The sequence below is a fragment of the Phyllostomus discolor genome, chromosome 6, assembly GCF_004126475.2.
Source record: "Phyllostomus discolor isolate MPI-MPIP mPhyDis1 chromosome 6, mPhyDis1.pri.v3, whole genome shotgun sequence".
In the NCBI taxonomy this organism is placed as follows: domain Eukaryota; kingdom Metazoa; phylum Chordata; class Mammalia; order Chiroptera; family Phyllostomidae; genus Phyllostomus; species Phyllostomus discolor.
In genome coordinates this window covers 43,710,151-43,782,239 of record NC_040908.2, presented here as the reverse complement: position 1 = coordinate 43,782,239, position 72,089 = coordinate 43,710,151, and the positions used below count along the sequence as shown (strand labels likewise).

Sequence of the window (72,089 nt, the reverse complement as noted above, 5' to 3'; positions counted from 1 at the left end):
GTGGGAAGTGGCAGAGGGGACTGAAATCTGACTGAGAGTGGAGCAAACATCATCGTTCCCCCTCGGAATGCTGCCCCCACATAAGTGTCACAACCCAGCGATTGGGTTGACCCACCCTGGTGAACACCTAAGGCTCCGCCCCTCATAGGTAACAGGTGCAACCAGACCAAAAAAAAAAAAAAAAAGGGTCAAACAGAAGCACAAATAAAAGCCCCAGAGCCAATATTTTTAAGCAACCAAGAGATAGTCAACCTATCAGATGCATAGTTCAAAGCACTGGTGATCAGGATGCTCACAGAATTGGTTGATTTTGGTCGCAAACTGGATGAAGAAATGAAGGCTACACTAAGTAAAATGAAGAAAAATGCACAGGGAACCAATAGTGATGGGAAGGAAACTGGGGCTCACATCAATAGAGTGGACTGGAAGGAAGAAAGAAACAATCAAACAGAAAAGAATGAAGAAACAAGAATTTTTTAAAAAATGAGGAGAGGCTTAGGAACCTCCAGGGCATCTTTAAACATTCCAACATCTGAAGTATAGGGGTACCAGAAGGGGAAGAGGAAGGGCAACAAGTGGAAAGTTATTTGAACAAATAATAAAGAAGAACTTCCCCAATCTGGCAAAAGAAATAGACTTCCAGGAAGTCCAAGAAGCTCAGAGAGTCCCAGAGAAGTTGGACCCAAGGAGGAACACACCAAGGCAAATCATAATTACATTACCCAAGATTAAAATGAAGGAGAGAATTCTAGAAGCAACAAGAGATAAGGGGACAGTTACCTATAAAGGAGTTCCCATCATCAGACTGTCAGCTGATTTCTCAAAAGAGACCTTGCAAGCAAGAAGGGGCTGGAAAGAAGTATTTCAAGTTGTGAAAGGCAAGGACCTACATCCCAGATTACTCTATCCAGCAAAGCTTTCATTTAGAATGGAAGGATAGATAAAGTGCTTCTCAGATAAGGTCAAGTTAAAGGAGTTCATCATCACCAAGCCCTTATTATATGAAATGTTAAAGGAACTTATCTAAGAAAAAGAAGATAAAAACATGTACAGTAAAATGACAGCAAATTCACAAGTATTAACAACCACACCTAAAACAAAACCAAAAGAAACTAAGCAAACAACTAGAAAAGGAACAGAACCACAGAAATGGAGATCACATGGAGGGTTAGCAACAGGGGAGCGGGAGGGGGAGAAAGGGGGAAAGGGATGGGGAATAAGTAGCAAGAAGGTAGGTAGAAAATAGACAGAGGGAGGGCAAGAATAGTGTGGGAAATGTAGAAGCTAAAGAACTCATGACACATGGACATGAACTAAAGGGGGGAAATGTGGGTGGGAGGGAGTGTGCAGGGGGAGGCGAGTGAAGGGGGGAAATGGGACAACTGTAATAGCATAATCAATAATGTATATTTTAAAAAAGAAAATACATAATCAAAACCACAATGAGACATCACCTCACACCTGTTAGAACAGCAATTATCAAAAGGACAACAAACAAGTGTTGGTGAGGATGTGGAGAAAAGTGAACCCGTGTGCACTGTGGGTGGGATTGTAAATTGGTGCAGCCACTGTGGTATGGAGGGTCCTCAGAAAATGAACAAGGGAACTGCCATATGATGCAGCATTTCTACTTCTGGGCATTTATCCGAAGGAAACACTATATGCACCCCAGTATTCATCACAGGATTATTTACAATAAATAGTCAAGACATGGAAGTAACCTAAGTGATTGCTTAGGTAACCCTTGATGAATACAGGGGGGAAAATGTGGTGTATATATCCAAGGAAATACTATTCAGCCATTTTTAAAAAAAAAAAAGAAAGAAATCTTGCCATTTGGAACAACATGGATGGACCGCGAGGGCATTTTGCTAAGTGCAATAAGTCAAATAGAGAAAGACAAAACTGTGTGATCTCACATGTATGTGGAATCGAAAACAAAACACAACCAAGCTCATAGATACAGAGAACAGAGAACGAATCGGTGATTGCCAAAGGAGGGGGTTAGGGGCAGGCAAAATGGGTGAAAGCGGTCAAAGCCACAGAATTCTGGTTATAAAATAAAGTAAGTCTTGTGGATGTAATACACAGCATGGTCACTGCAGTTAATGATACTCTATTATATATTCAAAAGTTGCTGAGAGAGTAGATCTTAAAAGCTCTCATGAAGAAAAAAAATTATAACTGTGTGGTGATAGATGTTAGCTAGACTTATTTTGGTGATCATTTTGCAATATACACAAATATCTAATCATTATGTTGAATCTGAAACTAATATAATGTGAATTATATCTTACTTAAAAAAATAGAGCAGGTATGAAAATATACTTGTCTTCTATGTCTTCAACTTAGACAAAGAGATTTGTGAAATAAACTAGTGATCCTTTTCTCACTAAAATACTTTGTATTTGGAAAAATAGTTATTTTTATTAAAATGTTATTTATGTTAATGTTTATTGTTACTTTAAAATACATTGTTAATAATTTTAAAATTTCTTTACATTTACTTTCTAATGCAACCATATCAATAGCTATAACCTACTTAAACTAAAGCTCTTCAGTATTCTCAATAATTTTTCAGAGTATAAAGGGACCCCGAGAACAAAAGAGTTTGTGGCCTCTTCCTCCCTTTGATAAACAGGTTGTTTTTCAGTCAGCTCTGCTCTTCTTCTCTTCAAATACAGCTTTGACTCTGGCTTTTCTCTTCTGGGGTTACTTTATGTTATCTTCTTATTTAACCAGCTCTCTTTGCATCTCTTCCTCTTATCTCAGACTGTTTTGTCCCCCTAGTTCCTTCTTTGGCCAGTTCCATGGAGGCCTTATCTTCTTGCATCTTTTGGAGGACACAGAATAGCAGTTATCAAAGATCAGCATCTGTTTCTTGGAGAACAGTAATGTTCTTAGAGATTTGCCTCTGGGTGTTGAGGGGGGTAGTTTTCTGCTCCTTGAGGCTCTATTATCTTTTCATTGGCCCCTTGTTGGTATTTTTCCATTGAATGGAGAGCCCTCTATCCAGACTCAGCCTTGGCATTCAGACAAGGCGAGAGCAGTGTCCTTAGCTTCCCATGTGGGCGCTGGCAGCTTCCTCTCTTGGATCTAAGCCGGCTCAGCTCAAATGTCCATGCCTGGCGAGCATTATCGGCAGTATCTCTGAGTCAGCCTATGGCTGCTGCTTCTGCCCAGCTCTTGGGATCTCTGATTAGGCTGGAGGATCAAATGCAGTTTGCAGACCTTTGAGCAGCCACTCCAGCACCCTTCCCTCTCCTGGCACTATTGATGCTATTTCCTCTAGCGATTGAACATCTGGAGATGAGGCAAGCCTTCGGCCTTCCTTTCCCGTCTGTGTTGTATGCTGGGAATTGCAGTCTTTGCTGCTTTGGAGAGAGACAAAAATAAAGAATGGAACTGTCTGAACTAGAATACAATTCCTGCCTGTCCAGGTGGAAGATCATCACAGACAGAGGGACCAAGTAAAACAAAACTATTTCCTTCCTTCCTGGAGGCTCTCTATCCTATTCTGGCTCCAAGCTGGCAACACCAATGGTGTGAAATCCAAGCGTGTTCTTCTAAATGTATCCCAGTGGACAATGTGATTAGTAGAAATTCTGCCAGGATTTTGGCCCCTGGCCTTCTCTTTTTGGCCATAGGGCCGCTGCCAGGTTTCTTGTCTGTGTGAGACTTCCTGGGAATCTTCGGGTGTGCTGCCAGGGGTATCAGGTGTGGCTGGCCCGCTGCTGCTCTCACCCGGGGAGTCCTTCACTCCAGCTCTTCTGTTCGGGCTTGCTTTATGTTATCTTTTTGTTTTAGCAAGCTCTCTTTGTATCTCTTCTCTCAGGCCATTTTGTCAAAAACATACCTGTGGCTTGGTGCAGAAACCATCCCGCATTTTTTTCCTCTTTTGTCGAGCCTAGGTAATAACTACCTGTCTCATGCTTGCCCTCCTCCATTAGTAACTACGGCTGCCTTTCGAGTGCCTTTCAAAAAAGCCTTTCCCTGTCAAGAGAAAATTGATCATGTCTGCCCCGCCCTGAAAGCTGCCATCGTCGGCTGTCACCAAACCGCCTTGTACAGCAAGGAGAAAGGACCAGAAGGAGAGACACGGGACCCGGGGCTGTGGTCCCTTTCTGTGTCTGGGGCCAGGAAGTTGTGGTACAGTTCCCGTCTTCGCTTCCTCGCTCGCTGGACCAGCTGGACAGAAAAGCCACATGGAGAATACCCTTGCCCTAGGGTCACACTGAGCTGCGATTGCTTCAGGGGTACGTTTAGGAGTCAGCAAAGTGGCAGAGAACATCCAGACCAAAATCAAGAACTATAAGACTGTCCCTTTTGACAGCCCCTTCCCCAGTCAGAACCAGACTAGGAACTGTTAGGACTACCTGGAATTCCCCTCTGTGAGAAGGCAATGACTGCTAAAGGGGGTGGCGTTTCCATGTGTGAATGGTACTGCCGTGTGTACAAATCCCTTTGCCCCATATCCTGGGGGTTGGCCCAGGATGGCTGCTGGGTAGAAGGCACATTTCCTGGAAAGATCTGAACTGGCTGTGGCCCACCTATCCGTCTTCCACCCTTCTCCCAAGAAGGTGAAAGGGTACCTGAGTATACCCTACCCTAAGATCCTGGATCATGGCTTAATTAATGATAAATACTTGCTGGGAAGTGGAGAAAAGGAGAGGGGAGGGGAAGGGAGAGGAGGAGAGCAACAAAAAAAAAAAAAGAAAAAAAAGAAAATGCCTCACCTTGCTAGGGCCCAGATATTTCCATGTGGCCTTTCATTCTGAGAACTGAGTATGTGCCTGTCAAATATTTCAGGCCTCCTGTATGCTTGCAGGGTCCTAAGTGCCATTCACCAGCTTTCAAGTTTGTTTCTCAGGCGGGGAGCCACCGAGAGGGAGGCCTGACTCAGAGCACAGGGCCCGGCGTCTGCTGCCACCACCTCCTCCCATCGCAGACTTGGCAAGGAAGGAAGCAGTGGGTTTTACAGCTGGTGTTTCTGGTTTAGAAAAAGACAAAGAGGAAGAAAGAGAGAAAAGAAATTTTTTCAAAAATACCTTGGCCATGTAAAATGACACCAAATGTAAGTATACATGCAGTATTTTGGGACGGGAGAAATTGCCTGTTTTACATGATTCATCATTCTTCTTGATGACAGCGGAGGAGGTTTATACTCAGCCTCTGGTATTTTGGGAGTTTGTTCTAAACGTTCTGAGAAGAGGGAGAAAGCCCAAGGTCCTGGCCCCTTCCTCAGAAGGAGAATCGTGTCTGGGCCGGGTCAGGGCAGGATGGTGTTCACCTCCTCTCCTCTCGTCTGACTACGAAGATCCTCATTTTTCTATCAAAAACTAGGTCAGCTGCCTCATGGTGCAGGGGACTGGGGCGTGGGGAGGGGAGAAAGCCACGCTTTGCCCAGTGACCTGAGCTTAGAAGTATGTGTTGACGAGATGGAGGGCCCTGCCTGTGCTGTGTCTCCCAGCAGGTGTGTCCGGCTCCCCTGGAGGCCAGTCGAGCTCCGCCAAGGTTGGACGGCCGGTGGCCAGGGACACGTAGTCTTTCTAGGATTCAGCCTTTGCAGTTCCCCAAAACATGATGTGCTGCTTCGAGGCTGACACATACCTTGGCAGGGGCGATGAGGCTTCTGCCCAGAGCTGGGAGTCCCTAGGGGCAGGCTGACCTCCAGGCTGCAGTTTTTGGCCTGGAGGAGGGGCCACACAGTGGGTGTGGTGGCCTCTCCGGACAGACTCCTCTGGAAGCATCAGGACCGCAAGAAGCAGGCTGACCCAGGGAGCAAGTGCACAGTGAGGGCACGTGGGGAGAGCCTGGCAGCAGCTCCCCAGGCCACTGGCTGGCCTGCTGGAGGCATCCCATCGTCCTTCCCAAACATTCACTGTGAGGTGGGAGGACTTCCTCATTCCCCACAGGCATACTGCAAGTTCATTGTCGAGACTTGATAGCCCTTTGCATAAAAGCAGAGCATTATACCTTTGAAATTCAAAGCTTCAGTTTTTCAAAGCTGCATTAGACTCCAGTTTGGCAAAATAGGATGCTAAGTCCAAAAGTTACAACAATTAACTCTATTAAGTTCTGTTTCTTGCTTTGGGAGGCAGTTTCAGAACTGTTTGCCTAATAATAATTTACTAAGGCTCAGCTCTACCTTTGTGGGTGGGAGGAGGGTCTGTACGTGTGTTTTGACAATAAGGTGGTTATAAAAAATAAAAGTCCTCTGCAGATGAATTAGCAATTGAGTAGGTCCTAAAAGCTGACATTGGTCCCCAAATCTACTATTATTAACAATAGCCCCAGAGGCCTGTGGTCATTGCCCTGCTTAAGGGGGCCCAGCGTCACCGGCCCACTGGCCTGCGGGCTTGGCAGAGACGTTCACCGCTGCTCAGGATAACGCACGTGATCTGATCCCCCCTCCCCCCAGCGTTGCCTGGTTTCTTGCAATGAGCTGTGGCCCCTTGCTTAGTTCTGGCCGGCAGGCTATGAAAGTGACCTAGAGAGGCATATGAGAGCCTGTGTTCCATCCTCTTCAGCACACCTCCCCCCAGGCTCTCACAGAGGTCATCACTGAGGTGGTAAGCCACAACAGGAAAGCAGATTGGGCCACTGAGTCACTACAGGACAGGTGACATAGGGAGGGGCCTGATGCAGAGATTGATGAGTAAGTAAAAAATAAATCTTGGTATTAAGCCAACATAATTTTGGGTTTGTTACTATCAAAGACTGCCCTAACTGATACAAAGAGCAGAAGCTGATGTAAGAGACATCAACCTCCAGTGGTGAGGAGAGGTGACCCTTCCCCCTACCCTGTGGGCAGGCATGCTCATCAGTCCTGCACTCTCTACCTCAGGCCCAGAAGGGGCTTCAGGGTCTTCTCACTGTTCTCCCCACTGTCCGTCCATCCACCTGTCTTCTGTGTGACCTCAGGCAAGCCACCTCATCTCTCTGGACTTCAGCCCCTGCCTCCTTCTGTGAGCCAGGCGTGATGGGCCTCTACCTGCCTGGGGCAGTAGGCTTCCCAGATGAGCTTTGAAGTTCCTGGCAGCCCCAAGGGCTGCCCCGAGGGGGGTGTGATGAGATGGTGACTGGAAAGAGGAGGCTCTGCTACCCACCTTTTCTTTTCATTCAGAAATGTCCCTGGGGCACCAGGCGCTGCTGGGGCCTATTACTATCAAACCTGCAGGGTTGCGTGTATAGGATGTCCCACAGCCAAGAGTATACATGACCCCATGGGTGCCTCCTGGAGATGATACAAGTGTGATCTTTGAGCCAGCGACCTACTGAGCGACCCCCAGCTGTGCCTGAGTGCCATCTTTCTCTTATGGTCAAAAAGCACAATGTTGCTCACACGTATTTGCAGAGCCAGATGTTTAATGCCACATCGTTACTGATGGCAAAAATATTTAGAAAGTCCCAAGGAATGTACCGGGTAAGTTTTTATATATCCATGCTATGAACTACTATGCAGATATTAGTTAGTCCACCCTCTTTGTACTGACACCAAAGCCTTCCAAGTTATGTTAATGAAGAAAGCAAGGTGCAGCCCTGGCTGGTGTGACTCAGTGGATTGAATGGATTGAATGCCAGCCTGCAAAGCAAGGGCTCACTGGTTCAATTCCCAGTCAGAGCACATGCCTGGGTTGTGGGCCAGGTCTCCAGTAGGGGGCGTGTGAAAGGCAACCACACATTGATGTTTTTCTCTTTCTCCTTTCTCCTCTCTCTAAAAATAAATAAATAAAATCTTAATGAAAGAAAGAAAGAAAGAGAGAGAGAGAGAGAGAGCAAGAGAGAGAGAGAGAGAGAGAGAAAGAAAGAAAGAAAGAAAGAAAGAAAGAGAGAAAGAAAGAAAGAAAGAAAGAAAGAAAGAAAGAAAGAAAGAAAGAAAAGTACAGACAGTGTGGCTAGTACACAACCATTTGTAGACATAAACTTGTAAACGTCTGTATGTGTGTGTTCTCTGAGACTGGAAGGCAACATAAGAAACCAATAATGGTAGCTGCACCTGGACTGGGGTCTGTAGGAACAGAGTTTGTCTTCATTGTAAGTCCTTTTGTATTGTCTCTTACCATATATGGATGTACTCTGTTTTCCTTTGCATGTTTGTTTGTTTATTTATGTGTTTTTTAATATCAAAGAAGGAAGGAGGCACTGCTTTGGAATCCCAATCCTAGATTTCCAGTGAAGCTTCACTGTGTCATCACTGCGATCTTGGGCAAGCCTCGATTTCTTCATCTGCACAGTGGAGATAATAATAGAGCCTCCCTCGTGGGACTGTTGTGAGGATTAAATGAGATAATGCATGAGAGTGAAGCACAGCACCCATAAAGTATTCTTGGCATCCATTCACAGCACCCATTAGGCTATTTTTGATGAAGCCCAAAGCTCATTGTCGGTTTGACCACAGGGCCCAGGTATCTGACAGGATCATTAAGACCAAGCCTGGAAGAGTGCATGTTGGTATCAGCTTTAATATTTTATCACCTGGCAGCATCTTGTGGAAAACACTCATTCGCAGCCTCTTCCTGTGCCCTGCCCAGCCTGCTATTAACAGTCCCCAAAGTCTGCTTAAAAAGCGTGCTTCTCCAGCCGTTTCCCAAAACTCCTGCTCAACAGACAGCGTTGATGTATAGCTGGGTGAACGTCTCTTCTCCTTGAGCTTTTACGGAGGATGTGAGGGAGGGGGCTCTTCCTACCAAAACGAGGGGGAAAGACTCTCGAAGCCATGTGTGTCTGACACCAGTTCAATGACCCCGTCCGTGCCCTTTGCAGCTCAGCACTTCCTATTCTTGATTAGAGCTGCGCGCCATCCCAGCCAGAGTCCGCATCCCAGGCAGGGCTGTCCCCAGCGCGGCAAAGCTCCGCTGCTGCCGGTGAGGGCCGGTCACTGCGGCACTCCCGTCTCCTGAACGGAGGGGCCTGGCGCCTCCCGGGCCACGTGGAGGGTCCAGCTGAGAACGTGGGTCCAGCAGTAACCTGCACCAGCCTGATTCCCCTCACCCAGAGTTTTGCTTGATTTTTTAAAAAAATGTTTACCTGAGGATATGTTTATTAATTTTAGAGACAGAAGAAGGGAGAGTGAGAAAGAGAGAAACATCGATCAGTTCCCTCCCATACACACCCCAACCAGGGATCAAACCTGCAACCTAGGTGTGTGTCCTGACAGGAAATTGAACCTGCAACCTTTTGGTGTATGGGACGACATTCCACCCACTAAACCACCCAGCCAGGGCAGTTTTGCATCATCTTAAAAGAGCAACAACAGACTTTTGATCTTCTGGGTTAGTGAATGCATCCATGTGCATGGAGTGGGCCCACGCTGTTCTGTGGGGCAGGAGCTCCTGCGGGGGCGGGGGGCGTGGGGGGGTGCTCCACACCTCACACTGTGCACCTCTTTGGCTGTTCATCTGTGCCCTTTATCATGTCCCTCATGGTAAACTGGCAAATGAACTAAAGGGGGGAGGCCAGAGAGGAAAAGGAGGGGCAGAGAGTGAGGAAAGAAGAGAGTTGAAGGAGAGGGAAATTGTCCTTGCATAACTAGAGAATGAAGCAAAAGTGGAACAAACAAGAAGAGACGAAGAAAGTTCTATTCCAACAGTTATTGTTCTAGTGATAGACTGGCTGTGATACATGATAAATACTCTTGGGCCTAAGTGTTCTTCAGTCTTCAAAGATAAAAAGAAACACAGACCCGTTTCTGTTCTGCAGTCACAATAAATTTAGCATCTCTCACAGCCTGTTGCGCACCTTTTCCTGTTGCACAAAACCAAAAATGAATCATTTCTGTATTAATATTAAAAACTGAACATCACACTAAAAAAACCCAACTTAAGCACATGGATTGTGTAACATCTCCTGGCTCATCTCTTATAAGAAAAGCGCTCTAAAGTGTATCCCAATGGCCCGACAGAGCCCAGCCTCACTGCCCACAGGCACTGGCTTACTTGTCTGTTGGACCGAACGTTATCACAGGTTGAGGAAAGGTATGTTATGCATCCCATGGATGACCTGACTGCTGAGTCGTAAGTAGATGCCGGGAAGACCCAGTTCTTACGAGCTGTGACCCTAGAACCAAAGGAAGGATCTTGGAAGCTCCGGCTGGTACAGAGGGAGGGAGCAGCTTTCCTTTGAAAGGACCATCAGGCCTGGACCCTGAGCATCTTGACACCATCCCTGACAGGTGGAGACCAGAGACCGCCCCCCCCCCCCACCCCCGGGCACCTGGGTGTCGCTGGGTTCAGGTGGAACCACAGAGTCAGGGAGGACGCAGTCTCCCACGACAGGACTGAGATGGAACTCCATGCCACCGTGACAAGCGGGAGCTTGGAGTTCTGTTTAACTAAAGGGACAAAGTAATTGTGATGTTTTTTGTATCACGATTCGGGAACTAAAATTTGTATCGACTACATTTGTACCCCTGGTGCTGAGCACGGTACTCGGTACACAGTCGATGCTCATTACGTATGTGATGAGGGAGTGACAAATCCTGAGTCCTTACAAGATCTTCAGCCATCAAATGAAAATTCAGTTAGTTTTCATAAGTTTCATTATTTTCAAAGGCAGAGAATGTGCTCTTGCCATGTAGAAAACTGTTCATCCCTGTTAGAGAGCAGAAATTCTTCCTTGTATCACACGTCACTTCCCTGCTCAGTGCCCCCAGCGGCTTCCCATCTCACTGTAGATAAAACCCAAAGTTCTTTCTTTTTAATTTTATTTATTTATTTTTTGAGAGAGGGGAAAGGAGGGAGAAAGGGAGAGAGAAACATCAATGTGTGGGTGCCTCTCACACACCCCTCCACTGGGGACCTGGCCCACAACCCAGGCATGTGCCCTGACTAGGAATCAAACTAGCAACCCTTTGGTTTGCAGACTGGCACTCAATCTACGGAGCCACACCAGCCAAGGCAAAACCCAAAGTTCTTATTGTGACCTTCACTGTCCTCCGCTATCTCTCTGACCTCATCTTTTTTTTTTTACCTTATCTTCTAACACTCTCCCCCTCTTTTAATCCCTTAAACCACACAGACCTCCTTGCTGTTCCCACCTCAGGACCTTTGCCCTTGCTATTCCCACCACCTGATACACGCTCTGCCCTGAGGTCTCTGCACAGCCTCATCCTGGCTTCCTTCAGTTCCCTGTTCATATGCTGCCTCTTCAGAAAAGCCTTCCCCAGCCACCCTGTCTCTGTCTTCCCATCCCACTCTCTTCGCCTACACTGCTTTATTGCTCCTCATGGCTCTTACATGACATGCATGTGATTCAGTTGTTTGTTTATAGTCTCCTTCCCCACTAGAGCAATAGAGAAAAGATCTCACCGTATTCATACCTGAATCCCCAATGCCTGGAACAGTACCAAGTGCATTGTAGGGACTCAGGAAATATTTGTTGGGTAAACGAGTGAATTAAACCAGCAAATTTGACTGCCTAGGTCACCACATCCCGTAGGTATTCTCTCAAGTGGGATTTGATTGGCATGAATTTCAAAAACAGAAATAGAAAGTTGAAGCTGGAGAAGGCCTTGAGATCACTGACTTCTGCCTTTTCAGGGCCCCGTGGGTGCCAGGGTGCGGGCACCTGACACCTGTCAGGTGGGGGCTTTCCACTGATTGCAAGGAAGTCGCCTCAGTGCGGGGAGACTCCCAGCCCGGTGGTTCTGTGGTGTCTTCTCCCACATCACTGGGCTCGGAGCAAGAGGGAAATGCCCAGTAGGGCCACTCTGAGAAAATGCACTCAGTAACTTGGATTAAGATCCCCTGTCCTCTCAAGGCTGCAGATGAGCTTGGCGTTGTGATTCTCCAAGGTGGGGCAACGGTCAATCACATTTCTCAACTGTCATGAACGCTTTTTCTGGAGAAAAATACCAATCCCTTTTGTCAAATTGGTATTCCCTGGGCACATTTTGGAAAACACTGGTTTCATGATTCCTCCCCTGCTGAAATGCCTTCGGAAGGAGTGTGTGGGAGGCACACAGAGATGGGCCTCTTCTTTCCACAAAGCCAGGCTCACTGGCCCCACCTACCTCTCCTGGGAGCTCCAAAGCCCATCCTTTCCTGCACTGCACCTCCTCTTCAGCCCTCTAGAACTGAACCGCCCCCTCAGCTCCTCCAGCCCTACCACTCGAGTCTCACGAGGCTCACCTTTTCCCTCCAGCTGTCGCCCTCACCTACCTGCCTCCCAAGGCCCTGAGGGAGGGCCTCCTCCCTCCTGGAGCCCACAACTGCCTGCCAGGGAGAACCTCAGGGAAGCACCCCCTCTTCTGTGCCCTTGGGCAGCCCCCTCCAAGGGAGCCATTGCCTGATCCAAGTCTCTAAAATAATGACACACGTGGTGGACATGGGCAAGTTCATCTGTGAGAGGGAGAAGTTGTGGTTCTCTCTGGACGGGGAATTGAAGGTCATATTTTTCTTCCTTTTTTGCTTCGCTTTATTTATTGGGTTGGACAAAAAGCCTGTTACATTTTTTCTGGAAGATGGCTCTAGTAGTGCTTAGTTGTCTTTAACTTCATTCGGAACAATTGTGTAGATTGTATTGTGACAGCTGTCATATCAGTGTGCATTAAAAAAACTAAGCAAAATTGGTGAATTTTTGTGCAACCATTTTAATATTGAAGATGGAAGAAGATACTCAACATTTTTGGCATATTATACTTACTTATTTCAAGAAAGGTAAAAACACAACTGAAATGCAAAAAAGATTTGTGCAGTGTATGCAGAAAGTGCTGTGACTGACTGAACATGTCAAAAGTAGTTTGCGAAGTTTGTTGGTACTACTGATATTTTGGCCAAATGGATCTTTGCTGCGGGGCTGTCTTATGCATTGGAAGGTGTTTACCTCCAGCACCCACTGGAAGCCAAGAGTGGGAGGGAGTTGGCATATTCAAAATATTCAAATCAATAGTTATTGGTGAAAATGAAAAAACTGTCTTTCATTTTATGGAAAAAACTAAGTGGACTTTTTGGGCAACCCAATATTTATTGTTTAAATTTAATCCAAGGATATGTTCATTGACTTCAGAAAGAGAAAAGGGGAGAGAGCTCGAGAGAGAAACATCGACTGGCACCTCTGTACACACCCTGACTGGGGATTGAGCCCACAGCCCAGGCATGCGTCCGGACTAGGAATCAAACCAGAAAACTTTTGGTGTACAGGACGATGCTCCAACTAACTGGGCCACCTGGCCAGGATTCTTAGCTTTACTTTCAAATTTTACTTTTCCACATGTGTTTTGAAAGAAAAAAAGAAAAAGCTCGTGTAAGTGTCACAGAATCTGCAGATCATTCGGTTCCTCTCTAGCTGTGCGACCTCAGAGTCCCCGACCTCCCGGTTCTTCATCTCAGAGACGCCCCACCTCGCTCCTTCCTGAGGTTCCCCCAGAACCGTCCTACTCTATGAGCAGGACAGCAAGCAGCTCGAGAGCTCGTGTCAGCACCTCCTCTGTGCCCTCCCGCCTGCCCACCTCGTGCCTTGCTCGCTGCAGCGTTTTTATTTTTTTATTACTGCAGGTGCTAAATAAATCCTTAGTGACTGAGCCCAGGGCCAAACACATTTATCCTTGTCATCGCTCCAATTCTGCGAGGCTGGGATGGAGCCCAAGGCGCTGGAGACACAATAAATCTGCTCTTTGGGCCCCACCCACCTCTCCACCAAGCAGATGTGGTAGCTGGGAGCCAAAGCTTGCCGCCGCCCCCACCCCCACCCCCCAAACCGGCGCTGAGCTGAGAGCAACAGCCAGCTGGAGGCCTCGCGAGCTGGGAGTCCCCGAGAAGGGCTAGCTGGCCTCGCAAAGGCTCCCCAGAGCTGTGAGTCTCAGCTTTTGGCAGTGATTTTCCCAGAAGGAAGGGATGGGGCCTGACCAGGTAGGTACAAAGGCCACCTGCGGAAACAGCCGTGCCTGGGCTCAATCCTGCCTGTGGGCGGCGGCCTCTGCCACCAGGAGTGTGAGCAAGTTGCTTTGTGGCTCTGGGCCTCCCTTTCCCCATCCTTTAAATGGAAAACTAACACGTATATTTTGGATTATTTTGAGAATAAAATGAGACTATTCATATGTATAATCTAAAAACTAATCTCTAATTGAGTAGCTCCCACTTGACCTCCCATTCAGGGCTGGCTTAATGCCTCAGACCCTTCCCCACTGCTAACCCAGCTGCTGTGGACATAACTCATTTAAGGCAAGCTGCAGTTGTGGCCTGGGTAGGGCCTGTCCTCCTCCTGGACTCTATAGCCTTAAGTGGATTTATTAAGCAAAAGCAGCTCATGGTGCACCTTTTGTGTGCCAGACATCTGCCAGGTGCTTCGTATCTTTTTTACAGAGAGGCCATTGATCATGGTGCAGAAGAACAAGGTTGTGTCCAAAGCTGCCCAACACGATAAATGGTAGAACAGGGCTCTGGTGCTGCCAGGTCACTGCACCAGAGAGAGTAAGAACCCCTTCCAAAGTCTGCTTACCCCTATGTTGTTTTGCAGACTGTGGAATGTGCCGCTCCATTTGTTTAATGCCCATTTGTAGTGAAGGCTTCCTAATGCATCTTCCAAAGGAATGTGCTAAATGGTGCTATATACAAACTGGCTTCTCCCACATTTTAGCCACGCCTTTAAATAATTCTGAGACATTCTTTTCAGGCTATTTGTGGCCCGGGGTGGGAGGGGAGGGCCATAGTGCCTTCTTAGAGCTGCATTCCTCTAGGCTGGGAATGGTGATGGAGACCCAGAGCTGATAGAAGGGAAGTGCTTCCACCAGATCCTGTGGGTGACCTAGAGCCTCTCCAGTATCTCTTAAAGACTCACTGTCAAATGAGAGGGTAGGAGACTGGGTTCACTGGGTGCTGAACAAAGATGACTCAAAATGAGTCTGCTTGGTGACAGATGTTTGAGAAATACATCCAGAAAGATGGATGCACAGAGACTTAGATGCACCAGAGTTTCACACTTGACCTTCGGCTTCCACATGAGATTAAAGGACAGAAAAGTTTTCCAAAGTCATTTTCTATTTTCAGAACTAGTTCAAGAGCTGGGGTGGAAGTGGGAAATCCAATATCTACCCACACTACTTCCTCTCATTTTGATTTATGCCAGTGGTTCATAGCTTGTTTGCATTATAAATATTTTGTAAACTTCCTTTAGTATCCCTAATGAAACTCGGGAGTTATATAAGCTATCTATACATGGACTTTTGTTTTTGTTTTTTAATCCTTACCTGAGGGTATGTTTATTGATTTTTGGAGAGAGAGGAAGGGAGAAGGAGAGAAACATCAATATAAGAGAGAAACATCGATCAGCTGCCTCCTGTATTCACCCCAACAGGGGATCAAACCCATAACCCAAGTATGTGCCCTGCCTGGGGATTGAACCTGCAACCTTTTGGTGTACAGGATGATGCTCCAACTGACTGAGCCACTTGGCCAGGGATATATACATTTTTTTAAAAAAGTAATGTAATACCCTAACTCTAACAGGGTTTTTTTAAACCTCAGAACTACTACTGACGCGGAGCCGTGCTGCAGCTTGTAGGATGTTGAGCAGCACCCCAGGCCTCCAGCCCCCAGACGTGGCAGCCAAAAATGTCTCCAGAACTTGCCAAATGTCCCCCAGGGGTCAAAACTGTCCCCCACTGAGAACTACTCCTCTAATATAAAGGAAAAATTAAAAGATGATTGTATAATAAAGACACATGTATCTCAACATATAAATGCTCAGGCATAGCTGTCCTGGAGGACAGACGGAAGCAGCCAGCTGCCTCCACCTACTGATAATAAAGGGGTCAGGGCTTAAAAGATCAGAGCTGTTTAGACAAGAATAGAAAAACAAAAATCTCAAAGGTAGGATGGACATTAGACTCAGTAATCACAGAACCGTTACCTGTATGTAAGAGAAAGAATAAAATAACCACTCTGAAACAGAGAGAGCACAGTAAGACAAGCTGTAGACTCACAGTCACCCATGGGCTGGGGCTCATCTGTAAGTACAGCATCAGGATGGTTTCCTATTTTACAGCCTGGGGTATTGCTCCAGTGCTGGGTGCCTGGCACTTAAAAAGGGCTCGAGGCTCTGTCCTTTGAGAGGATGGAGTGAAAGAGGCCAGGTGGTCAGGAAGACCAGTAGGGAGGGAGCCAGAGTGATATCGAAAAGGCACAGGCAATTGGAAAATAAATTTTAAGGTGCAATCTCACAACACAGATTTATGATGCTACAAAATTAATATAGATAATATGTATGTTGAATGGCAATATTATACCAATATTTTTTAAAGCATTAATGAAACTCACTGAGTTCCTTGCACTTGATGAGTCTGCTAATTATTTGGTACAAGGTCTGTTCAAAGAAATCTCAAATCTCTGTTACGTATTTTTGGTTGGTTTCATTGCACCATCACTGCCCTCCTGCACTGAAACCTGACACCCTTCTCAGGAAAATCTGCAGTCAGAACACGTACTGCACCCGGCCCCCAACCTGCGCAACTTGAGCAAACCACTCGGTCATTTCCAGACAAGGTCTTTCTTCAAGTTTCTTTCTACGGAGAGTCTTCCAAGTTACTGGGCTTTACAAGTAACTTCTTAGACCTTATTTTCAGGATTATTAGGTTCTAGGTATTGCTGATCTACACTTGTAAATGTGAGTTTCGTTTGGGGGAACATTTGAGAGCCAGGTGGGACACGAGACAATTCTTCATATTGCAGGACATCTAGCTTCCTCTCCATCCCCAAATGCCAGACGGGTGTCAACTGAAAACCCCTCCCACCAACTTCCTGTTGAGTGGTTTCCCTGACCACATCCCAGATGGGGGTCGCTGCCGCCCAAGACCACATGACCACGCTGCTTTGGACAGACACAGATTTCTACATCCCTCCCACCAGCTGGTGTTGGGACACAATATCGCTGTTTCTGTTACCCTGCCACCTCTAACACATCTATGCAACTCTGATTTATAACTCACTTAATAAAACCCTCTAGGAGTGGTATCACCAAGGGAAATAGGTAGCATCTGTTGGGTTCCCTGTGTGACAGCGCCTGGGTGTCCAGTCTGTTACGTCATTCAGCTTCACAGCGACCCTGCTGTGTAGATACTGGCACGAGCCACATTTGCAGAGGTGAAAACTGAGGCACGAAGAGGAGGGTTTGGGTAACTTGTCCCAAGTGACCAGCTAGTGATTGGCAGGATCAGGACCTTGAACCCTGGCTCATACTCTGTGTACTATTTCCCCAGAAGTGGCTTCTCTGATTCAATTTAAGTAAAAGAAGTAAATGGCCCCAAAGCATAATTTTATAAAAATTTATATGCATTTATACCCAAAGTTTATCCAGACTCAGCACACAGCACAGCCCCCTGTACCCCGTCCCACAGCACTTGGAGTTGGGGTGGAGGAGGGGCTGTTTGGAATCTTGCCTTGGAGGCCCTGAAAGATACCCCATTATGAAAGAAATATTGAGTTAAATTCACCATATCCAGATTAGCAAACAGGTCTTATCTCAAGTGTTAGTTGATTGATTGGTCATGGCTGACTAGGGTTGAGAAGGATTTTAAAGGCAAGTCAGAGGTCAATATCATCACCAATTAGTAATGTCTACCCTGGCTCGGGATGAGCCACGTGGCCGCCCCCATGCTATAAAGCTTTTGTCCCTGTTTCCTTAGGCAGGAAATTGTACTATTGAAAAGTTTTAAAAAATAGGAATAAAAATGAAAAAGAAATTTTGGTGGAATTCTAAATTCACCAGAAAACCCCAGTTTTCAGAATGTCCTTCTCGTGTGGTGATAGAATACCTTCAAGGTTATTCTGACTTACTCACTTTAGAAATGTCTTTAGAAATAGGAATAGAAACAAGAAGAAATTTCTGGTGGTGAACTCTGAGTTCACCAGAAAACTCAGTTCCTCCGAGCAGTCCATTCATGGACACGCAGAAACCCGAGCCTAGGAAGCACGCTCAGGATTAGTTAGGCCTGCGGTTCTCAAGTTTGACTTACAGTAGAACCACCTGGGGAACTTCTGAAAAATTCCAATGTTTGGGTTTTGATTTAGTTGGTTGGGGATGGACCCAAGAACTGACATTTTCTTAAAATTCCCCTACTGACTCTAATGCCAAGCCTGGACTGAGAACTCCAGATTTGGTCAAAACCCCTCATTCTTCTTTAAAAAAAAAAAAGATTTTATTTATTTATTATTTATTTACTTATTTTTAGAGGGGAAGGAAGGGAGAAAGAGGGATAGAAACATCAATGTGTAGTTGCCTCTAGCACATCCCCAACTGGGGACCTAGCTTGAAACCTAGGCATATGCCCTGACTGGGAATTGAACCAGCAACCCCTTGCTTCGCAGGTTGGCACTCAAGCCACTGAGCCACGCCAGCCAGGGCTAAAATCCCTCATCCTTCAGATGAGGAAGTGGGGGCTGCCAGGAGATGGGTGGTTTTCCCTGGGGACACACAGTTAGCAGGGGGCAGAGCGGATTCTCCGGTATCTTTGGCCTCTGGTGGGGGTGTGCCTGAAACTCCAAGGTCCTCAATGTGCAAAGCTGGACTCCTGGAGCCTCGGTCAGTCTCACGGTCTGTGTCCCATTGACCATTTTCCTTACAGCTGAGTCTCAAGCTGAGCCTGACCATGCACCACAAGATGGCTGATGCGCTGCCACCTCCACCCCTGCTCCTGGCATTTCCAATGAGAACACCACACCTTCCCCACTGGGCCTCTGTTGCACATCCGGTTTTCCTTGCCTCTTTCCGAAGGTGCCTGACTTGCTTGTCCTTCATGTCCCTTCATAGCACTGGACACAGAAGGAAGAGATCAACAAACAACTGCCCTCGAAGTAGCTTTTAAAGGTGGAGGAAGAGAAGTGCGTGCCCTAACATTTGTGGAATTCCTCCTATGCACCAAGCACCTTATATAGCTACTTACCCTCCCAATAACACTGGAAAGGAATGATTATTATACCATTTTACAGAGGAGAAAAGGTAGATTTGAGAGGTTAAGTAACTTGCCCAAGATCACACAGCTAGTGAATGGCACAGTTGGGATTCAAGCCAGTTCTCCCCACTGCCCTCTGCAGCCTCCTCCATTAATGCGGTCTGTCCCAGTCCCTCAAAACCAGGGCATACTGCCCCATGGATGGCTTACTAGAGACAAGGAGAAACTGGTGGCTAGGCAGTGAGTGGAGAACCAGACCGCACACTGACCAGGTGATCAGAATGAACATAAGCTGATGGACGCCATCCAACATCGCAATGCCTTCTGGCTGGGACCATGTACCATAGACCTCATCACGAACAAACTGAGGAGCCCACACTGAGGAATGTTCTGTATGATAACTGGTTTCCGACATAAAAAAGCAAAGGCTAAGGCACTGTTCCAGAGTACAGAAAACAAGAGAGACATCCAACTGCTGTATGTGGTGCTGGATTTGATTCCTCACTGGAGTCTGGGAAATGCTTTGAGGTTCTATAGGGCCAACTGACCACCTAGCAAGATGGAGTGTAGAATAGAAAACTTACTGTAACAGTGTGGAACTGCTTGAATTTGATCATTGCACTGTGGCTATATAAGAGAATGTCCTGCTCTTCAGAAATATGCACTGAGGTACTAAGAGATAAGGGAGCGTGGATGTGTCAAGCTACTCTCAAGTCGTTCAGAAAAATTAAATATTGCTGCAATTTTCCACACAGCACCCAGAAGAGAGCTCAGCTCATAGCAGAGAGTGGGTTAAAAATGTTTTGCATTGGCTGGTATGGCTCAGTTGGTTGGTTGTCGTCCTGCAAAGTGAAAAGTTGCCGTAGGTTGTGGGTTCGGTCCCTGGTCAAGGTGCATTCAAGAAGCAACTTATTGATATTTTTCTCCCTCTCTTTCTCCCTCCCATCCCCTCTCTCTAAAAAAAAAATAATAAAGAAAGAAGGAGCCCTGGCTGGTGTAGCTCAGTGGATTGAGCGCAGGCTGCGAACCAAAGCATCGCAGGTTCGATTCCCAGTCAGGACACATGCCTGGGTTGCGGGCCAGGTCCCCAGTGGGGGCCACATGAGAGGCAACCACACATTGATGTTTCTCTCTCTCTCTCTCGTTCTCCCTCCCTTCCTGTCTCTAAAAAATAAATAAATAAAATATTTAAAAAAAAGAAAGAAGGAAAGAGGTCTAATTTTTTAATCTGTTTTTTATTTTATTAAATTATTCCAGTTTCTTAACATCAAGGAAAATCCTTTTCAAAGTGGCTGTCTTGGTTCCTACTGCTTCCTGATTTTGGAGAAGGCACAGATAAAATTCTCATCTTTCAACCCACCCCCCACCATAACCCCCAGGTCCTCTAAGAAAGGGGGAAAAAATCCTACTGAGAATTCACCTTACTTCATTATCATCTATAAATTCCTCCACATTTCCTGGAAATTTATTTGGGATTTTATTACTCTTACCATATTTGTAGGGTAAAGAAAAAGAAAAACCTCAGCAGGAGATGGCTGAGTACATTCTCTGCTCTTCTTCTGACCTTCTGCTCCTATTAAAATCCTAAGTCAGATTCTCTCTTGCTCCACCAGACGGAGGGGACTGAGCAGGCCTGTCACCGAAACAAGGAAGTTGTCTTTAACTTGACAATATCGAGCCGGCCTCTGCTGTGCATGGCACACAGAGCTCCCGCCCCAGGAAACTGGGAGGACGAACACATGCTGTATCACTGGAATGAGTGCTTTTGAACTGCCCCCAGGGTCCTTTCTTGCTAAGCACCAGTTCCATTAAGACAGAATGGCCCCCACACCTAGGGAGGTTCAATTTTTAAAAAAGTTGCTTTTCCCAAAGGGAAAATAAAAAAAGACAAAATTGTACTGTAGCCATTTTTGGTAGCATGTGCCTATGTTGGTCAGTCACATAACCTGCCCTGGATGGTTTAAGTCACAGGTGGCAAACACAATGCCCGTGGGTGGAATCCGGCCCTCCACCTTGTTTTATCCGGCCCAGCACCTTGTTTCTACCCAGTAGCAGTGCTGAGCTCTTGCTTAACTGTTAAGGAGTAGTTACATTTATACAGCCCTAAAATTACATTTGGCCCTTTGAAGGCAACTGGAAGGCTGATGTGGCCCCCGGTGGTTTCAGCGGAAAATAAGTGACTAAGGGATACTTGGGAGCTTGTAGAAGAAGGCCAGAGTCCAGCTGAAGACCATCCAGGCAGGAACAAGGGCTTCAGTGGGGACTCCTGCCACCATCCCTTCTGGCCTTGGCCTCTGCTGCCCTCCCCTCTGCATGGGCACTGGGTACTAGGTGTCCTGCCTGGCCGTGCCCGAAAGCCCCAGGCCTGTGCTGCCCCCTGGCCAGGGAAGGCTGGAGGGTGAGTCAGTGGCTTCCGGCTTGAGGAGGCAGCACTTACAACGTAGAAAAGCCCCTAAATAAGGGAAGAAAGTTCGAAAGATGCTTGGTAGCCACAAACATCATGACCAATGTCTACGAATACAGCACCAATGGGAAGAGTCAACCCGAGAAAAAGCCCCAGTGCTTAGGTTTTCTTCATATTAATTAACCTCCTGCACTTGTTTTTTAGTGTTCTCTACCCCCCTAGCTGTTGTCCTGGTATACTATGATGTACTCTGAATATAGAAAGAAAAAAAATCTGTAAAATCCTTAAATCTGGGTTCTAAATGAACACCTTTGGGGAAGAGACTGAACTAATCACTATTCCAAGCACCCTGACCCTGTTGTTTACAGCTGAGAAAAGGGGGCCTGGAGAGATGTGGCACCTGTCAGGCATCTTGCTGGGACTTGGGTTTCACAGACTCCCCTCGGGGAATACAGCGTTACCCCGCACTTGTTCTCGCCTGGGGTAGAACCCTGCAGAACACTGCTTCGGATTCAAAATCAGGAGACTTTCATGCAAATGCAAGTGGTTTTAAATGTCACTGGCGTGAGACCAATCTTGAGGGCTACCCTAGAAAGGAAAGGAGGGAACACAATCTGCAGAGTTCAGTCCCTTTCGATTTCTCCTGAGAGTCTGGGGAACTGGCATTACCCACTGGGCACCGCGCCCCCCCCCCCTCCGTCCCCCTCCACCATTTCATTTAGGAAATGCAGCTTAAGATCTTTAAACCATGGGACCCCCCCCACACCCCCCGACCTTGCATGCAAGCTTTGTGAGCAAACGATGGGAACTAAGACAGGATAACATGTTATCCAGGGAAGGAATAAAAGATTTGTTTCCTACAAAGTCCATTTAATACACACAGAGTTTCAAATGTGCTTATTTTGCACAAACTGAAACTAACCTAGGAGTGAGTTGATTTTTGTTTTGTCATTTCTTGTTTTGGTTTTTTGGTTCACTATCAAGTTCAGTTTGACAGATCATCTTCAAATTAACTTAACATATATACATGTACAAAACTTGCAAAAACTTTGGCTCCCACGCAAGCTAGCCCTCAAGCCCCTCACACAGCAGCTGCACGGGGCTGACAATTCCAACCGCAGCATACCATTTGGCTTCGTAATCCTTGGCCCGCTTTATATGGAGACAATTTAGCAGCCCATTAAAATGCCCACCACTCCTACTTTTTAGAGGTGTTTGTTTGGTTCTATCCAAAGGGCCATTAAGATGCTGAGAAAGCCCCATCCCTGAGGTGTGGCTCACAGTATCAACCCCTGTGCATCTCCTCTTTGATACTATAAAAGCAGTGAGTCGTGAAGGTCACCAGGCGCCAGCCCAGTCACTCTAAAATAGTGTATGCCAGGGATGCCTTCATTCGGAATGGGTTTTGATGAATGCTCAAGAGATCATTTTATCTGCATGTTCACTTCTTTTAAACCAGTTTTTCAAAAGTGATGATTTATTTTCAACAAGGTCATAAAACCTATTTAATACTGTCATGGAAAACGAAAGATGAATTGACCTTACAGTAACACTTGCTAGATATATTTTTAAACAAGTTTATCCGCAGCCCTTCATGGGTGTAAACATCGGAAACCTAAGAGAAAACTGTTTCCAAGAGTTCTCTAGAGCGAGCCAGGCCCTCCCCGCTCCAGACCCCTTTTCCTTGGTACCCTCATTTCACGTGAAAACATTTCACCCAGGTCCTGACCCTCAGTTGCCCTGTGACCATGCGAATCCCAGATTCTCGCACATCTGAAGTACTTTCTGCGGTCTTTTCCCCCCTTTGGTTTTGCTCTGTTTTGTTTATCCTGCACAACTTCCTTCCTTCCTATCCTTTGCTCCCAGGCCGACTGCTAATCGACTGCTAATCGTGTCCTTCTGCAGCAGCGCAGCCAGGCCCCAGGCCCCTCCCTCCACTCCCAGCGGAGGCGGGATGTGAGTGATAATGACCACCTTAAACAACGCTGCTATTCACCACCTGGAGATCTGGGAGACATCCTTGAATTCAGATCAAGAACTTAGCTGCTGCTTATTGCCACACAGGTGCTCTGCTTGGGAGCACTTACTGTCTTGTCTCCCAGGGGGCAAGGTCGTCTCGCACTTACTGGCATCTGCAGCCGGCCATTAGGTTGTCCCCATCGACGACACTCATCTGAGAGCTTGCTCTTGCACCCGCCGTGCTCAGAGCATTCCACACAGGACAAGTTCTTAGCGGATTTAAGCGATTCAGATGTTTCCCCTCTCCAAGTGCCATGTGGGCTCAGGGGCCAGTGCAACTTGTAGTGACTGACATTCTTTCCATTTCTCGCCTTCCTGTTGTGAGTGGAGATTTTGAAAACTCCATTGACTAACTTGTCAAGTTCTGATCTAAACTCGGAGCCTTGGAGCCAGAATGAACACCTGCTAGGCAAACACTAAGCCGACCCAAAAGTCTCAACTTGACAAATCCTTAAAGTGTGACAAGCTCCTCTGGAGAAAAATGTGTGTGGCCAGAGGGCTGTTCAGTGGTTCACTCCCAGAGCTTCCACTTAATTTTCTTCATGGGGATGGTTTGCTATAAACAGAAAAGCAAGCTCTTGTGGGCACTTCATATCAAAGCGCTTCTCTAATGGCACTTGGAATGTCAGCCCCTCCAGGCTGGGGGCACTCTGCTCATCTGTCTGAGTGAAATTAGGACGTGCAAAAGACAAGTGCTTTTCCCAAGGCCTCTGAGTGAGAGGTGGAGTCCGGATGAAGGCTTTGAGAGACAGACAGACAGAAAGACTTGACTTGGATGACCGTCACACAGAGACGTTGTAGGGTGTTGAGTTCACCTCTGCCTTCACCTGGCGCTGAGTCCTTGTTCTGGTTGCTTTACCTTTGCAGTCTGTTTTCTCATCTATCAGTGGATGATGGTGACTCCGGCTTGAACTGACATGAGCATGCTGGTAAAGCGCTTCAAGTGCAGCGGCCGGTACTGCAGCAGGTGCTCAGGAGATAATGACCATCACAGCTTTCTGTTGCCTCGTCATTACTGTTGTTTCCTATTCGACTCCTTTAATTAACGTAGGGCCCGATGACCCGTTGTCTCAGCTCACCAAAAGCCAGGGAACTGTAAAAAAAGTTCAGTGAACACTCAAGACGCCTCCTTGTTCTCTGAAAGGCAGTAAATCAATGCAGGAAAGTGCACTCTTCTTCCAAAAGGGATTTGAAACAAAGGCCCCTTGAAACAGATGAGACCGGTAACATTTTCCTTTATGAGTGAAATTAAGGCACAATAATAAAGGAAGCTGGTGTTCTTACCGCACACTACAGCAAGCAGAGTGATCAGACCAGGGAACCTGGAGTCCAAGGGTCCCTGGTGGCTAGTTACAGGTGAGAAGCCTTCATCTTCATTCTCATAGGAAACGCCAGTTAAGAGAAATCTTTGAAAAAATATACCCTGGTTTTTATTTAGGCTGCAGCTTAAGTCTCTACAAAATTCTCTGGTTTGATTCATGTCTCTCCAAGTGTGAAGGAGTCCTCAGAAGAGTGTCACCTCAACTTCTGGACATGGGGCCTGCCATCTGCGTCCTACTTAGTTCCCTACGAGATTCTCAGGCACCCTGCTCTTTGACCAGCCCTGGCCTGAGGCTGCTGGAAATGCTGGGGGAGCACGGGTGGGTGAGAGGGAACACCTCAGAGACTCAGAACTCACTCATGGTTGAAGTGGAAATAGTTTACACCGACACTGTCACAAATCCAAGATATCTGGGGTAAATGGTTTCCTCATTTCTCCTCCATAAATCAGTGTGGATATTCTTGGCAAGCTCTGCTCCTTGCAGGGTGGGCAGCTGTGAGTCAAGCGAGAGCTTTATCTCCCCCCTCTTCCTAACTCTGTCCCGCCTTTGCAGATGCAATTCTTCCCCCCCCCCCCCCCCCCCCCCGCCGTCTGCCTCACAGTTAATTATTTTAGCAGACAAGCCCTGAGCCTGAAGAAAACAGGATATATTCTTGAAAGTACTAACTGTATTGAAATTTAATGGAAAAAGTCCCCCCTTCGGTTCCAACTTCTGAATAAAATCAGCTAGTGGACCAAGCTATCACTCGGCTTAGCTTGCCAGTTAGCAAACCTTGCAGATCTCGCCTTCCAGGAGTGTAAGGTGCTCTTCAGGATTTCACTTTACACTGTCATTGTAGGGAACTTGGGAATAACAGAGGTTTTTGTGATCTGGGTCATATTCAAAAGTTCTTCAGTCTCAATGATTCCGTGGTGAGGTGTGGGTGGGAGCTGGCTCCATAAATTCAAACCTCTTTAGACTCTTAAAACATGGAGTTTCATTATATAAATCTTTCCCTTCACATATTTGTTCAAGAGACCCATGAATGCAACAAAACAAAGAAAACGTTCATTTAGAAAGCTCAAGGAAGCCTTTCTTATGGTGTTTAAAGCACTTAGGAGAGGGTTTTTGTTGGCCCATGCCACAAATTCTAGCTTTTCAATAGTATGATAAAAAAAAAAGTTGAAGACATAAAAGAGCGCTACATATATGCAATGGAAAGGAGAAAGATAATTTTCGGCCAACTCTCTTCTGAGATTGGTAGAATTAACCAAAAGTAAAGAGATGTAAAATTGTCACACCATTTTAAAAGAGTGGTAGCCTGAAGCCAACAGATAGTGTTCCTGGCACCACCCCCACCTGTGTTTGAGAAAAGCGAAGAGCAGAAGCTGATACCCCAGGAATCCGCCTTGCGAAGAACATTCTACTTTAAGGGACCTTGTGAGTTTTTGGTTGGTTTTAAAGTCACAAGAAATTTATTGATAGCAGTCATTAAAATGACTATTGGTCATTATGCACAATTAAACACTTCCACTTTTGGACAGATTTCATGAAAATCAAGGCTTCTAAAAAAGCAATCACTCCAATACACGTTTTCAGCTAACTGTACTGGACTGTAAGACCTGGTGCCCAAAGGGCTGGAGGCTGTTTGCTGCATGCTCTCGAGTGAAACAAAATTTAAGAGCAGCTTTCACGGCGAAAAGGGATATGCAGGCAAGGAGCAAAAAAATGCATCCAGCATCATCTACACACTCTTCACTTAGAGAGAAGCTTGCATGGGTTGTAGAATTAAGTTCAGAAGGTAAGAGTTATTTCCTACTCACCCAGAGGATCCAGCCAGCTCCTTCTTAGTGGTTCCTGCACTAGAAAGCTAACTACCTCCTCACCTGCATCTGCTCACTTCAGTTTGCTCCTGCAGGTACTCACCTGCAGCTAGTTACCTATTCACCAACTTTCAAATTTTGGAACCAACCGGGCTTATTCTTTAAAAAAGTCAGAACTTAAAGAACTATATATATTGGGATAGGCGGTCTCCAAGTTGCATCCAAAAGTTCATTTGTGTGTCAGTTGCATGGAAATTGAAACACAGATATTTCCTCCTCAGAAGTAAAGCTACATCTGGTAGGTGGGTTCCTTGGCCAGACTACAACTCATTTTAATCCATCAAGTGGCTGAGCTGCAGCATGAGCTGAACTAACTCAAACTCAGGGAGCTGGGAACCATGCAAGTCAGAAGTGAGAAAACATCTCTAAGAATGATTTTGAAACCAGCAGTTTGCTCTATCTATTTCACCATTCCAGCACCCATCTACATGAGTCCCTACACACTGACCTTGCCCCAATGAGTTCTCTGCTTTTTCCTCTGAAGTCTGCCAGTTGTCTCCAAGGCACTCCTTAGGCCAAACTTGCCGACCTTCCCTTCACTTGAACCAGAGTTGCTAATCTTCACTAGGTGTCCGGTTTGAGTCACTGAACTTCCTTGCAGTTGACACAAATATGTAAATGACTGATGATGCTTTAACCTTCCCAGAGGCATAAGATTGGTTTGCGGAGGTGCAGTGCAGGTGAGCATGCCGGCTGACACTGCTCAAGACTTGGTTTCCAGCACTGGCTCCCAATGCACTGCTGAGTCTATCTGCTAAAAGCTCCGAGTTTTCAGCACAGTGAGGCAAGGGCACACAGATGTGGGCCTGGGGGGAGTAGATTTTACCTCGGAGCCTGTTTGCCCTGTTAACACCCTACCACAGGGGTGTGAAAGGTTTGGTGGGCTCAGGTCCATCAGCGCAGCTGGAGAACAGGCAAACCCTCCGCCCCAGAGTCAAATGGAGTAGGTCCACAGTGGGGCTCGGGAACCACACTTTTAAACAGTGGGATATGGACTTCATACTGAGAAAGACTGAGGAGCAAATAACTTTACTATTTTTTAAATTTAGGTAATTATACTCTAGCTGTATCATTTCCTATAGGATACTTAACATACTAAATCCCACCTAAATTGCTAAATAAAAACAAAATAAGCAAAAGGGCCCCCTAACTGATCATCAAGGTCCTTTGTACTTAATCATCAGTTTTTGGTTTCAAACCTACATTCCTTTTCAACAGGTCTTAAATTCAGGCCAGCAGACTGCATATGTAAATCTAAGAAAACACACACACACTTGTAGGTATATTAGTTTCAAATCACGTCAAATGTGTATTATCAATTTACTTTTGATATTTGAGCCTCAGTTAAAGCCCAAATTTCTTACTCTTCAAACACCAAGTTGGCATGAAATATGTAAATATGGGCTGTTAACAGAATTCTCACTCAGGAAACCCTTAGTTTCCTAGTGTTAGACGGGCCTTGCAATTATGTGTATTTCTTGATAGATCTAAAAAAAAAAATCCCACCCCTATACATTATCAAGGTTCTCCTTTAACAAAAAGACCAAATTAATATTGTGGCAGGTCTTAACTTCAGAATTTCCTGAACTAATTGCCTAAAATGTCAATCTTTATTTTATAGTGATAGTTCAAATATTTACAGTATTAAATACGTATCAAAATAGAAAAGTTCTTATATTTATCATCTTTTTATGAATAGAATTATTATTCTTCAGGGTCAGGATCCACTTTTTCAAGCCCCCATTCAAGGAAGGGCAAAGCAGCTCACTAGTTTTCTTACTAACTTTGAAAAATAAGTAACTAACATTCACTAGGCAAAAGCTCAGCTTGATGTTAACAGCAAAAGGCAGGGTTCTCAGGCGCCCACCCTGGATTTGAAAACTGTACTGTACTCACCTTGTGATTGGTTTCTGCACTTCCCAAATCAAACCTGTCAACTGGTCAATGCAAACATATTTCAAGTACTCCTTCCATCTCAAGGAAGATTACTCGTAGTCCTTTCCAGTCTTTTTTTCTCTTGTGGGTGAAAGAAACTGAGTGTAGAAATGAGGCAGGACAGGAACTGTTCTGCCACAGACGAGGAGGAAATCATTTGGATTCCCTCTACCCAGTAAGATTTCTCCCATCTGTTCATGGCACAAATTGGAATATTTATGATACAAATATGCTCTCCCAGGTAATCCTCACTTCCCAAACTTAACTCTGATGTATGTAGCATTTTTAATCTTTTAATAGGTCCCAAAATTTGAGTTGATGTTAAAAAATGACCCTACAATGATACTCAAGGTACTGTGGGCAGCTGGCCAATTAGTGTCAGGTTAAGTAGCATGTTAAATACTGAACTAAAGTCAATCCTTGAGCTTCCAGTTCACTGTAGTTGGATATCTTTGATGGTTCTAAAATCAGTATAGTTAATAAATGCATTCAATTGTACAGCAAGTGAAGAAAAACACCACGACTTCCATTCTGCCCGTAAGGACACTTCATGCAGTGCCCAGTATTTTTGTCCCCTGTAACACGTGGAGAAAGCTGTGACACTAGACTTCAGGCAACTAAGGAGAGACTGGATAAGACACCAGAGGCAAACCTCGGGAGGTCCCGGGGACTCTGGGCATGAAGGGGACAATGAGGTTCAAGCATGCAAGTTCCTGAAGGAAAAGAAAAAATGCTTGAGTCTACTTCCCAGGCCCCAACCTCAAAGGCAAGTATAGAAGCAAGAAAGAGTCAGTTTAATAAAATTTTCATCCTTCTTTAGTTATTTTATTAAAAATAATATGCCTAAAAGTCTGCAGATGAGCGGAAATATCCTTGAGAAGAGGCATATTACACATAGGTCTATCTACCATTCCTAGTACTGCAAAAACCACAGTGTATCTTCCGGAAAACAAAAACAGTCTGTGCTTGGGAAAAAAAAATTCTCTAATAAAAGCTGTAGCTCCAATTTGCTCTTATTTCATTCATCCCCTCACCCCTTATGTGCTTAAAGTCATACCAGAAATAAAGAGGTTTTTTTTTTTTTGTCAAATAATAGAACACTGAACTGAATCTGGCCTGACAACTAGCATACAGTTGTTGCTCTATCTGCACTTATAAATAAGAAAACGAAACTAAAGAGAAAAACAAAGACAAAATTCAAATTTACTTTGAAAAATTTGATTTTATTTTCTGAATCAAAAAGTGTATTCATGTTAAACTTAGAATATTTCACTTGCCACTGGGCTCACAAAATGCTTTCCTGGCGTTGTCAACAGCGCTCAGAACTGTGAAAGGTACATCCAATACCACACATTAAAGAAAAAGACTTACACACAGGGTCAAGGTATTGGCAATTCTAACTGTAAAAGAAAAGAATTTTAATCATTTTTGGAAATTTAAATGACAATGGTTTAAGAGTTAAAAATCGGATCTCTTTTAAAACATAAAAATCTTAATTTGAGAAACTCATACCAGACAACTCCAATTAAATACACTATCTCTCCCACCCCTAAAACTACTAAACGAATCTTGGAACAGGAAAATTATAAAATGAAAATTTAAAATTATACATTATTAATACACCATTTAATGTCATGTTTGTTAGCCGACTATGAAATTAAAACCAAATTCTACATTCGAGGGACAGATGCTGAATGCTCTTCCGCTGTCTACTGAAGAGCCCACCCCATTCATTCTCTGCTGTTTTCTGCCCCCGTGGTATAAAATCACGACCGGAGGCCCAGAGTCAATCCATTTACCTGAAACGAACAGCTCAGTAGGTACTGGTCCTACATTTGTGTCCTTTAGAAAGCCCAGTACGCAAAAGACTGGGGATTTATAAGAACATGATTTAGGACCACTTTAGAATTCCAAAGTACTCTGACATCCAGGTCCCTAAAATCTAGCAGATGTTTTTCATAGGCTATTCACATGTACTGAAGCATGTCCAGCATGCAGGCAAACGTCTTTTATTTGTTCAAATTGAGGTAAAACAGAGAAGAAATACTTAATATTAACAGAAGCTGCATAATGAAAACTAAAGTGACTTTTTAAGTTTTCTCACAAGAGATTTTCTAAAACCAATAATTTCTCCAATTTCAGTTGTCCAAAAAAATAAAAAATCTCCTTTCAAAGCAAAGCTTTTTTAAAATAAAATTTTTGAAGTTAAAAAAAAAAACCCCAACAAAAACGTTTTCCCAAATCTGCATTTTGTACTTAGTGCAATACAATTTATTACTTTATTTTTCAAATTTAGAAACAATTCACGCCTGAGTACCATTTCATATTTTTTCAGATACCAAGGAATTCTGATAGGATTCATAAATATGATTTTCTGAAATAGGCAGGAAAGTCTGTGAACATTTAAAAATTATCAACAACTCATATTCAAAGCATAAGAGAGATGGCTGAGATTTAGTCATTATGATTAAATTTTCAATACAGATACAAATTTAAATCTTGATTTCTTTTTTCTGGCCAACATTTTAAATATTCAAATTCTATTCCACTTCCAAGTTTCAGATCAAAACAAAAAGGAAACTAATGAAAATTACCCAACTGGCAACAAGTCCCGTATTTCAATGTTATTTTTAATCCCACAATTATAACCTACTGCCAGTAATTATTTATCTGTATCTACTTCCTTTTTTTTATTAAATAAGCACTGGTCAGTTACCTACTAAAAGAATGATTTATTTCCAAGAATGGCACTTGGTGCTGGGTTACCTTTAATGCTTCTGGGATACGCAGAAGCACTTAGAAAACACCAGCTCTTAAGCGCTTTTCAAATCTGTAATTTAAATGTCCAATAGTATTTTTCACATGTTACTTTTTCATTGATAGATGTTAGGGAGTCTAGTTCCAAATAACATGGTTGATGTTAAAAACCCAAATCCTTAAGCCACAAGGTAATGAGATACTATTCTTGTTTTCTGTATCATATGGAAACAGTTCAGGCAGACCCAAAACAGAAGAAAACCCGCCAAATCAAAGTATGGTAAATAAAGTTCATCATTTGAGCATCAAAGCTCAAATATAAAAATATCAAAATCAAAAGACAACCTCCCCTCACCCCTACACAAAAACCCACACAAAACACTTTAGTTCTGAGCCTAATATTTCCCCAAAATGTTAATACTAGAGCTTTAAGGTACTTAAATCTGTACCGGTAACTGTTGAAAGAGCCACACTACAGAGGAAATGCCATAAAGGGTTCAGCAGCTGCCCTCCCATCCCTCACCGCCCCACCCCAATAACATGTAAAAGTTTTTTTCTTATGCTAATAAAGGCATACCACCTAGTGTGCTAAAACCAGCAGCATTAGAGCAGTAGAGTGAAAATAGGAAGCCTACAGGAATGATCTAAATGCCTACAGGAAGAAACCAAGCAGCAGACGTAACCCTTTGCCCTCTCCTTGTGTTTGTAAGGAAGTGGTTGGATTAAACAGTCCGATTTACCCACCGAACAAAAATTTAACAGATTCCCCAAGACACCAGAATAAAATCTGACCTTTCCAGTCAAAGGGCAAAGAGAGGCCTCTTCCATGTCCTGGAGTTTAGTGAGTTCAAAGATTGGCAATAAAGGGAAAAAGAAAGCATTAGGGGTGTGATGGGGACAAGCTTTGGAGTTTATCGAACAGTCACACCAAGTTTCTCCAGCACACGCACACCCTTTTCTTGGTACTCCTGCCGGGTCATCCAGAAGTTGTCTTTGTCCTTCATGATGTCTGCGAGGACGGCGCCGCCCAGGAACACCATGTGCTTTCTGCGGGGTGGGTCTTCAATGCGGATCTTAAATTTCTAAAGAAGAAAGAGATGATAAATGTGACGTGTGCACAGCGTTTTCTGCTTTATAAAAATGACTCTTCCATGTATTCTCTTGTGGACTTCTCACAAAGTCCTGTGATGTAAGTAGGACAGCAGGATCTGGTATCTGAGACATTCTGTACTTTGCTCAAAACTCATAGCCAGTGTGGTTCCAAACAGTCCCGATTTACACCTGTTACCCTGTCATTATCAACAGCACCTACCCGAGTGCCCTACTGTGGGACCTAATTCCAGAGTTCTGACTGTGGCAGCTTCCCTCATCAAACGGTGGGCGAGCAGACGGGTCCATCACTGAGCAGCTAGCTGTTCAATGAAGAGCTCGGGTAAGAGGACGGCTACGGTCCTTTGAGGTCTAACGCTGCTATGAATGTGGTCCCATGCAACAGAGAAGGACTGAAGCTCTTATGAGCAAAGCCCACTTTCTACTGTCCCAAATTCAAATAAAATATTCTCAAAATAAAAAAAGACCAAATACAGTCAAAATAAATCATAGGAATACTGAAAGAAATAAACACAGTATCCAAAATGAAAGACAAGTTGGAAAAGTTTTATACTTATGTCCAGTATCAATGGTGTTACAAGGACACACCTCAATCTGCGTGGTCAGTTAACGCTTAAAAGAGAAAACTTAAAGGACTCAAAATAACTATGCCATTCTAAACTGTCTCTATGTCACACAAACAAACTGTAGGATCTGATAACATATGACAGAGAAAAACAGTGGTTATCACCTCTGAGGCTCAACTACTGTTTTAACTGTTCCGAGTTACTATTCTGCTTTTAGGCAGGGATCAGCAAACTCCTTCTGTAAAGGGCCAGAGGGTAAATACTTCAAGCTCTGAGGGTCTCTCTGACAGCTATTGACAGTATGTGACGATAGGTAACACCAAATAAAAGAATGGTCCTGGCTGTGTTCCCAAAAAACTACTACAAGACAGCCAGTGTGGCACAGGGCTGTGGTTTGGCCACTCCTGCTTAAGGGATGCTTGGGCTGCCTGGAAGACACTGTCTGTTGCCCTTGGAGCTTTCTCAGCCGGCTGCTGTTTCTCTCACAATACCTTCCTGACCTGGAGATTCGGTAACGGGAGTTCTTACTCTTCATCAGTGCTTCCCTCTCCCCCACCTTACAGTTCCACCGCCCCTCTGGCTCCTCTCAGGCTACTCCATCCGCTGCTCCTGGCCCACCTCACCCAGGGGGTTTCCCCCTCACACCTGCTCTTACTGCTTGAGTGTGTGTGCCCTCTCCATTATTTCCTGCCGTTATCCTTGCTGACTTTGTCTTCTCCCTCTCACACTTGCTTGACAAAACTGCAGTTCAGGTGGTCAGCTCTCTCCTTGCACCTGCCCAAATGTATCGCTTCAATTGAGCCCCTTAGTCTGCTCAGCAATCCCATTATACAGGGTCTGGAACAAATAACGCCCCCTACTTTTTTTTTTTAAACAAAATAATAGGCATGTAATTCTGTAACATAATAGCACACTCAAGCACATCATATGACATTTTAGGTGAAATGTTCAAATTAAAACTATAAATCATTATACCTATCTTATTACCTTACCAACCATACTCAAGCAAACCTTACTCCCGCCAGACCCTGTATTTCTCTCTTCCACTCTCCACAATATCTCATTTCACTCCTTCTCCCCTATTCTACCACCTCCATCCCCCTTTCAGAGCCTCTTAACCTTTCTCCCCCTCCTCAACAGCCTATTCAAACCAGACCTAACAACTCTTTAAAAACAATCCCACCCTATCATTTCTTTGCTCAAAATCCAAGACCTTCTATTTCAGTAAAGCCAGAGCCTACTGTGGCTGAAAGAAAACTGCCTTTCTGACCCCACATCCTGGCCCTCTCACTGCTCACTGGGCTCCAGCCCTACTCCCCACTGCCACCAACTTCCACCAACTTCGGGCTTTTGCAATTGCTGTCCCTGCTTAGAAGGCTCTTCCCCTGGACAGCCACGCAGCTCACTTCCTTACCCCATTCAGGTCTCCACTCAGAAGTTTCCTCATCAGAGACGACTTCCCTGCTTTACTCCAGATAAAGGAACACACTATCTCCCCAACTCCTACCACTTTCTAACCCAACCTCACTTTACTTCTCAGTGCTCATTACTACTGATATATTATTCTTCGTAAGCAGAGATTTAGTTTTTGTTTACCACTGTTTTGTTTATCTCAGCATCTAGGCCAGTGTTTGGCTCCCAGGAGTTCAACAAATACAGGGTGGGGCTGAAGGGATAAGTAGGATTGTTTAGTTGTTCATGTGGAAAATAATTAATAATAATGCAAGGATAAACTCTATGTTTCACATACTCAAAACTGTAAACCTACTTTTGCCCTACCCTTCATATGCTGAATAAATAAATGATCACCTGAAACTGATTTTAAATTATATTTATAGTTCAATAAAATCAGATGAGTGAAGTACTTAGACAATATGGCTCCTTTTTGGTCTTTTAATGTGTTCAATGTGTGCGTGCTCATATTCAATTTCACTCCGTCAATTCTGAGTTGCATATGAGAAATGTAACTTAGCGTCTCCAATGTATATTCCTCCACTGTGTAATCTCGTTACCTAACACAATTGATCAAACTCAGTGAGACAGACCTCAGAGATTAGTTCAGAACTAAATGACTGTTGGTTGAGAGCACAGTATAGCATGTACTTCATAGTTCAGTTTATAAGAAAAAAATCAATGTCAAACAACCACTGATGATTACATACTATTTAAAATTTTCTTTCTACTCTACATGTCAACAACTACCAAGAGAAATTTGTTTTAGGGGCTGTGATAGTTGATGGGGATGCAAAAAAAATTGGAGACATAACATTTTATAGCCTGGGGAGATAAGACATATGCAAGTAATAGCTAGAAAATAACCGAGAATCAAAAATATGATAGTCCAAGAGTAGCACTGAAGGCTGATTAAATTTAAAAACAAAAACAAAAAAAGAAACCCCCACCAAATGGGGTATATTTATCCCTCCACAGCACAGCAAGTTCTCCCACATGTTTAGAGACTCCTCAATTCTAGGCCACTGGTCAAACAATCTAGAATGTTCGAACTTGGATCTAGTGGTTTCCCACTGAATACAGAGGTGACCAGAGTATGACCATTCTGGGACGCAGCTTGTGACCCTGAACCATTTAGTTGTTCCTCTCTCTTCAAGGCTGAATTCGGCTGCATTAGAAATTTGTTTGGAAAGACTTTCCGCGCCCTCTGGTGGCTGTCAAGATGCAAAAGCTACTTTACAGGATTTTAAAGTAAGTTAACAGTTGGATTACTGACAGATACTTACAGAAAGTTTTTCCACATCGCCCTTCAAAACTCGTTCTAAGTAAAGCTGTTTTAGTTCTCGTTCCAACCGTGATGGCAGCCCAGGGTACATAGTAGACCCTCCAGAAAGCACAATGTGCTTATAGAACTCGGATCTAGAAAGACACAATAGGTACTCATTTGGAGATTCAGATTAGGAAAACAGTATCTGCAAGCTCTTGTTACTTATGGCAGCCTCAGGGGGTTGCCGGCAGAATTAAATAAAATCCAACATGTAAATTACAGAGCTTAATGTTTGCAATTACTATTGTTATTTGTTAACAGATGCTCTTTTCACATAAAATATGTTATAATTTTGATGAAAATACTTATAAAACATGACACATTTTCTTGCAAATGTAGTTGAGTTTTTTAATCCTTTTTATTGATTATGCTATTACAGTTGTCCCATTTCCCCCCTTCATTCCCCTCCACCCTACTCACCCTCTCCTACCCACATTCCCCCTTTAGTTCATGTCCATGTGCCTTATAAGTTCTTTAGCTTCTACATTTCCCATACTATTCTTGCCCTCCCCCTGTCTATTTTCTACCTACCATCTATGCTGCTTATTCTCTGTACCTTTCCCCCCACTCTCCTCCTCCCACTCCCCTGTTGATAACCCTCCATGTGATCTCTATTTCTGTGGTTCTGTTCCTGTTCTAGTTGTTTGCTTAGTTTGCTTTTGTTTTGTTTTAGGTGTGGTTGTTGGTAATTTTGAGTTTGCTGTCGTTTTTAGTCGAGTCTTTTAAGAATGACCACGGTTTATATTACAAACTTTCAGCACTGGAACAGTATTATCACTGTACTTCCTTGGGGCCCGAGATGTGGCTCGGGCCCAAGGAAGAATAACCGTACTCTACTGTTTCCATTTCTTGCTTTCAATTTCTCCATCTGCCTTTTGCAGTTTCCCCCTTTGTCCCTTTGCCTTGAGGCTATTGCTGTTATTTTTCGTTAGATTGGTGTGTTAGCTTCCTATAGCAAATCCTCTTTCCTTAAATACACTGTTGGTTATAACATCAAAAATCAAATCTAAAATAATTACATATGTAGAAGTAATATCATCTGAGTGAGGGTCTGAGGACCTCTTCTCCCAGTAAAGTTCAGGAGCCGAGTCACATCTATTTTGGCTTCATTCACACTGGCTTCCATGTTTTAACTTACTCCCAGGTTCTCAGTGGCTCAGGATGCTGTAATTCTAGCTTCTAGAAGAACAGTGTTTTTGTTTTTAATTGCAGGAGTAGGCATTTGAGTGTAGCATAAGCCAAGCAGGTGAAATATGGCCACATGTGATTTGTGCCCACCAGCATATGCATGCCCACTCTCAATATGGAGAACACACAGACACGATTTTGAGCTGTGCTCCTTGCCGATGCTGGGTCTAAGGAGAGGGTACCGGACTCGACTCCAGGGTTTTAGGAATGCCTAATTCCTAAACAGGAATCCACTTTTAAATGCAATTTTGCTATTAATGATCATTAAATCAAAGGACAAAAGCATCTAATTCCTATTATGAAAATTTACCATAATAATGATGTTTAGATTAGATGTTTTACTTTCCATTAGATTTATAGATTTACCTCATGGGCCAATTGCTATTTTTATTAATTTTCATTGTTATCCTGCTCCCAGCCATCCCGCAAAAATTAGGTGGGTATTTAATTCAGGGTTAAACAAACGAGTAAGCAAACACTTGCTTTATAAAATACTTCTGAGCAAGTTCCTCAATAACCTGTGTGTAGAGGAGGGCTTTCTAATTATGACTCAAACTCTAGATGCGATAAAAGAATATGTATCTTTTTATACAACTGAATAAAAACAAATTTCTGTAGGGCTAAAAACACCACAAGCAAGAGACAAACAGTAAATTAGGGTAATATATCTGTGACAGTTAACACAGACCTAATATAAAAAATAACTTTTAAAAACTGAGGGAAAATAATTACAAAAATTCTATAGAAGAATAGGCAAAAACCATGAACAGGATATTTATTAGACAAAGATATAAAAATGGCACTAAACAGAAAAATTATGTTCCACTTCATTCTCAAGAGAGATGCAAATGAAAACGACACTGAGCTGTCATTTCTCACCCACCAGACCAGCGTGCAAGTAAAGAGGATGACAAACTGAACAAGCTGTGGGGACATGGGCGCCCGTGATGTGACTGGTGGGAATGAGGAGCAATAACGAAACTACCTGCACTTACCCCTCAACCCCAAAATTCCCCCCAGGAATATTTTCAGACTATATATGCCCAATACTACAAAAATACAGTGTGCACAAGATTATTATTTGCAGCCTTATATGTCAACACAAATACTGGAATCTACCTACACAACTAAGATTCATCAACTAAACCATGGTACATATACACTGGAAAAGGAAAAGAATGAATACGGCTGGAAAAAAGAATGAGGACAATCTCTAGGAAATGGTATAGGATTGTTTAGGATATAGTAAGCAAAAAAAAAAAAAAAAACAGGCAAAGGGCAAGAGTATTTATAGTATGCTACCTCTCATGTAAGAGAAAATAAGAACCACAGAAAGGATAAATCTGAAACTACTGAGACCATTCACTTATGTGAGGGAGGGGAGCACTAGGGTGGAAGACAGGGAGGGGGTGGGGAGAGTGCTACTTCCACAGAGACTTTTTAATGTAGTTTTGACTATACTGTTAATGTCTACCTATTCAAAAAACAAAATTAAACACGAGCCAGGAATATCCTGTGCCCCAAAACAGAATGTGCTCAACAAAAGATGGAGGCACACATATCAAAGGACACAATGCCTCCCTGAAGGGGCTCTGATTGGTGAAATAAGGAACAATTTGAGCAGCAAAGTAAAGACAGTATAATAAATTATAATCCACTGGAAAAAGTCATGAATCCACATTGATAATAAACAAAACAAGGGAGAAGGAAAAGCACTTCCTTTTGCTAGAATGGCCAACTAATAAATATAGGAGGAATGATGGAGTTAGAAAATCACCTTCTTGCAAAAATCACAATAAAAACAGAATTAGGCAAGAGTCACCAATAAAGGCTAAAAGAGGTGGAGGGCAGAGTTTGGAGAGGAACAGGAGATTTACAAAATCTCAAAGTCTTTTCCCACAAATTACTTACAAATCAGGAAAGGACTTAGAGACAACTATACAGTGGAGCAAAGAGGAAACTTCACAAGAGCTTAGCACTAACATCTCTAATAAGGAACAGACACCACACCTGGATGTGACACCCTGGGAGGGACACATCACATAAGCACTATTTTTGCCCGAAATGCATAACCTGAATCTAACCATGAGAAATCATTTAAACCCAAATTGAGAGAAATTCTCTAAAATAATTGGCCTGCACTGTGCAAAGACATCAATGTTATGAACAACTGAGGCCTGGTAGTGGGTAAAAGGTGACTAAGAGCTAACTACTACACTGTGTGATGCTCAATTTGATCCTTTCCTGGAGAAAAGAAAAAAGCTGTATAAAGAACATTATTAGGACAGTGGACAAAACTGAAATATGGAAGGTAGAGAAAAGTGTCACCAGTAATCAATCTCCTGTACTGGATAACTATACTGTGGCAATATAAGGGAGTATTTTCATTCTTAGAAGCTACAAAGAGAATTAAGGAGTAAAGAGGATTTACACATTCATCCTACTCTCAAATAGCCCAAGAAAAAAGAGAAGGGATACTAAAATATGTAGGAGATTAGTAAAATGGGAAAATGGATAAGGAGTATGTGTGAGTTCTCGTTATTATTCTAGCAACTTTTATTAGTTTTAAATGATCTCAAAATAAAAAGTTTAAAATGGTTTCTGAGGCACAGTGACATAATGCGGCAAACACTGACTGCCACCCTAACAAAACATCATCTGCCTTATCATTCACAAACAAGAATGAGATAACAGACAACTTGTATCATTCCAACTATTTGTATTCCATCTATTTCTGATAAACAACTTGGAAACCACCATTTCTCACGTACCTGGTGTCAATGTCAGCCGCCTGGATTGTGTTAAAAAGCAATTCAGCAACACCCACTCCCTCAACATTGATCAAGTGAGGCTGAAACAAAGCTTCCGGTGCTTCAAATCTCTCTCCCCCGACTTTGATAATGCGGCCATCCGGGAGCTAGAAATCAAGATTAACCAGGTTTTAGTCAGCAAAAGATTAAAAAGTTTTCCAGTGTTCTCCAGGGCACTAGTACTTTTAAACACATATCAGCGACATACTTCTCCCCAAATACATTTTTGAAAAAAAAAAAAAGGTAAAATAAAATACATTTAGGTAATTACTTTTATTATCATACTCTGTTCTGCTTTTTAAAATGGTATGTCTTGCCCCAAGGCATCAGGAATTCCTTGGAGAAACCACCAACGCCTGCGTGCAGAAGGTTCCTCCCACTGGTGTGCTGCTGAGCACAAACAGGCAGCAGCGACCAACTACTGCATTTCGATTATACCTGGTGTCATTGCTGCTTCTGCTTCTCTTATTATTTTAACACATTTGTAATTTCATAAATATTTTTACCATGTAGCCTAAATGCATTCAATTAAAATTTTTAAGTAATTTTTCACTGGATAATTCCTCTGTGAAACTTTACTTTGCCAGCAAAACACTTTATACCACATGTGAAACTTCTGTCAAGTCATTTAATCCGAAAAATATTTTATAGTCAAAAACATTTAAGAGACTGATCTAGACTATTTTTTATTGAGTAATACTTTTTATCCTATTTACTAGGTCCTATTACATTTTAAATAATAATGGAGAGATAGAACTTTAAGTAAGTAAGATTGAAACAAGGTCAGAAATTGTTATATGACCTTGTGCAGAAAACTCCTAAGTTACATTTTGTTTATATTTAATTAAAGGAAAAATGTTAAAAACTCCCTCTCTTAAATTACCTCACAACTCATTGGACTGACCTAAGTGACAAGCATGGTTGTATATGCTGCATTTGACACATCTCTTTTGAGATAACAGAATTAGTTTTACACTAGTATTTCAAACAGTGTATTTATTTATAAAATTACAATGATTATATTTAGATTCCAAAACTGACTTTCCAATACAACAAACTATACAAAGCCAAGTTCTTTAAAACATTTACTCCATGTTTGGTGTAATTGTTTATAGATATGTGCAAAGTAATCATTTTTTAGAAATTCCGGAATTATCTTTTTATGAATTCTATCAAATTTCTATATAAAAAAAGCAGTAATCAAAAAACTCCCAATACACAAAAGCCCTGGACCATATGGTTTCACAGAAGAATTCTACAAAGCATTTAAGGAAGAGCTAACCCCTATCCTTCACAGACTATTCCAAAAAGTCAAAAAAGATGGAAGGCTCCCAAATTCTTTTTATGAGGCCAACATCATCCTAATTCCAAAACCAGATGAAGACAAAACAAAGAAAGAAAACTTCAGGCCAATACCCCTGATGAACAATGACGCTAAAATCCTCAACAAAATACTGGCAAACTGCATCCAACAATACATTAAAAAGATCATACAACATGATCACGTGGGATTCATTCCAGGGATGCAAGGATGGTACAATATTTGCAAATCAGTAAATGTAACACATCACATAAACAAAAGCAAAGACAAAAACCACATGATCATATCAATAGATGCACAAAAAGCATTTGATAAGGTAAAGCACCCATTTATGATACAAACACTCTGCAAAGTGGGAATAAGAGAGAGCATTCCTTAATATAATAAAGGCCATATATGAGAGACCTACAGCCAACATCATACTCAATGGGCAAAAATTAAAATCTTTTCCACTAAGATGAGGAACAAGACAAGGCTGTCCACTTTCACCACTTCTATTCAATATAGTACTGGAAGTTTTAGCCACAGCGATCAGACAAGAAAAAGAAATAAAAGGCACCTAAGTCGGAAAGGAGGAAACAGAACTGTCACTGTTTGCAGATGACATGATAATGTACACAGAAAATCCTATAGACTCGGGCAAAAAGCTGATTGACCTAATAAATGAATTTGGCAAAACAGTGGGATACAAAGTCAATATCCAGAAATCAAAGGCATTTCTGTACACCAACAATAAAACAGCAGAAGCAGAAATCAAGAAAAAAATCCCATTTGAAATAGCAAAAAATAAAAAATAAAATACCTAGGAGTAAACCTAACCAAAGAGGTAAAAGACCTGTATTCAAAAAACTACATAACACTGAGGAAAGAAATCAAGGAAGACACAAACAAATGGAAACATATACCGTGTTCATGGACTGGAAGAATTAATATCATCAAAATGTCCATACTACCCAAAGCAATTTACACATCCAATGCAATACCTATTAAAGTACCAATGACTTATTTCACAGATATAGAACAAACACTTCAACAATTTATATGGAACCATAAACGACCCCGAATAGCTGCTGCAATTTTGAGAAAGAAGAGTAAAGTAGGAGGGATCACAATACCTGACACTAAACTATACCACAAAGGCCACCGTAATCAAAACAGCATGGTACTGGCATAAAAACAGGCACATGGACCAATGGAACAGAACATAGAGCCCAGAAATAAACCCAAGTCTCTATGGTCAATTAATATTTGACAAAGGAGGCAGTAACATAAAATGGAGTAAAAACAGCCTCTTCATCAAATGGTGTTGGGAGAACTGGACAGCTACGTGCAAAAAACATGAAACTAGAGCATCAACTTACACTTTATACAAAAATAAATTCAAGGTGGATAAAAGACTTAAATATAAACTGTGACACCATTAAAGTCCTAGAGGAGAACGTAGGTAGGAAAATCTCAGATATTTCACACAGAAACTTTTTTACTGACATGTCCCCTAGAGCAAGGGGCATAAAGGAAAGAATAAATAAATGGGACCTCATCAAAATAAAAAGCTTCTGCACAGCTAAAGAAAACAGTATCAAAATAAAAAGAGAACCAACCATGTGGGAAAACATATTTGCCAATGATACCTCAGACAAGGGTTTAATCTCCAAAATATATAAAGAACTTACACGACTCCACTCTAAGAAGACAAGCAACCCAATTAAAAAATGGGCAAAGGACTTGAACAGACACTTCTCCAAGGAGGACGTACAGAGGATCCAAAGACACATAAAATGATGTTCAATATCGCTAGCTATCAAAGAGATGCAAATTAAAACCACAATGAGATACCACTTCACACCAGTCAGAATTTCCATCATAAACAAAGCAACAAACAACAAATGTTAGAGAGGTTGTAGAGAAAAGGGAACCCTAATGCACTGTTGGTGGGACTGCAAACTGGTACAACCACTAAGGAAAGCAGTATGGAACTTCCTCAGAAAACTAAAAATGGATCTGCCTTTTGACCCAGCAATTCCACTGCTGGGACTCTATCCTAAGAACACTAAAACACCAATACAAAAGAACCTTTGCACCCCAATGTTCATAGCAGCACAATTTACAACAGCCAAGTGCTGGAAGCAGCCTAGATGCCCATCAGTAATTGAATGGATCAAAAAACTATGGTACATTTACACAATGGAATTCTATGCAGCAGAAAGAAAGAAGGAGCTCCTACCCTTTGCAACAGCTTGGATGGAGCTGGAAAGCATTATGCTAAGCGAAATAAGCCAGGCAGTGAAAGACAAATACCATATGATCTCACAATCTCACCTTTAACAGGAACCTAAACAACAAAACAAGGAAATAAGCAAAATATAGTCAAAGACACTGAAATAGAGGAAAGGCTGACAGTGACCAGAGGGGAGAGAAGAGGGAATTTCAGGGGAAAATGGGAAGGGTTTACAGGAATAAATTTAAAGGACACATGGACAAAAACTAGGGGGAGGGTGGTAACGGGAGGGAAGTGGGGAGGGATGGGTGGGTGGGCTGGAATGGGAGTAAAAGGGAGAAAACTGTACTTGAACAATGATTAAAACAAAATTAAAAAAAAAAAAAAGAAAGAAACTGATCCAAACATTTACCCTTAAAAAAAAAACAAAACCACCAGGTGAGTTTAAAAACCACATGAAATTACCCAAGATGGCTGGGAAAATTTCACATGGAAGACTTTTTTAGCAAAATCTCTCTGCGTTGTATTTCCAGCCTCTCCTATGGTGTGACTTCTCTGAACATTCTGGCTACTGGCCCTACTGGGGCCACCTACCCTAGGAACTACCTCCTCCTAGGAACTGGTAAGGCTGTATGGTTCCCATGTCTTTGCATTAAGCCTTACCCTATCCTTTATTTATTTGCTCACCCATACCCGTCTTCAGTTACCAGTTTACTGCTTCTTTTCTGATGCACACATATTTATAACCTACCTCAAATTCTTTGAGAAAGGAGGAAATTAATAAAACATGTCTTAAAGATTTAGTTCCCTCATCCTTTGCCTCATGCCACTTTCTTCCAAAAAAGTCAAATAGATAAAAAATTGTAAATCTAGAGGTACTGTCAAGAAAGCTTCAGGAAAGAACCTCCAGAGCAAATCTGGAGACCATTAAGTTGCAAAGTATTGGATTATTGAATATTTGGATCAGTATCTTTTAAAAATAAAACAATATAACATATAAGTATTTTAAAATTACTATTTCATACCTATTTGTGATATACAGAGCTGACATGAATTAAATGGTTTAAGAACATTTGCTTTTACTGTCTATTCCTCAATTTCATTTTAGTAATAACTAGGTCAAAGATGAGATCTGGAAGTACTTGATACCCAGATGAGTATCACAGATTTAAGATAGCAATACATTATTCAGGTAGGATCAACTCCCCTGGTGCAGCAAGCTGTAACAAGGGTCTAAGTCCCATTAGTTACAATTTCAAGTTCACACTTGTTTTCATCAAGCTCTGATTAAGAAAATACCAAGTCAGGAAAAGACTGCCACCTACTGAATAATTAAAGCAATACTACTCTAGTATGACCACTTCCCAAAGAATGGTTGTAGCCCCATAAAATGCTAGAGTTCTGAAGTTTAACAAGACTGAGAAACAGGTAAACTACATTCCCACAGTCACGCACATTAACAGATTAAAAGCTCTGAGAAGCCCTGAAGTAAAGCAAAACTGACTCTCTCCCAAACTTACTGGACAATGTAACCCCCACTCTAACTTTTCGTAAAATACCTATTAACATTTCAGTGACATGACATTGTTGTCATGTAAAACACATGTTGAAAATGCTATTCCAGGTAATAGAATCTCAGAATAACATCTTGTAACTAATTGTATCCTAAGGTAGAAAATCAATTTATGTTTCTTGCTTTATTTCACATTGACATCCTAGAATAATTAAATCATAGACTCTTAATGTAAAAAGACATTAAAGGCCACGCACATACATATTAGAACAACCCAAAACAAAAATACTGGATTCCAAGAAAACCTCCTTTAGCAAACACTAATCATCGTCGTTCATTTTAAAAACCACATATATGGAAATACTTACTGTGTAAGATTCAACTAATACTGTGGTTTCCAAGGCTAGCTTCTGCTCTTGCTCAATATTATACCCCACATAACACAATTTTTCTTTAATCATGCGAACCGTTTCAAAATCTGCAGAATGGTTGAAGGCGTATCCTCGCAACAGAAGCAGCTGACACAAGAAAATAGTAAATTCACAATTAATCTCGATGAGTTCAACTCTGCAAAAGCTATTATTACTCGCTAAATATGGCACATCAATAACAAATGCAATAGATTTTTAGTTCTTACTGAATATTTCAGAAGCAGGGATATTACTCTGCCACAAAAGAATTTATATTTCAGTTTTGCAGAGAAGTTTCAGAGTAACAAAATCAAAAGGTCACAAATAACAAACAGGTAAAACAAACTAGAAAAAAAAGCTAGTTTTCAAAAAGGGTACCGTTTGAGTACTTACGTTAGATAGTTTTGATAAACATTCAAGCCCATTAATAAATATTATTTTAGTACTAAATTCTTATTACCTGCAATTTGCTCAATCAATACCATATTCATCATATCCCTAGGTCTTAGAAAGTGTTATCCCCAGCTTCTACTGAAATAGTTCAATGTCTGACACATATTAGATCAATGATAGCATGTTAAACAAATGAGTAAGAAAATTCAACCTGCTGACAGGGGAAAAAAAAAAAAAAACAACCATAGGGAGCATTGAGATTGAATTTCCTGGCAGATTGTCAGTTTGGCTCAAATAAACTTATAAAAATTCAAAAGAAAAGAAAGAAAAACCATAACATGCACATATAAGACAACAACTTTTCATGTAAAAACTCTGAATTTGCAAATCCTCTATTCTTAGTGTTTATATTCAGAAGAACACGCTGGGAAATTCCTTTGGTGGTGACCCTAAGACAGAGCTTCGGCCTAGAGCGAGTGTGTTGTAACTCCCGCTAACTTCTGAGACTAAAGGAGCCCGTATCAGAGTGAAGACTCAGTGCAAGCCAGCGTGTTGCACACACATCGCCACCACACACCAGTTTCTCCACAGCAGCCCCAGCGACACTGTGGACACTGTAGCTCTTTGCTGTGGGGCTGCTCGCTGCATGGTGCCTTGTTTGTTGCAGGATGTTTAGTAGCATTCCTGCAGTTGTCACATCCAAAAAATGTCTCCAGACACTGCGAAATGTCCCTGTAAGGGAGCATTGTCATTGGTTGAGAGCCACTGACCCAGAGAAGATACACAACTACAGAAATCTGGTACAGACAATACTCCAAACTTCTTTAAACATTAAAAACCAACCAACCAAACAAACAAACAAACGCCTCCAAACAGCAGCCTCATATACTTTATCCAGCACTGTTTTAAAGAAAAGTATAATCACAACCAGAAGTAAACTTTAAAATAGTAAACACTGAAAATTGAATACATTCCATGAAAACTACTAAATATTATAGTCAGGCATATCTGGGCCCTATTTTTTTTGTCAAATATCATTAATTTGCCATCGGTACACTTTGTGAGGAAGGACAAGAACATTCAATCCAAGCAAGATTACAGCCAAGACAACATTAACATGGATCTGTTCAAAGAAAGATTTTATGGAAGAAAAGGCTGCCTAAGCTGTTCAAGGCAGTTTTAAGGTCTCTTCCACTTTTGAAATACCTCTCCACCCCTTCCTTAGGAATAGCAATATAATTATGTAGTGAACTAATATATTCTCATTAGTATACCAGAGATCATGTGTATAAATCGCATATGGATTGTTACATAAATAATGGAGTAGTTGGGCCATTTCTCTAGTGATGCAGATTTGCTAGAATCCTGAGATGATACATGCAACTCTGTGTTAAGTCAGTAAACACAAAGTACAAAATCTAATCTTTTAAAAATTTTTATTTATTTATTTTTTAGAGGGAGGGGAAGGGAGAGATAAAGAGAGGGAGAGGGGCATTGAGTGAGAGAGAAACATCCATTGGTTGCCTCTCGCACGCCCACAACTGGGGACCTGGCCCACAAGCCAGGCATGTGCCCTGACCAGAAATCAAACCAGACCTTTCGGTTTGCAGGCCAGCGCTCAATCCACTAACCACACCAGGTAGGGCCAAAAATATAATTTCTACAACATTTTCTTTTACTTACCTTGATAAGATATCTGGTAATATCCCTCCCAGCAATATCCAGTCTTCTGGTGAGGTGAGGGAGAGAAAAGCCTTCATAAACTGGGCAAATGTGGGTCACGCCATCTCCAGAGTCCACTACTACTCCAGTCAGTAAGCCTGTGTAAGAATCGTGACGTTTTACATAAAGTCAAATCAGAAAAATCAAAGCCAGCAAATTTCCAGTACTAGTAGAGAAGCCAAATTAGAAACTTCCCCAATTGCAATGGTCTAGGAGCCAACATTTTTTTATTTGGTTATTTTGAAGTGTGTTACTAATATTACAGACACTAAAATCAGTATTCTCTTGCAACACTTTTAGTCTAATCATGTGTTACCCCAGGAAATGGCAAGAAACAGACCCTGAGACCTAGGACTGAAAAACACCAGTTCTTAATGCTCATGCAATACTTTATTTTTCTTTCCACCTTCACCTTGACCCCTGCATCTAGCTCACCCATCGCCCTATCCTCTATACAGTGTAAGGCATGTGCCATACTTAGTTCTCCCTAAGTGTTTTCTAAGTAGCTATATGTGGTAGTAAGGACAACTTAAAAAACCCCACCATGTACATATTTTTACAGCGTGATTTTTACTAATCCATGTAGAAAGTCAGATTTAACATTAAAGTGTGTTTTCCAAGTGTGTCATGCATGCTGCTGAAGCACTACGGCTTGAGATGTAGGTGTCACCTCCTTCAGAAGCCTTCTCTAATTTGCTGAATCAAAATGGTGTCTCTCTGTCTCTTCTCCAATAGACTAGAGGTTACCTTTCCATGTCAAATGCCTCACAGACTCACAGCACCTAGCCGACACCCCCACAGTTCTCAATAGACTATCACAAGAGCTCACCCCCACACGGCCAATATTTTAATCCTCCTAAGGATAGATAGGTTTTTAAAAATTGATTTGAGGGGTTGGGGAGGGGATGGGGGAGGAAGAAGAGAGGGGGGAGAGGGTGGGAAGAGAGACAGACAGACAGAGAGAGGTCGCCGCTGCCTCCTGTATGTGCCCTGACCTGGAACCAAACCCACAGCCTTTCTGGTGTACGAGACGATGCTCCAACCAACTGAGCCACTGAGCCCAGATGGCCAACGTTTTATTTCTGATAGACAGGGAGTCAGTACTAATAGCAGTCCCAAGAAAACACAGTAACCCCCTTCATTAAATCTGCACCTCAAAAGTGAGGAAGGCACTCCCAAACATCTGCCTTCTTCTTTGTATTTACTGTGTATCTCACAAGCATGCTTTTCTACGAACCATTTTAGATTTGTTTTTTTTTTAAACTGCCAATTCTGAGGGCAAATTCCATGATCATTTTCCACTGCGCACAAAATTTTTACTTCAAAATAACCTAAAAGAGGGACTTTTAGTAGCAAGAGGGACTTGCTACTTTTTTAAAAATTAAGAAATCCTTTTACACTTAGGAATTAAAATGTATATATTTTATCTGACAAATTCTAGAAATTGTAAAAATATTTGAAAATATATAAATAAATATATAATTACTGTGCTTTTTTGGGATTCACAGCTTACAGAAAAACTAAACTTCTTTGACATGAAACAATAAATGTCTGTTGAATTGATTATTCTCCAAGTTAAGCTTCACCTACCTTGAGCATATAAAGTCAGAACTGCTTGGATGGCTACATACACACCAGAAAACTGGTATGTTTCAAACATTACCTAAAAATACAAAAGGAAAAAATATTGGTATTTATAAGTTACATATTCTAATTATCTGTGTTTTGAGCCAAAATACAAGAGACCTAAGAGTCCTCCATTCTCTTCAGCTCTCTTCGCATCTATGATTTTCCGCTGTCACAGAGCTCCAATTTTAGGGGCAAGTTTTTAGATACATCCTGGGTCCCCCAAGCGTTTCATAAGTGCTACAAAAGCAAAGATTTCTGAGTGTTTTTAGTTAATGGCTAATCAGAGGGAAAGAAAGTTTTCTGCATTTGATGTCACTTAAGGGAATTATCTTTTAATTCAAAGACCAACCACCTCTAGCAGTTAAAAAAAAAAAAAAAGTAGTAGGGCAGAAAGACAAAAATAAATGCAGAAAGTACCTGGACTCCGGCAGACACAGAACTGCCTAGCCGCTGAGCCTGCCCCCCCCCTCTGGAGCCCAGGCTGCAGGTCCACTCTCAGCTGCACTACGCGGGAGCGGGAGGAGTCTGCTAGCCTCCGCTCTAGTCGGAATCATGCCTCACTCCCTGCGGTGCAGGTTGGCTGGGGACACCACACAGGACTTTTTCTGTCATCCATACTGAGCATTGCTTGACTAGCAGGGCTGACTACCATTCTGAATATCTACATATTAAGAAATTTTAAACTGACCAATTACAATTATACAGAACTTAAATTTTATAACTCTGAAACACTCACTCATCAGTTAGCAACTGATATTCTAACTGGTACTCTATTCCATCATCCTTTATTCCCTCTCCACAGGGATGAAAATGGCTTCTTGCATTTATTGACTTGAAAGTCAGTGAGAATTTGTTTTTACTTGCTTTAAGACCATTAACAAGTATTTGTGGTACCAAAACAACATTCTGGAAGAGATTAAAGTAGGGCATTACTGGTCACAGCCAAATTTGCACTCTCAAGGAAAAACAAAGGGGTGTTAAAAGGTGAGACCTTCCAGCACAGTGAGACCAATTCTCGTCACTCTGCACATACATACAGTAGTCAAATAGTTAGTAAAAGGGATCCAGGTATAGTGTCATCTCCCTAACTTTTTATCTGAAAGACATTTTGGTTTTCATTTAGATATCATGTTGCTTTTCAAAAGAGCTTTGTGTCTACACTCTGATTTTGTAATGTGTTGCTAAAAATAAATAGCAATTATAAACGACCACTTATCCATCACAAAGTATTAGTGGTTGTCAATAATTCAGAGAGTATAAAATAAATTAAAATATAAACTAATATAGTAAAGCCCATCTTTCACATTTTTAGCGGTAGCTAAAAGGAAAAAAAATAAAACATGAATGATAAGGAATAATATGGAATCTGTACCTAAAATCATGATCTCATATTTTTAAAACACTTAATACAAAAATTGAGTTTTAATCCAGACTTTTAAAATACTGTCTAAAAATAATCTCTCCTAAACCCCTTCCAAAATTTCCACCAACATTTAAACATAGACATAGAGTGATACAAAATATTTATATTAAGTAGTAACTGAAAGCTACTGAAATACAAAGTTACTAAGTTTCTGCCTCATAGGACAAAATGAAAGACAACCTTAAAAAGTTACTTACCCAAACTACTGAGAACATAGACTTCCTCTCTCTAACTGCTGGTCTCAGGAAACTTTTCAACCGCTCCTCCTGCCTCCCAGTCCTCAGCCCTCTCACTCCCCATCCACTGTCACTTCCTTGGTGAGCCCTGTCATTTGTAGCCCGACGACTCCCCAGTTTACACCTTTGGCCTCATACTGTTCTCTTAAACCTAATCATATAGTCATACATACATACATACATACATACACACACAAACACTTGACCTTTTTGCATAAATGTCTAATGAGGACCTAACATGTCCAAAACCGAACTCCTGATCTATCTCTGCCCCCAACCCCCATCCTGTTCTACTTACCTCAGTCTTTCCCAACCAGCTTATGATGGCAACCTATTCTCCGGCTGCTCAAGTCAGAACCTTTGGTGCCATCCCCTCTCTTGCCCCCATCTAATACCTTTGAAAATTCTTGGCCCGACCTTCAGAGCAGATCCAGAATCGGCCACTTCTCGTTATTTCCACTGCTATTACCCCTAATCCTAACAATGATTATCTTTCGCCTAGATATTTGAAAAAGTCTCCACATTGGTCTCTCTCCTACCCTTGCCTTCCTATGACCTACTCTCAACACAGCAACTACAAAAACCTAAATCTAAACACGTCCCTCTCCTGTAAGAGCCCTTCATTTTACCTGAAGTAACAGTCTAATTCCCTGTAAGAACCTAGATGACCTGGGCCTGTCACTTTGCCCTATCTCCTGCTGCTCTCCCACATGAGCTTCCTTGCTGACTCTTTAACATGCCAGGCTCGTGCTCACTTTAAGACCTTTACCCCGACTCCTCCCTCTGCCTGAAGTGCTGTCTCCCCCCATATATCCTGGCTAACTCCCTCCCCGTCTGTGTTTAAACATCACCTTCTCATGCAGGGCCCCTACCACACCCCATGTACAAACACAACCTTCCCCAACTCCCCACCGCCTTTAACCCACTCTTTCCCCCCTTTAGCACCTATCATCTTCTAACAAACCACTCAATTAAGTCACTTTTTGGGGGTCTGTTTTCCCTGCCAGAACACAGGCTCCACAGCAGCAGGACTCTGTCTCAGTTACCAACAGAGCCTACTCAGAAGTAATGGTCAGCACACAGGTGCTCAGTAAACAGGATCTGGGAGAAAACAATTCTTTTTATTCCCTTTATCTTTTACAACAACAGTAAAAATAAAAGAAAGAACATTTTCAGGAAAAAGGAAAAAAACACATGTATATCCTATTTAAAACTTACCTCTACAATCTTCTCTCTGTTTTTGGTTGGGTTCATGGGGGGTTCTGTGAGTAAGATTTTACAGTTTCTGGTATCTATGTTAAGTTTCTCTGGTCCAAACGTATAGTCCCACAGGTGTTTCATGTCATCCCAATTCCGTACTATGCCATTTTCCATAGGGTAGTTAACCTCTAACATTGAGCGTAATTCACTTGCCTCATCACCAACCATAAGATCCTAGAAAATTATAATACCAAAGCTTTAGACCAGTTGAATTTTGCATAAAATACCTTCAGAAAATTATATTCCCATACTCCAAAAACTTGGGGATAATTAATTTTAATCTTTTTGGTACTTCCAGATCAAGTATTTCATTCCACAAGTTAAAATCTTTTCTTTCAAGAGTAATGCCTTGCAAAGTTTAATACATTTTTATGTATGATGAGGTTTAAATCAATAAATCGACCTTACCTTTAATACATGTTTCCAAAAGAAGAGCAATGACACAAAAAGAAACCCCACATATTCATATTTTGAGGGTTTTGTATGAGGTTTCATCTGTCTCTTTTGCTCAAATGTTCAAAAAATAAGGCCTGTGATATGTGAAATAGCACATCAGGGAAAACAACTTATAGAAAAATGCTCAATGCATGCAGCACAGTCCTTTGTACTAAACACCAAAATGGTAAGTGAATGTGTTATAAAGCATAATGAAAAAAGCAAAAAAGGGTAATTCTTTAGTACACTACAGTAATGCACATATGTACTAAATAACTTGTAAATTTCAAACTTCTACCTACATGTCTGAATGAGAATTGAAATTAAGTTTGTTTAATATGCCTCACCGAAAGGAATGAAAATTTGTAGAGATACAAAAAAATAAAACACAGGGAAACAATTCTTTAAAATTAGAACTCACGGGCAACATTTTTTATCTTAAAGTGTAAGACTAGAAAACAGTGCCATTACACACAAAGCAGAATACTCACAAGTCTTGTCTCCAATGAGCATACTTAAGATGGCCCACATTTGCAAAGTCAAATTCCGTATGTATGATAAGGCTAACGATGTCTTGTAACTTAAAACTTCTTTTAGAAATCAGCTAATAAAGACATTAAATAATTCTAACTTCTATGTGTACTGATGAATTTTTAAAAACTGGTATAGACATAGAACTATTTGCTACAACACTTAAAATTTAAAACATGGGGAAATGACAAGAGCAAAATTAATAAGATGTGTTAAAACAGAGGTTTAAATACATATGAGTTTAAAACTTGTAATAGTAACAATTTCTTTAAAGATCAGAGGTAAAAAACACAGTGAACTCTATTTTTTAAAACAGATTTCTACAACATCCACTGAAGCAACAACAAAAAGGGGAAACAAAACAGATGCTAGAAATGTTCTCTAAAGCTTCTGTGTTGCAACTAGTTTTTTTAAAGTTAATTTACCACAACTTAATACTGACATTTTTCTTTAAATTTTTAAAAAAGATTTTTATTTATTAATTTTTAGAGAGAAGGGAAGAATGGGTGAAAGTGAGAGATAGAAACATCAATGTGTGAGGGAAATATCATTTGGTTGCCTCTTGTACACCCCTAACTGGGGACCTGGCCCGCAACCCAGGCATGCGCCCTGATGGGGTATCAAACCAGCAGCCTTTTGGTTCTGAGGCTGGGGCTCAATCACTGAGCCACACCAGCCAGGATTACGCAAATTTCTTAAATATTAACTATTTGAAATTGTCTGACAGAAAAATTCAAAACTAAAAATCTATATTTGTGAAATCTACTTAATGACGTGTATGCTGAATTACTTAGGGAGAAGTAGACTGATACTTTGAAATACATCAAAAAACAGGACACACTGATGGGTGGCTAGATAGATAAATATGTGATATATCAATATAGCAAATATTAATGTCAGAATCTAAGTGATGGGTATAGGGTTTATTCTTTCAACCTTGCTCTATATTCTAAACACTTCTTAAAAAAATGTTAAGGGAGCTATCTAAACCTGCAAGCATATATTCTATTTTATCGTGTATAATCCATACGCTCCCCCCCCAAATTTTTGAGGGAAAAATAAAGGTATGCATTATATGTGGGTAGTACCTGAAATACCTTGTATCTGTAGTTGTGTTTTGTAATTATTTGTTACATAAAATCTCTTGTACCATCATATGTGAAAAAAACAAATGCTACAATTCCTTTATAATACAAAAAACAAATATCTAAATATAAATGAATAAATAAACAAATAAATAAATAAATTGAATTAAAAAATTAAAATCACAGTTTTTTCCCCCTGAAAGTTTGGGTCAAAAACATGGCTGTGCATTATACACAGCAAAATACAGTATATTACTTTTGGCCAGTAACAAATATAATTTAACACAAAATTTTGTTACTTTCCTTTAGATTGTATCTTTGTGATGAACGAGGTAAACACACCAGTTAGACGGTTTACATAAATCAATATACATTCACAACTACATTTCATCAGATTTCATCAGAATATTTACTTTTAATCCATGCAAGAATAGGTGCTGACATATGTCTGACCCAATGCCAACTAAAAGCAAAAGTTCATGTATCTAGTTCTAGGATATACATACTCTAAAGCAGGGGTCCCCAGTCCCCAGACTGATAAAAACTGTCTCCCACAAAAGCGGTCCCTGGCGCCAACAGGTTGGGGACCGCTGCTCTAAAGCTCTAGCTGAAAGAAACGTCTGGCATTGAGTATCTTACCATCCCTTTGAACAAGACAACATTTAAAATGGAAGAAAACAATTTTTAACTTAGTAGGTTAGTGCACAATTTGAGTAGTTCAAGCTACCTAAATTATCTGTAACTAAAAATTATAATTAAAAAAAAAATCCTAAAACATATAATCTTCCTTAGTACATTTCAACTTCCAAAACCAAAAATTTTAAGAACTTTATGAAGCCTGCCCTCGTACCTCAGAATCAACTCACAAGCGATCAGATCAGGCCTTAGATTTTTACCACCCACCTCATCAATGGACCTCAAGCCTAAACCACCACCTATTACCTGAAAGAATGAAAAATTATAGTAACTGTTCTGAGATGCTGTTTCAAAATCACTTATATATTATGAAAAGCAAGCAATATAGATTAAATTTGCCAAGAATCAAATGAACAATGTCACCTCAAATTAAAAAAATTTAGCAAACACACTTATAACCACAATTAAATTCCTAGAAGAAATTCCTCAAAAAACATTTGTGAAATTAAATCTATACTGTTCTCCACAAGCAGATTCTTAAAACTCCTTAGGATTTTACGAGAAAGGCATGATGTTTTGTTTAGGATAAATATAGGAATTTCCACTTTTAAATGTTTTTGCTTATTTGAAAGAAAACTCCTCAAAGTTAGTTACTAGTTAAAATACATATCAGTTCAAATGCCTGATATTCATCTTTTTCAAAGCTGCTTACAAATATAGCACGTAGACTAACACAGAAAAATATAATGAAAGAGTAAGCTGGCTGGGCTATACCCAGTAGGCTTCTAGTTCAAAAGAAAAAGTGCCACATTTATTTAGGGGGGAAGCTATTGTTTATGATAAAGTCTTATTAGACTTTCATTTTTTCTTATCCTCAGATAATATTGTAAAATCTGCTCATCAATAAGGATAGTATAGGAAATCCCCACCCCCACTTTACTCTCTATATTTTATTTGCATATTAAAATTTTACACAATTTATTAAAAATACATGATACTGTACTAGAAAATATTCAATGTTCAATTTAACATTAGTCAGTATAGTGAATTTATCCAAATGTAACAAGGTCACCCAATTTTCTGGATCACACATATCCTATACAAAATCATTTGGTTTCTAATGTTGTGCACACACCACATTCTGTTTTAATTATAACATTTATCTATAAGAAACACAAGGAAAACAGTTCAAAACTATGTTAGTAATCAGTTCTGGTTTGGTTCACTGTATGCAATCAGGAAAGTATAGGATGAAGGGACTTAAAATTAAAATATGGAAACGCCCCCCTCCCCAATACTAAAGGGACACAAAACAACAACTACTGTCCCACCGAGCAAAAGTGGAAAACAAACAGAGAGCACGTGTGTAACCTCACTTACCATCTTTTTGTTATTCTACTTCAACAGGTCAAGAAAGGTGAAGAGAGAGAAGGTAGAAGTAAGAGTCAGAAAAGGCCTAAATAAAATCCTCACTGAAATTTTTAAACATACAAGCAATAGAGAAAAATTAGGTTGAGGTCAGATGCAGTACCACTCTATTTTATGGAGTTAATAATTAGGGCCATATTAACACGGACAGTTATTACTCCTGAATGAAAATAATTAACTTATTAAACAATTTTAATTTCCATTTTTTTTTAGTTTACCACCACATTTTAGCTAACAAGACACAAAAAGCATGAGTCAATCCACTAGACAGAGAAATTCCAAAAAGTTTCTTTAAATTCAATACTGAATTTAAGAACCTTAAATTAAGGAAAATAAAGGATAACAGGAAAGATCTAGCTGAGTAAGCAGAGGTAAGTTTAGGGTTGTCTTTCCAAGCTCTAGCAATCAAGTTAAATTTGACACAGGTCTCTGTTTTCTACTGGAAGAACAATTTAACTTGAAAGACTTAAAAGACTAAGCAGACTGAACAGAACTGGGCCAACAGAACACAGAATGGCAAACCATACAAGTAATGCTATAGGGAATTCCTCAGTGAAAAATGTCTCATTAGTATACTGACTAGTTCATTTCTGTCACTTGGCCTTGAAACGTACGAGAGTAGGAGTTAAAAGATATGTAATTATTTGTGCCTATGCTGGAGAATAAAAATAGCTGTATGTGATATATCTTAATACCTCAAAAATGTTATCAATAAAGTACCTTAAAAAACAGTTCTTTAAAAGTCTGATTCTGAATAAAAACACTTCCAACTCCATTTAAAAAGTTAATCCATAGACCATAATTAACTAAATTTTAAGTCAAAGTTCTTTCAAGACTGAATTCAGTCAGAATGAAAGGAGTTCACACACAAAAAAGGAATCCCATAAATTCCACCACCTCTGAAAACAGACTCTAAAATAAAAACACTCATATCATGTATCCCATTTGATTAACCGTAACATAACAAGAGACCAGTATAATTCACTATTTTAAGTCTTTAAAAAGCCTAACACAGAACCTAAGTTTTGATTTGTATTTTTATTCATTGTGTAATTTAACTCTCTAATCCCAAGAGCAGAGAGCTACCAAGTAGCAAATCTCTACCACCTATTACCACCTTCCTAGAGTGCAAACAATGTCCCAAAGAGGCTCACCCTAACTCGTATTTCAAATGACTCAATCTAACAGTCCACCAAAGTCTTGCCAAAGACTGTCCAGATAGGACCGACAATGCTAGCTTGTTTACAAATACTTCAGTCTGCCCCAAAATTCGACTCTATTTTGTAAAATCTGACCCCTATGCCATCTAAAGAATTTAAATCAATTGGTGACCACAGTCCTGTTAGTTGGTTTGTTTGTTTTTTCTTCTACAATATAACTCCCACTTGATTTCCAATCCCTTTAATATGGAAGAAAAATCCCTCATCCTTAATGTTGAGTCTCCTGTGTCAAGCACAGTGAGTGGGCAAAGCTAACCTTGCTTCCTCTCTCTTTCTGGTAAGTAATGCCAGGTAATGCAAGTAATGCCAGGCCAAATAAAGACTTGCACAGCTTCTTCCTGCACATTATGGAAATCAGTTATTACATTAGTGAAAAGAGGAAACAATAAGATTTACATCCTGTGTTTTCCTGACTAGCTCTATAAAAAAGTACGGGAATCAGGCCATGAGAACATGGAAAAGAAAAGTCTAAGGTCCCAAAGGGGCACTAACATATATAATGACAAATATACAGAATTGAAAAACATAAAAATGCCAGGCTGATTTCTTTTAAAAATTGTAATTCACATTCATATAGAAATCTTAAGTATTTTACTCCATTCAGAGAGTAATGGCATCAAGCCATACTTAAAATCAGATGAAATTAACTTCGGTTTTTGTGTCTCTTTTCAAGTATTTAACTAAAAAGTTAAGAAATTCTGCCCTCCCTCTTTGCTTTACATGGCATCACATTTTTAAACTACTTAATTCAAGAACATCTCATAGGCTTTGATCCTCATTTATCAATAAATAAAATATTACCTTGATTTCAATGTTTCCCACTTTGGTGGTTGATCTGATAATAGGTCTTCCAACCAAAGCTGGGAAGATGTGTTCTGGGAAGTTCGAGCCTGCATATCCACACTTCACAAACTGGAAGAGAACAGTAAGAGTGAGTTAGTCAAAGTATCTGCTATATCCACTGAAAACCAGTATCTGAAAAAATCACTTCGCATTTATACAATATTTTAAACTTTTGGTGGTTTCAAATCACCCAAACCAGTCATCCAATCTATCATATCTCATTTTATGCCCTTCATGGCACTGACTGCTACTGGGGCCCATGTGTATTCACCAGCAGACTGCTTTTTCAGTGCCTGAGTGCCCCACCACGGAGAAAGTCTCATGAAAGCAGGGGCTCAGCAGAGCAGTTCAGGCTGGCACCCGATGCTTCAAAGAGGTCCTGGCACACAGTGGTCACACGAGATGTATTTGGGGAATGGACAAATTCACTCAACAAATGCTAAGGATTTTTAAGAGAGAAAGAAATGTTAAAGTTTTCATTCTAAAGCACACGTTCCTTCATCTCTGGCAATTCACTTAAGCAACCTCATTTTCCAAAATTGGGGAGAAATCCAACGGCACCTAGACTAACATCATGTTAAGGTTTATTAGGTATTTTGAGCTATTTGCAGTTATATATTTAGACAAATGTTATTTCGTAATACCAGGTAGCATAATTTATATTCAGACAGTGTACTTCTCCAACGAGGGCATATCAGTGATTCTGATGATACTCCCATTTTATGCATAAGAAACTGATACACATATTAGGAGATTTAACAACTAGTAAAACTGAAAATAAAACCAAGAGTTTTTAAATTCTTATACTAATAATATGGTCTGTTTAGTCTTATTTTTAAGAGCAGACATTTCAAGAAAAATGCAATTAAAAACTTAAGGGTGGGAGGAAGGGTTGGCAGGGAGGCTGCTGAGAAATGTTCTGGCTTCAGCTGTTGCGTTTGGCAGTACAGAAATGCTAGTTATGGCCTCTCAGCCACCAGGGCTCCATCTTTTAACCCACTGTCACCACCACTTCCGTGTTGTGTGGTCCTAGTGGCAAGAGAGGGTTCTGGAAACCTGGTACCCACCAGTGAAATGATTCTCTTCCCTGCAGGGGCCCAAATTTGGGAGCTTTTAGGTTACCTCTCCTGTGTACTGGCCCTCCCCACTCCTAAATGGAGGCCTCCAGTGTGTGTGGAGGAGCTCTGGGACAGCGTTCAGGTCAGCTGCAGTACAGGTTGGGGGCAGGCTTTTGGAGACTAGTAGAGCTAGAGGCCTGCATCTGTGGCATTCAGCATGGCTGCCTTCTGATTCTGGTGGGGAGCACAGCCCCTCTGTCTTCACTGACTTCTGATGGAGAATGTGAAGGATTCCCTGTCCTTGCAAGGGCTCTGCTGGGCTCTGCCCCGACTGGGACTGGCCCCTAAGCTCCATGACTTGCTCTGAAAACCAAGTATCAGAGTCCCCATCTCCTTCTTTTAATTTTGTTATGATAATTACTAATATCCTTGTAATAGAAATAAAATTTGTACATAGGAAAAAAAATCCTTCAGGATGGGAGGAAAAAGTCATAAAAGGCAAGTAATCATAGTCTATACCCTCCCCTTAATAAGTCTTTACTCAATCAATGTAAGCTATTGTGCAAGGATTCTTTTGTTTTGTTTTGTTTTACTGATAAATCCCAAGTGACTAGAACAGTGTCCGGTATATAGTAAATACATATTAAATAAATTAATACATAAATATTAAAAATTTTGCTGATTTCAGGGTATGATATAATGGCTATTTTAATATAGAGAATATGTTTAATACTGAAAATGTCTAGTGTCTGAACGTGGCTGGGGGGCAGCACTAGCACAAAGGCGGGCAGAGACTTTTACCCACCCTTTGACAGAAACCTATGGACGAGGAACTGCTTCGTTTGATGGTGTTAAAACTCAGCAACTCTGGGACTTTTGACTAACCTTCTAAAATATAAAATTTTTATTTTGTTTGTGAACCAGTTAATAATAAATAGCCTAGAACATTCTGCTATCCAGAACGTCAAGTGAATTGCAAGTCTTTTATAAACAGGGCTTTTAAAATATATAATCATGACTTATGGAGATTAAAGCTACTATTATAAAAAAATCTGTCTGAAATTAGTAAATTTCATATTCTCAATACCACCTGAATTCCTGTCTTCTCAGTTCACATTAATTAGAACCTACATACAGCATGCTATTCAGATACATTTTCTTCAAATCCACCAAACCTGGTCAGTTTACTATTGAGCCACCAATACCAGGTCATTTTTCAGGTATAGCCACCCATTTCCAAAACTCTAATATAATTCTTACTGAGTTACCTTTCAAGGCAGAAGTTAGTATGATATGATGGCACATACAATAATAACCTGCTTGCTCATACCTACCCCTCATTTGAACAGTTAATAGCGAAGCACCCCAAAAGTGTTAAAATAACAGAACTCAGAAGCTCTAACCAATGTTTCCACAATGTCTTCTCAAAAACCTTATCAATGTGATCCAGAAAAAGTTGGAGAGGCAATTATCAGAGGAAAAGAGTAATACCTAGTATTTTCTAGTATATTCAAACGAAAAGAAAAAGAAACCCCTCATACTCTTCTCTTCTAAATCATAAACTCTCTTGTTCTTACGTCAAAATCCAGCTCACTTGACATGAAATGAAATGATATGGAAGGGTAGAGAATCTCATTATCCTGACACACTAAATTTCTACATAAAATTTGTCACGATCACCAGCCTAATATAAGCACTCATCGTAACTTACACATATTCCAGACATAGAAAGCAAACACTACGTGGATATTAAGTTCTATGTTTACCCCAAAGTAATGAACAGATATGGACACCAGGTGGGTTGAAAGTGTCCATACTCCAGGTTGAAAGTGCCTACTTATACCCATATAGATATCATTAAAGAAAACTGTAAACTGAATGACTGGAAAAAAATCAGTAAGTTTATAAAAGCCATTTTGGCATATTAAATGTAAACAAATGACTAAAAAAGGAATCATAATAGGAGTTGAAGGTGGAAGGAAGAGCTTGGGAAGGGGCGTAAGTCAAATACCGGTGCAGGGAAGAGACTGGGAAGGTTGGCATGCCTCTCTTCTTATTCTGAGCCACACATTCAAAAATATGCAACATGGCAAATCTGGAAATCATCACATCACTCAATGTTTTCTGATTATAATTGCTCAGATAGGTAGTTTGTATCTTAAAACTCTTGTTTGAGCATATCTTAAGGGACAAAATATTTGCCAAGTGCCTGAAGTAGACAAAAATTGAGATCTCCCCAAAACCAAAACCTACCATTCCTATGCTTTACAAAAAAGGGAAATTTGGCCTTGAATTCAAATGAAAGATATCACTCATTTGTTAATGAAACTATTCTGCTTAAGTAGTAGTTTATTGGAAGCATCTGCTGCCAAAGCAATCTAATGCTGGCATTCCTGCAGGGTACTGGATGTTCATTCAGTCAAAATGGGAATAAACACACTATTTCACATTATTTTAATTGTTAAAGCATTGACAGCTATAACAGGGATATAATTAAAATGACCTATTTCTCACTATCACAAACTGAAAGACAATCTGGCATTTCCTTTCTTGCAACAAAAACAAAGTCTGTATTTTAAAAACCTAAATCTAAACCATTATGTGATAAAATGTAAAGAAAATATTCTTTTCGGAACTACTCATTTGGTATCATTTTAATCTTTGAAATTCCTCCCCCACTCATCATTTTAAGACTTGAAGACTTAGTTCTCTCATTGTCTGCAGTAAGGCTGTGTTTAAGAAATAGGTTTTTACCATATATAGTTTCCTTTTCATAGCACTGTGGTTTAAACTGGCTCTCTTACTTCCTACTGAGTCATCAAATGGTGAGAACACTAACAGTATAATGTTCTTTCAAGCAAAAATGAAAAAAGTCATCTATATTTGCTTTAAAAGTAGCTTCCTTCTCTCAAAAAAAAATAAACAGATTTATAAAGCTTTACTTGGGCTTACTGTATTTGTAGTTGATGGCACTGATGCATTAATTAAACTGCATAGTGATTATTCTGATCTTAACACAACAAAAATATTTATCCTATTTATTTCACAGCATTTTGCAGGGTAAGACCAAATTTGTTTTTGATTTATTTCTATTGCAAACATTTCTAAATTTGACATATAAATTAGCATAAACTGAATAAAGCAGGTCACACACAACTACAAGTGAATTACAAATGAAAATAATTATCCTAGCATTATAAGCTACTTTGTATCACCAGACCCTAAAAACTACCAGTCACACAGTAGGCAGTTGTCTTCATTGTTGTTGGTGAAAACACCCAAGTTTGGTAGCAGACTATGCAACACCAGACACCCGAACTCTTGAAAGACACCTAAACCTAAGCAGATACCAAGATTTGCATCTATCTGGCCACTTTCAGTGGCTCCATTTTAGGTGGTAGGTTCGAACAGTTATGAGAATGCAGCAAATAAACTTTTGGAATTGGATCAGTTTTCCTCCTCTGTGCTGCCCTATTGAGAGAAACTGGTTGGAGACTAGTAAGGAAGAGGAGCAAGGACCAACATCTGGCACAGGATTGTAAGAACTCACCTACACTTACAGCATTTGACTTAGGGCCTGGCAGGGGAGTTTTAAGAAAAAAATCAACTTCTCAAATTGCCTATAATTAAAATTTTAAAACCTAAAATGTGTAAGAGGCAAGTTGCTTTAGGTTAACAACTATTCCCACAAGTTTTTAGAAACTAAATTTGAATATCTTGTTTAATATTTCATTGCAAAGGAATCATTTATACCTTCAGGTAACTTAATAAAATCAAGATGACTATGAAACAGAATATAGCATTCCTAATCCTCTGAATTTTCAGAAATATCACAGCATTCCTGACTACATATTATAACTGTTTCTTCATTTGAAGTTGATCATGTCTATAAAAAATTTGAATAAAATTAAAAAATTAGAAATGTAACACTAAATACATACATTTTGTTTGAACTGTACACTTTCCCTACGTATGTCATAGTAACTATCTTCTGTCTTAAAAAGATTCTTAAATTATGAATTAGAATAAGACTAATCAATAATATACAATCAGCTTCCTAATACTATAGTTAAACTAATAAAACAGTGACATAAAAAGGAACTCCTGGTTAACATTTCTATACTAATTGAATATTGCAAAACTCATGAAAAATATAGGCATCATCACCCTTCAAAGAGGAGGAATACATTAAAATATAACTGGCTCAGATTTCTAAAAACAGTATCTAGCATATTAAAACAAAATATTTTAGCCCTGACTGGTATAACTCAGTAGTACTGCAAACCGAAAGGTCACTGATTCAATTCCCAGGTAGGGCACATGCCTGGGTTGCAGGGCTAGGTCAACAGCTGGGGGCTTGCAAAAGGCAACTGACCGATGTTTCTTTCCCTCTTTCTAAAAATAAATAAAATCTTTTAAAAAATGTTTTAAATTCAATTTTTAAAGCTTTAAATTTAATTAGAGGTCAATTTGAGGCTAATCTTTTTAAAAAGCACCTTTAACTGGGTACTAACTGTAAAAGTACTAAATGCTTATAGTTTATTTTAAAGATAATACATGTCTTGTTAAAAAACAAAGAGCATTTCTCCAATAATAGAGTCACGAAGTCCTCATCTACTACCATCACTCTACGATCTCTAGTTCACAGGTATCCATTATGAACATTTCATGTATCCCTCCAAAGCTTGCATATACATATACTAGTTTGTGAAAACAAATATCTTTAATAAAGAACACCCATAAATGGGATTATTTTTTAACTTAACAGTAAATCTTAGATATTTTTCCATAGCATTGGTCTGCCTCTTTTTTCTAAGTACTCAATTTTGTGTGGATGTCCCATTATATGATAGCATTTATTACTCAAGCTCATTTTTAACTAAGTTCAGATAAAGCCAATATAATTACTGCTTGTTAAAGTCTAACATTCCATCAAGGGAAGTATTATGGCAGTGAATATTAGGTCTTTCCCCCCCTCAACAATCCAACTTGTGAAGTGTTTTAAAGTTCAAGTAAAATCTTTTAAAATTCACGTCACATTTATGGAAGGAGGGGGAGAAAGGTCACAAAACATGCAACTCCAAAATAGTTAGACATCACTGTAATGTAGGAGAAAATTATCACTATGGAACTCATCCATAATAAGTAACATTTTTGTCTTCTAATTTGCTGACTTGCCTATCCAAAATACATTTTTTAAAAAGGGGGAGGGCGTTTGAAAAAATAACTCTCAAATAACTTTCTAAATCAATGTTTTACTCTGATTTTTACAATTATCTGCATTTTTGAATCTTAAAGACTAACATTATCTGTAATCTGTACCTAAGGGGAGAATAACGGGGGAGCGGAAAAACGGCAAAACTGATTATCTCCCCCAAGGTCAGTAAAATGAACACTTGGACCCCTTGAGGGGTGCAAGTAGTCCAAGATCATTCAATGGAACAGGCTGGTCCCTGCGGGGCTGCCCGTGAGCCCAAATCCCCAGCATGCAGAACAAAAAGTAAATTATGCACAGCCGATCGGGGCTCCACTTCCCTCAAAGGGGGGGGGGGGACCCTCAAAACTGTGTAAGGGCTGAAGCTTGCACTGACACTTCCCTTTTTTTCTTTACACCCGTTTCCTGCCTCCCGTTCGGTATCTACACAGGAAGAGGAAGGCCTCTAAGTCTTCCCTTTTTACATATCGGCGACCCTGGGGAGAGAAGCCCTTCTCAAACACACAAACCCAGTCTTTTACGCCTCCGACCCTTCAGCCGAACTGCCGCGGGTGGAGCGAGGAACCAGTCCGTGTCCGGCAGCAGGAGAGATCCCGGAGCAATGCCGGCCTCGCTGGCCGCCTCGACCCGGAGGGCTGAGGGAGTGGCAGGCTCGGGGAGACCAGAGCCCTTGTTCTCCTTGCCCACGGAGGCGGAAAGGGCTGCCCGTGCCCCTTGGCTCCAAAGCTCGAGGGCTCCAACGCTCGAGGGCCCCGGGTGCATCCCCGGGCGAGGAGAGCCCGCGCGTCCCCCGCACCTTCCCGCCTGCACCCGTCGCCACCGCGGCCTCCCGGTGAGGATCATACCCCGGTGCCGTTGTCGCACACCACCACCTTCCTGCCCTGGCTGTCCATCGTCCGCCGGGAAAAGAATAGCCGATGCCGCCACACAACCTACAGCTGCCGCCTACAGCAGCCGCCACCCGGCTCTTTCCTCTTCCTCCTCCTCCCTCTCCGTAGAACCTCCTAGGGTTCAACTTTGTTCCCCCTCCCGGAAGTCGCCACTCGGCCCCGCCCGCCCCGCCCGTCATTTATCAGACTGCACGCGCGGAAAAGGTGGGGACGGAAAGAGGAGGCGGAGACTGACAGCGGTCAGTTCCAATAAGAAACGGAGGAGTGCCGGGGCCCCGCCCTCAACTCCGGCTCCGGTTTCGTTCTCACTGTCACCGACCATCTGGGTGACGCCTTCTGCTTCCGGTTTCCGGCGCTTCCCTGGGCGTTGCTGCGAGCTGACCTGTGGGTGCTGCCGCCTCATCCCTAAAGCGTCGTCGGAGTGTAGAGCGTTGCCTACCCCGCTGCAAGGCTCAGGCAGGACACTGGGCTGGTCGCGACCTAGCAGTGGAATGTGGCAAAGACAGCCGGGATGGGGAGCAAACTTGGAGGTCTTTGCGGGTCACACTATTGAACAAGGCTTCGTGTGCTCTTGCTTGTAGGCCTTTTCAATGAACAGCTGGAGTGGACACGCACATATATTTGAAATCATGCATTTATACAGATACCTCCAATCCCAACCCAATCCTTCTTTGCCTAACTTGCACTTAGTCGAGTGAGAGTGGGTGCCTCCATTTCCAGCCTCATCGCACACCATTTCTTCCAGCAGGAGCATTTTTTATCACACTATTCAGTATATGCACGTATTTCAATCCAGAGCCTCAGCTTTGAAATCAGACAACCTAGGTTTCAAATCTGGTTCTGCCACTCGAGTTCTCTGATTCGGGCATATCCTTCTCCTTGTATGAGGATAATCTATTTCTGTGTGTTTTAAGAAGAAAACTACCTGCATGGAAAAAGCATCCATTCAGTGGTAGCAATTGTCAACCAAATTCACAAAGAATCAGGAGGCTATGGCTAGAAATAAAGGACAAAGATATACTCAAGGGTCTTAGGGTTTGCAAACTGAAAAAAAAAAAAACTAGTTAATATACAGGGTGTTTCAAAGGAGAAAGAAAAGCTGAGACTTCTTAAAGTAAAAAAGGACATTCTTAAGAAGAATCAGTCCTGCAGTCTTAGCTGCTGGGTTGGTCCAAGATGGTAATCTTCCAAGTGTCTAGTGGTCTGAATAATGGGACATTCTTTCTTAAATTGTTGAGATGGTTATCTATGGAATTAATACACATCCAGGCATTAAAACACAGCCTAAAAGTTTAAAAGTTTAAGTCCCCAGGCTAGTTAAGGCAAGAATAGAATCATTTCTTCATGCCTCAGCCTACTTTTTAGTAATTTAGCAGCTTGACCATAGTGACTCCATTTTATTTCTGTATTCTATTCCTCACTATTTTTTAGTTCCCTACTTTTAAACACGCTCTCTATCTCTAATGTCATACCTTTTTTCTTTTGAAGTACTAATTTTGACTTTTTAAACAAAGATTTCACTTCTTTTTAGAGAGAGGGGAAGGGAGGGAGAAAGAGAGGGAAAGAAACATCAATGTGTGTGAGAGATGCATTGACCAGTTGCCTATCACATGTCCTGGACTGGGGACCTGGCCTGTCCTGTCCTGCAACCCATTCATGTGCTCCAGCGGGGTATCAAACAGGTGACCTTCCTGTTTGTGGGATGATGCTCAACCCACTGTGCCCCACGAGCCAGGGCTTAATTTTTAATTTTTAAGAAATAACGCCTGTTGGTTTTTACTGCTTATAAAAACAATACATACAGATGGTAGAAAATATCAACAATCATCTATTCACTACACTAATGAAAATGCAGCAAAATCCCTTGGTTATGCAAATTCAGAGATAATATTATTGGTGACTGTTTTCCTGCCTCTATACCAGGTACATTGCAGTCATTTCACTTTTCTCTAAATAGTGAAAATTTTCTCACATTTTAGGTGGTTGAATTTGGGGTGAGGGGGAGAGCTTCATTTCCAGACTTCAGGGGAGATTTATGTATATTATTCCACACAAAATCTTACCAGTTGGGTATCTCCATTTTACATATGAGGAAATGGCAGTTTTAAAGTAAGTCTAGCAACATTATATGGTATGAGATCTACATACAGAAATTAATATATTTATATATGTCATTAGTGAACAATTTGAAAATGAAATTAAGAAAATAGTTTCATTCACAAGAGCATCAGAAAATCTGAATAGCCCTGACTGGTATGGCTCAGTGGATTGAGCATCATTCCACTAACTGAGGGGTCGCTGGTTGAATTCTGGGTCAGGGCACATGCTTGGGTTGCAGACCAGGCACCCAGTTGGGGATGGGTGAGAGGCAATTGATCAATGTTTCTCTCTTACATTGATGTTTCTATTTTTTTTAATTTATTTATCAATTTGAGAGAGGAGGGAGAGAGAGAGAAACATTGATTTTTTGTTCCACTTGTTGATACATTTATTGGTTGACTCCTATATGTGTCCTGACCAGGGGTTGAACCTGCAACTTTGGCATATTGAGATGACACTCTAACCAACTGAGTTACCTGGCAAGGCCCAAATTGAAGTTTCTCTCCCCTTCTTTCTCTCTTTCTCCCTCTATTCTCCTCTCTCTATAAATGAATAAATAAAATCTTCAAAAATTGAAATAAAAGAAAAAGACAAGTCACAGAGTAGGAGAAAAATATTTTCAAATCACATATCCAACAAAGGACTTATATCCAGAATACACTAAGAACACATAATAATAAGACAGACTGTCTAATTTAAAAGTGGGCAAAATATTTGAAGATTATTTGCCCAGCCACCAAGCTGGTGGCTCAGTGGATTGAGTGCTAGCCTATGGACCAAAAGGTCCCCAGTTCGATTCCCAGTTAAGGCACATGCCTGGGTTGCAGGCCAGGTCCCCACTTGGTGGTGTGCAAGAGGCAACCGGTTGTTGTTTCTCTCATCCATCCTATTTCCGTCTTTTTCTCCTCCTTTCCCTCTCTCTAAAAAATAAATAATTAAAATCTTTTAAAAAATATTTGAATGTACATTTTACCAAAGAAGATTTATGAATGGCAAATAAGCACAAGAAAAGGTGCTCAACATCACTAATCATTAGGAAAATTCAAATTAAAGTCATAATGAGATACTGCTTGATACTCATTAGAATGGCTATAATTAAAAAGACAGAAAATAACATGTTGGTGGAGATGTGGAGAAACTGTAACCCATATACATTGCTGCTGGAAATGTGGACTGAGACAGCCACTTTAGAAAATAGTGTGGTCATCTTTCAAAAAGTTAAACATAAAATTATCATATTCAGCATTCCAATCCTAGGTATATGCCCAAGGGAAATGAAAAGACAGATCCACAGACTTGTGTACAAATATTCATAGCAGTTTTACTTGTAATAGGCAAAAAGTGGAAACAATCCAAATGTCCAGCAATCTGTGAGTGAGCAAACTGTGTAGTATATCCATGTAATGAAATAGTACTTGGCAATAAAATGAAACAATACATGATATAACATGGGTGAAGCTAACAAACATTCTACTAGATACAAAACACTACATATTGTACAATTCCATTTATATGAAATTTCTATAAAAGGCAAATTTGTAAATACAGAAAGCAGATCAGTGATTGCTGGGGCTGGAAGCCATGACTGGCTGCAAACAGGCATGAGAGAACTTTATGGGGTGACTAGATTTTGGTAGTGGTTGCACAGCTATGTAAGTTTGCTAAAAATCATCAAACTGTACATTTGAGATACTTATATTACATCTTGTAATTTCTCTTAGGTTGTTTTAAAAATTAAATTATTTGCCCAAATTTACCTATCATGTGTCAGAACTAGGATTAGGCATACGTGTACCTAATTTTAAAGCCCAAGCTCTGTTTACTTAGGATTTTTGAAAACTTCAGAAAAATTGAAGCCCCAGTTGGTATCCGGTTGGGGTGACCCCTGGAGGAATAATAGCACTTCATTTGGACCTGATTAAGCTTCTGTGCTTGGATGGAAAGGGATGGAAAATAGTTATGGAGTAATACAATAGTTTTTAAAATACACCCCTGTTCATAGCTATGCATCATACTTGAGTTGAGAGGGAAAACAGTGTCTACTAGTAATTGAAATAAAATAATAAAAATAATGAACTCTTTTCTGTCCAGAATTTATAGTTAAGAATGATTTCCTTGAATTCCCTTAAAATGCAATTATTCGTATCTGCAGTCTCTAAGCTAATGAGCACAATGGCACCTTAGGAATATTTTGAGTAGAGCTTTAATTTACTTCAAAGGTCATTCATTTAAAAAATTGATAGTATTACCACACATATTATACCTCATCCTGTACTTGAAGAACTCAGGAAGAGGACAGCCAGATCATTTATTTAATTACTTGCTTTAACATGTCACTAAGTCAAAAGATTTGTACTTATGCCAGAAAAGCATTTCTCTATCTTGTCAACTATCTAAAATTTTCCAAGTCATTCTCATCTCTGTTGCTAAGAGAAAGTTCATATTAGCAGTGTTAAGTTAGTCGGAAGCAGGTTCATCTATTTGAAAGTGTCTTGGCATCATGTCACTCTGCTCCTAAATTCTTCAGCATGGCCATCCTAAGATGAAGTGCAACTTCGTACAAAACCATAATGTCATTATCATATCTAAGAAAATTAGCAATAATTCCATATCACCTAATATCCAGTCCATATTTATATTTCCCCAGTTGTTCCTAACGTATTTATAGCTGTTTCTCCTCCTGAACTGAGATTCAGTCAGGGTTCAGGTAGTGTTTTTGTTGTTATGTCTCTTTAGTTTCTTAATCTAAAATAGACTTCTCATCTTTTTTTTTTTAATAACTGACTTTTTGAAGAGTTCAGGTCATTTGGTTATAGAAATATTCCATGTTCTGGATTTTTTTGATTGCTTCCTCATGGTAATTAAAATTTGATAAGTAAAGTTATGGCACTTGATGGCACTATAAACAGGCTGTGTTACATGGATATTCCTTCCTTTTGGGAATACAAAATTAACATTGTATTAACATCAGAACCAAGTAAGATCTTACTATACTGTAAATATTGCTATTGTCCTGATTTAAATCTAGCCTAGGAAGAGTACAATTATAATGCCCCCCCAACAAAGAACCAAAACCCCCCAAAAGTAGGTACCTGTATTGTGTGATTTGGTGTCTTTGCTTGGGAAAGGCAGTGTATATTATAAAAGTTAATAAATTAAATGAAATGTTTTACTATCCAATGTCCTGACTTCATCTAGCCTCTTGCTTGCTTTTAGATTCCTTGTATATATAGAGCATCTCAACACTGAAGGAAAATAATTCTGAAGACTTTATGTATGTCTTATACTTTAATAGCTTTAAATTGCTTTTTAATGTAATAATCAATTTACTATTTTTTACTTTTGTTGTAGAAATTTTCAAACATACATAAAAATATAGCCCAGGAGCACCTCACCTAACTTCAGCAGCCATCGACTTTCTGCTATTTCTCTTTTGTCTGTTTCCCTTCACACATTTTGTTGTTATTCTCGTTTGTGGTACTATTGCAAAGCAAACTCAAGCAGCATACCCTTTCTCTTTTAAATACTTCTGTATGTGTTTCTACCGGACTTTAAAAAACATAATCCCAATGGCATTATTATAGCCAACAAAATTAATAAACTTATTTTTTCTAATACTCAATCCATGTTCAATTTTCCTCAATTGTCTAAAAAACGTCCTCTTACAGTGTTTCTTTGTTCAAGATCTGAGCAAGGTCAACACATTGCATTTGGTTAATATGTCTCTTAAGACTATTTTAGTTTATAACAGTTCCCTCTGACTTTTCTTATACCGTTGTTTCTGTTGTCAAAGAAACTGGATCACCAACCAGTGTGGCTCACTGGTTGGGCATTGTCCCACAAAGCGGAAGGTCATCTGTTGGATCCCTGGTCAGGGCACAGGCCAGGAATGTGGGCCAGGTTCCAGTAGGGGGCAGGCAAGAGGCAACCACACTTTCATGTTTCTCTCCCTCTCCTCCCTCTTTAAAGATTTACTTATTTATTTTTAGAGAGAGGGAAGGGAGGAAGAAAGAGAGGGAGAGAGAGAAACATCAATGTGCGGTTGCTGGGGGCCTTGGCCTGCAACCCAGGCATGTGCCCTGACTGGAAATCGAACCTGCGATGATTTGGCTCACAGCCCGCGCTCAATCCACTGAGCTACGCCAGCCAGGGCAAATCTTTTAAAAAGTTAAAAAAAAAGAAGATAAAATAATCATTAAAATTATCCAGATAAAATGCCTAAAATTTTATTAAATTAAGAATTTCTATATCTTTAACCTAAGATAATATTGTGGTTAAAATATCATGTTAATAATTTGCTATTGAAAAGAGAAGAGCCCTGGCTGCTGTCGTTCTATGGATTTAGCACTGGCCTGTGAACCAAAGGATCACTGGTTTGATTCCCAGTCAGTGTACCTGCCTGGGTTGTGGGCCAGGACCCCAGTTGGGGGTGAGCAAGAGGCAACCGATTGATATTTCTCTCCCTCTCTCCCTCCCTTCCCCTCTCTGTGAAAATAAATAAATGAAAATCTTTTTTAAAAAGAAAAAAGAAAAAAAGAACACAAGGCTTGTGGGGGCAGTGATAAATTTACATCTCTAAGGAAAAATTAAAAAGGGATATGTTCCTGGCCAAATCCCCCAATAGCAAAGTATAGAACAGCATGAGCTTTTGTTTCAAGCTGTGTCAGGCCTCAAAGCCCCAAAAACAAGTCTAAATCAAAAATATGTGAGATTGTGGTAAAAGAAATAACACTTAATAAGACTAAGCACAGGCCCTTAGTCTTTTGGCCTGGAGGCCTAAGAGTTTGTTTCTTCTACTTTCCAGACAACTTGTCATCTGTATTATGAGCTTTATTAGTCCAGCTATCTTCACCTACAATTCCCGGATGAAGCTGTGAACCCTCTT

General features: G+C 41.0%; 1 protein-coding gene across 2 annotated transcripts; it reads right to left on the bottom strand.

Annotated features, from left to right (window-relative positions):
• Positions 1-29,635: 29,635 nt before the first annotated feature.
• Positions 29,636-65,265, bottom strand: ACTR2 (actin related protein 2). 2 transcript variants are annotated; one of them, XM_028515320.2, is made up of 10 exons: positions 65,060-65,254; positions 57,900-58,010; positions 55,831-55,845; positions 51,722-51,937; positions 48,806-48,878; positions 47,177-47,313; positions 45,059-45,208; positions 39,600-39,745; positions 35,600-35,732; positions 29,636-32,267 (listed from the first exon to the last, which is right to left on the bottom strand). In XM_028515320.2, the coding sequence occupies exons 1-10, from the start codon at positions 65,105-65,107 to the stop codon at positions 32,097-32,099; spliced, it is 1,200 nt and encodes a 399-aa protein (XP_028371121.1). In that variant the 5' UTR covers positions 65,108-65,254; the 3' UTR covers positions 29,636-32,096. The 2 variants fall into 2 exon arrangements, with proteins under 2 accessions (XP_028371121.1, XP_028371122.1); XM_028515321.2 differs by lacking the exon at positions 55,831-55,845 and having other exon boundaries at positions 29,830-32,267; positions 65,060-65,265.
• Between the last annotated feature and the right edge of the window lie 6,824 nt (positions 65,266-72,089).

Coding starts and splice junctions, on each gene's coding strand:
- ACTR2 (XM_028515320.2), bottom strand. CDS start 65,107: ATGGACAGCCAGGGCAGGAAGGTGGTGGTGTGCGACAACGGCACCGGG. Junction 58,011..65,059: donor TGTGCGACAACGGCACCGGG/GTATGATCCTCA, acceptor GTTCTCTTCCAG/TTTGTGAAGTGTGGATATGC. Junction 45,209..47,176: donor TTACCAGATATCTTATCAAG/GTAAGTAAAAGA, acceptor TTCTTGTGTCAG/CTGCTTCTGTTGCGAGGATA.